Source organism: Podarcis melisellensis, assembly GCF_964234715.1.
Source record: "Podarcis melisellensis genome assembly, chromosome: 6".
Lineage (NCBI taxonomy): Eukaryota > Metazoa > Chordata > Lepidosauria > Squamata > Lacertidae > Podarcis > Podarcis melisellensis.
In genome coordinates this window covers 4,478,532-4,549,636 of record NC_138538.1, presented here as the reverse complement: position 1 = coordinate 4,549,636, position 71,105 = coordinate 4,478,532, and the positions used below count along the sequence as shown (strand labels likewise).

General features: G+C 48.0%; 2 protein-coding genes across 2 annotated transcripts; both read right to left on the bottom strand.

Annotated features, from left to right (window-relative positions):
- Nucleotides 1-7,490: 7,490 nt before the first annotated feature.
- On the bottom strand, nt 7,491-12,042 carry SRXN1 (sulfiredoxin 1). The gene is made up of 2 exons (XM_081917390.1): nt 11,481-12,042; nt 7,491-8,104 (listed from the first exon to the last, which is right to left on the bottom strand). The coding sequence occupies exons 1-2, from the start codon at nt 11,724-11,726 to the stop codon at nt 7,901-7,903; spliced, it is 450 nt and encodes a 149-aa protein (XP_081773516.1). The 5' UTR covers nt 11,727-12,042; the 3' UTR covers nt 7,491-7,900.
- A 12,731-nt stretch (nt 12,043-24,773) lies between these two features.
- SCRT2 (scratch family transcriptional repressor 2) lies at nt 24,774-57,550 on the bottom strand. Its single transcript, XM_081917276.1, has 2 exons — nt 57,343-57,550; nt 24,774-25,559 (listed from the first exon to the last, which is right to left on the bottom strand). The coding sequence occupies exons 1-2, from the start codon at nt 57,482-57,484 to the stop codon at nt 24,856-24,858; spliced, it is 846 nt and encodes a 281-aa protein (XP_081773402.1). The 5' UTR covers nt 57,485-57,550; the 3' UTR covers nt 24,774-24,855.
- Nucleotides 57,551-71,105: the final 13,555 nt, after the last annotated feature.

Here is a 71,105-nt window from a genome sequence, read left to right as displayed (position 1 = left end):
GGAACGCTCTGTCCCAAGAGACTAGGGCCCTGCGGGTCTTGACATCTTTCCACAGGGCCTGCAAGACAGAGCTGTTCCGCCTGGCCTTTGGTTTGGACTCAGTCTAACCCTTATGTTTCCCTCCCCTTATGGTCTTGATTTATCAGCTATTTTAAAATGAGGCTGCATTTTAAATTGCATTTTAACCTGTATTTTAAATTCCCCCCCCCCATTATGTTTTTGTTGTAATTTTACTGGTGTTAGCCACCCTGAGCCCGGCTCTGGCTGGGGAGGGGAGGGTATTAATAATAATAATAATAATAATAATAATAATAATAATAATAATACCACCACTTTGCAGAGTCGTGGCTTCCCCCAAAGGATCATGGGAGCTGTAGTTTGTTATGGGTGCTGAGAGCTCTTAGGGAACCCCCTTTCCTCCTCCCAGAGCTACAGTTCCCAGAGTTCCCTGGGAAGAGGGATTGAATGTTAAATCACTGCAGGCTGAAGGTAAAGATAAAGGGACCCCTGACCGTTAGGTCCAGTCATTGACGACTCTGGGGTTGCAGCACTCATCTTGCTTTACTGGCCGAGGGAGCCGGCGTTTGTCTGCAGACAGTTTCTGGTTCATGTGGCCAGGGGGACTAAGCCACTTCTGGCGAACCAGAGCAGCACATGGAAACGCCATTTACCTTCCCACCGGAGCGGTATCTATTTATCTACTTGCACTTTGACGTGCTTTCGAACTGCTAGGTTGGCAGGAGCAGGGACCGAGCAACGGGAGCTCACCCTGTCTGATCGGCAAGCCCTAGGCTCTGTGGTTTAACCACAGCGCCACCTGCATCCCACTGTGAAGCTGAAGAGGCGCATAAATGCACTTGTTGACCTGGCACCAGCGCACATCTGACCCCAGGGAAACTTGTCTCCTTGTTGACTTCCCCTGGGATTATCTCACGTACCAGATTGAGTTTGCTTTGCCCCTCTTCCTTCCCCAACCCTTTCCCCTTTCGTGTCGTAAAGCATTGAGATTGTTTCATCAATGGCACACTTTGGGAAGCTTTCCAGCCGAAGAGCGGGGGCAGAAACGCTCCGTCCGCACGCCCGAAAAGAATCCCCCAACATCCTCCTTTTTTGCTGGACAGATGCCCATACCCGAGGCACTTCCAGATAATAAGAGCTCAAACATTTGTCTCTAAGGCTCTGGAAGCTGCTGTTTCCCCCTTGCTGACGACAGTGTCCCCCTGTTTTCGCTGCAGGGGTGGGTGTGACCAGTAAGACAGCGACAGGGCTCTCTGTTGAGACAACTCCTTCGCAAGTTGTTCCTTTCGCAACCCCCCTTCCCCTCCGCCGGTCTTTGCAAGAGGAAACTTTTTGGCACGCTACAATTCTTCGGGCGAAATTTATAATCCTCCAGGGGAGCCGATGCCCAGGGTCTTTGCCTCCATGAGCCCTCGCAACGTTTCCTGCGGGCCGGAGGGATGCTTTGATGCTGCGCGGGGAAGCCAGCGGTCTCTCCTGCTCAAGGGAAGGAGCCATCCAGTCTCACCTCCTTCTCTTCCGCCCTGCAGTGACCTCCTGAGGAAATGGCTTTCTCTCCTGAAGCACGTGGCTCCTGCCTAGCAGGATCCTTCATCTCTTGCGTTGCATTCATTCATTGCAAAAGGATTCCCTCGCTTCCTCCAATGGTTCTATTTTGTATTTCATTCATTCATTCATTCATTCATTCATTCATTCATTCATTATAACGCAAGGAAAGGCCTGCTGAATCTAGGGCAGCGGTCGGCAAACTAAGGTCCACGGGCCAGATCAGGCCCAATTGCCTTCAGGATCCAGACCATAGCTGTCAATCGTCCCTTATTTGGCGGGAAACTCCCTTATCCCAGCGCCCTTATTGATGATGTCCCTTAAATTTCCCGGGTTTCAAAGGAAGCAGCTCCTCTCCCTCCCTCCCTGCCGGCCAGGGAGGAGGGAGGCTCCAACTGTGTTGCTTGGCTGCCCGGCCCGCCCCCTTCCGGCCTCCTCTCACCAGCCTTGGCCCCCGGGAGCCCCCGGGACTGGCGGGAGCCTCGGGCCCTTCCACCGCCATCCTCCTTGTGGCTGCTGAACTGAGCGTCTCTGCCTGGGGCCTCCCCTCTGCCCGCTGCTCCCGCTAGGTCGTACTGCAGCTGCGCCGCCAAAGGACCCGGATGAATTGGGCAGCCGGGCGCGGCCTATGAATTGCTGAGGAGCCTTGAGAGGAGAGCGAGGGCAACCACAGAGAAAGCAGTTCAGAGAGAGGAGGAGGCAGCGGAGGCGTGGGGAGGTGTTCCAAGGGCTAAGCATAGAGGGAGAAAGCGGAGGAAGGACCGCAAGTGCTTCTCCCATAGATTTGTAGTGGTAGACTAGCATAGATGGTCTGATCTGCGGGTTTACTTCGGACGCTGTCCCCCCCCCCCCTTCCTCCTGTCCCACCTGATGGAACTGAGAGCTGCAGATGGAGCACGAGAGAAAAGATACAGAACTGCAGCAGCATCTTCATAACTTGGACTTCGTTTTGCGCGAAAAGTGGTTGCTGCTTGTAGTTATTTAATTGCAGTGTTTCATCAGCTGGTGTCTTGAGCAGCAACCTCTGGAAACGAAGGGCTAAAAACCGGTGCTGCTCTCCCAAATTATCTGGTCCCTTTTAACTTTGCATTTCAGCTGGTTGACTAAAATCCCTTATTTTGGCTGCTGATCCCTTATTTTTGAGGCTGCTGGTCCTTTATTTTCAAATCTGTAAGTTGATAGCTATGATCTGGCCTGCAAACTGTCCATGGATTGGTGTGGAGATTCTGTTTGTTCAGGCTGCGCCACTCCCCCACGCCATTCCATTCCCCCCTCTCTCACACACACCGTGGCAGCGCCTCCTCCCTCCCTCCTCCTGGCTTCTCCCCGCCCTGCCTAGAGGAGGAAGGGGGCTGGGCTGAGCTGCCTGAGCACCATTGCACTATTCTATGATTGGGTCGGAAAAACAATCTCTCAAAGGACCCGTTGATGGCATCTTACCAATGTACTGTGGAGAGTGTATTAACTTAGGGTCTCTGTGTGTGGCTTGGGAGCTGCACCGTCAGGGGAAAAACAATGCTGTCCAGGGTTGTAAAGACTGCGGAGAGAATAATTGGGTGCACTCTTCCCACCTTGGATCAAATCTATTCTTCCAGGTGCCATAAGAAACCTGCAGAGATAGCACAGGACAATGTGCACCCCGGAAATGATCTCTTTCAGCTTCTGCCTTCTGGAAGAAGGTAAAGGGACCCCTGACCATTAGGTCCAGTCGTGGCCGACTCTGGGGTTGCGATGCTCATCTCACTTTCTTGGCCAAGGGAGCCAGCATACAGCTTCCGGCTCACATGGCCAGCATGACTAAGCCGCTTCTGGCGAACCAGAGCAGCGCACGGAAATGCCATTTACCTTCCCGTCGGAGTGGTACCTATTTATCTACTTGCACTTTGACGTGCTTTTGAACTGCTAGGTTGGCAGGAGCTGGGACCGAGCAACGGGAGCTCACCCCGTCGCGGGGATTCGAACCGCCGACCTTCTGATCGGCAAGTCCTAGGCTCTGTGGTTTAACCCACAGCACGAAGGTACAGGGTTATAAAGACTAGGACTAGCCGCCTGAGAAACAGTTTCTATCCAAATGCGATTTTGGTTTTAAATGCAGTATAAGGTAGTCTCTATGGGAGTATATTGTATTCAATTATGGGGTATCAGAGTTTTTAGGGGGTTAACCAGGCTGGGTTGGTTTTTGAATGTCCGGTGTAGATTTTTTCAATTTTGTTGTTCTGTATGGGACAATGACAATAAAAACTATCGGATCGTACCATTTGAAGCAGCCCCTCTCCGGAGCCAGCCCTTTTGCGCCACTCATCTTCCCTCTGCCACTCCAAGAAGCAGCAGCAGTGGTGGCAGCCCTTGGGAAGGTAAGCGCAGCGGCTGGGGCTGGGACTACTTGCTTCCCTTGCCTCTTCTTCCAGCCCGCCCCCAGTGCTGCTTCTCCAGCCCGCCACAAGGACTGAGGGACAGTGGACCAGCCCACAGCTAAAAAAATTTGCCGAACCCTGTTCTAGGGCTCTGGAAAAGCCTGCGTTTGGTTTCCAGCAATGGCAACCAGTGTTTTGGATGAAAGCTCACTTCTTTCCAAGAGTTCTCCCCTGGCTCGTAAAATGTTATTCTTGTTCATGATATTCTTGTAAAGAAGCTGGTAAAATGCGGTCTTGACTATGCTACCACTCAGTGGATTTGTAACTGGCTGACTGACCGAACCCAAAGGGTGCTCATCAATGGTTCCTCTTCATCCTGGAGAAGAGTGACTAGTGGGGTGCCACAGGGTTCTGTCTCGGGCCCGGTCTTATTCAACATCTTTATCAACGACTTGGATGATGGACTCAAGGGCATCCTGATCAAATTTGCAGATGACACCAAACTGGGAGGGGTGGCTAACACCCCAGAGGACAGGATCACACTTCAAAACGACCTTGACAGATTAGAGAACTGGGCCAAAGCAAACAAGCTGTATTTTAACAGGGAGAAATGTAAAGTATTGCACTTGGGCAAAAAAAATGAGAGGCACAAATACAAGATGGGTGACACCTGGCTTGAGAGCAGTACATGTGAAAAGGATCTAGGAGTCTTGGTTGACCACAAACTTGACATGAGCCAACAGTGTGACGCGGCAGCTAAAAAAGCCAATGCAATTCTGGGCTGCATCAATAGGATTATAGCATCTAGATCAAGGGAAGTAATAGTGCCACTGTATTCTGCTCTGGTCAGACCTCACCTGGAGTACTGTGTCCAGTTCTGGGCACCACAGTTCAAGAAGGACACTGACAAACTGGAACGTGTCCAGAGGAGGGCAACCAAAATGGTCAAAGGCCTGGAAACGATGCCTTATGAGGAACGGCTAAGGGAGCTGGGCATGTTTAGCCTGGAGAAGAGGAGGTTAAGGGGTGCTATGTCAGCCATGTTCAAATATATAAAGGATGTCACATAGAGGAGGGAGAAAGGTTGTTTTCTGCTGCTCCAGAGAAGTGGACACGGAGCAATGGATCCAAACTACAAGAAAGAAGATTCCACCTAAACATTAGGAAGAACTTCCTGACAGTAAGAGCTGTTCGACAGTGGAATTTGCTGCCAAGGAGTGTGGTGGAGTCTCCTTCTTTGGAGGTCTTTAAGCAGAGGCTTGACAACCATATGTCAGGAGTGCTCTGATGGTGTTTCCTGCTTGGCAGGGGGTTGGACTCGATGGCCCTTGTGGTCTCTTCCAACTCTATGATTCTATGTTGGTGCCTGCACACAGTGGCGTAGCATGGGTTGCCAGCTCCTGGGGCTGCGTGGCAGGAGGGAAGCAGATGAAGTATGCATGCACATTCAACTGCCTAACAGTACCCGCATCACCCAGGAGATCGCAGCCAGAGGGATAAGAAAAAAAGTAATTCTGTTGTTTGGGGAGGTCATTTCCTGGTTTCCATTAAGAAGCCGCTTTTAATGGAGCCCAGCGACGGAAGCAGCTGTATTGGGGCAGCACCAGGTGTTGAAATTTTGGTTCGAAACAAGGCAGTTTCGTACGGAGGACATTCCCTTCCTGGCTTCCTGTTGCATCAGAACAGAGGTGATGATGTTTCCAATCTTAATGCCAGAGAGCAAGTTGATTTCCCCCTTTTCAATGCAAACTGTCCAAATGTGTTGCTGAGATCAAGAGCAATCCCATAATTTCAGGACAGTGGCGCCATCTGCTGGCGCTCTTGTTAAGGCAGGCACTTCTTCCACATCAAAGATTCTCATGTACCGCAAAGGCCATTCCATATGGACTGCTCGTATTAATTCATACATTGATCAGGAAATGGGGAAACATTTTACCGCTGGAGATAAAAGCATGTACATAAACGCCAAAAAGCAATGCAATTCTAAGGGTCAGGCTGTCCATGCGCATTTAAAGCACATTTCTCTCCCACCCAAAATAATGCTGAGAATTGTAGTTTAAGGGTGCTGGGCAGTGCGGGGTAAGCTACAATTCCCAGGATTCTTTGTGGATGTGTACTTTAAATATATTATTTCAGAGAATTTATACACTGCTTGATTGTAAAAAAAACAAAGACCCTCAAAGCAGTTTGCAAAAAAGATGATAAAATTATCAATACCAAGAATTTTAAACTTTCAAATTGTTAAAATGAACAAAAGAGAGATGAAAACGTACACCAGCTTTTTAAACATCTATGAGGCCTTGTCTAAAAAATCTTGTTGTTTTTTGCAGGTGCCAAAAAGAGCACAGTGAAGGCACCTGGCTGATGTCAATAAACAGGGAGTTCCAAAGGATGGATGCTGCCACACATAATAATACTCTCGGCAGCTTCCAACTGAATATTAAAATACAATAGCCTATTAAACATTAAAAGCTTCCCTAAACAGGGCTGCCTTCAGATGTCTTCTAAAAGTCTGGTAGTTGTTTTTCTCTGACATCTGGTGGGAGGGTGTTCCACAGGGCAGGTGCCACCACTGAGAAGGCCCTCTGCCTGGTTCCCTGTAACTTGGCTTCTCGCAGCGAGGGAACCACCAGAAGGCCCTCAGCGCTGGACCTCAGTGTACGGGCGGAACGATGGGGGCGGAGACGCTCCTTCAGGTATACTTGACTGAGGCCGTTTAGGGCTTTTAAGGTTAGCACCAACACTTTGAATTGTGCTCGGAAACGGTCAAATTCTCACAAATGCGGAACGCACAGCTTTGATTTGTGCAGGCATTATTTTGCTTCCTGCCGTTTCTAAATCGGGGCTAGCAAGATTGCAGAACAGGCCAATCCCGGGAGCAGGAATTGATTTAGCTAGTAAGACAGGGCAGAGAAATGAAGCCAGCTGTGGAAGCAACACCTGGAAGTTGCCAGGGCCCAAACACTCTGGGAGGGTCCACCGGTACCTGAACTCTGCCGCTCTGCCTGCCTAGTCTGTGTGGTTTTCAGCAGGTTGCCAGCAGGTAAGCCTATAGCTAGGGAAGCAGTGTTGTGTAGTGGTTAGCGTGTCCTGGCAAACCAAGGTTCAAAGCTTGGGCCAGTCACTGCCTCTCAGCCTAACCTACCTCACAGGGTTGTTTTAAAGTAGGCACCCCCCAAACTTGGCCCTCCAGATATTTTGGGACTACAACTCCCATCATCCCTAGCTAATAGGACCAGGGATGATGGGAAGTGTAGTCCCAAAACAGCTGGAGGGCCAAGATTGGGGAAGCATGTTGTAAAAGCACAAAATGGAGAGGGGTAGTGAAACCATGCGGATAAGCTTTGGCTCCTTGGAGGAAGGGTGAAATATAATAAAAATAAATGATAAAAGCCTCCATGGTTCTACCACCCCCTTCTTTCCCTGCTAAACTCCAAATGGGAGCAAAAGGCCTGAGAGGATGGGCAAAATCGTTTCACATTAAGTTACGCATCTCGATCCCGTCTCTCAGTCAGGAGACCCTCAAGGCGGCAACTTTTTAAACAGAATTAAACAATTAAAAACAACAACAACTTCTGATACATTTTCCTTTATTCATTTATAGGCTTCTCTTCAATCTTTCCAAAGCCTATTGTGAAAAGTCCATAAAAAGTGTTTTACGATATAAAAAACGTTTTTTAAAAAAATATATACAAAAGCCAGAGGACTAAAGCCAGGAGGAGAAATTACCTGAGGTAAAAAAAACAGTCTCTGTTTCTGTTGCGATTCAACAGTCTCCTTATCGGAAGCCTGCCATCCTGAGAGCAAAGCTCATCTCCTTGAGGAACACAAGAAGAGAGTGGCAGGATGAGGCCAACGGCCCATCTAGTCCAGCATCCTGTTCTCGCAGGGGCCAACCTGAGGCCGGTGGGAAAGCCGCAAGCAGGATTCGAACACAAGATCAACTCTCCCCTCCTGAGGACCGCTTCGTCCCCAGAGCATCCCTACCGCAAATCAGGCAGGGAGGAGCCCAGGTAAGTGCGCAAGTCGCTGATGGTGGAGCGGATGATTTTAGCTGGGATGGTCTCTTTGCCCAGGCGCTTGTAGGCTGCGTAACGGTGGCATCCTCCAAAGGAGTAGAAGTAGTCGCCCCCTTCTCGGCCTTTGATCCAGAGGACATCTATCGGGGGCACACGGTCAGCTTCTTCCTAGCAAGGTAAGAGATGGAGTAAAGGGTGATTCATAAGGAAGGTAAATAATTTTAAAAAGGGGTAGTCATAGGTATATCAGTGTATTCCAATCTGAAATGTCAAATTGTGTTATTATGGTTTTTGTTGTACAGTGGTACCTCGGGTTAAGTACTTAATTCGTTCCGGAGGTCCGTTCTTAACCTGAAACTGTTCTTAACCTGAAGCGCCACTTTAGCTAATGGGGTCTCCCACTGTTGCCACGCCGCCGGAGAACGATTTCTGTTCTCATCCTGAAGCAAAGTTCTTAACCTGAAGCACTATTTCTGGGTTAGCGGAGTCTGTAACCTGAAGCGTCTGTAACCCGAGGTACCACTGTATGTGTCTTTTGTGGTTGTTGTTTGTATTGAAAAAATGATTAATTTTTTTTTTTTAAAGTAAAGGGTGATTCATAAATAAGGTAAATTATTTTAAAAAGGAAGCTGTCTTCAGGGGCGGAGCAAGGTGGGTGCAGACTGCCCTGGGTGTTATCACTGAGGGAGTGTGTGTGACACAAACCCTGGAATCCCTCCCCCCAAAAAATTATTTAAGTTTTCATTTAAGAAAAAACCTGAAACCTTTCTCCTAAGAATAATGTCACCAGGAATCAAAAAAGAAAATAGACGACTTTTTATGTGTGCAACAGTAGCAGCCAGGATCTTAATCGCAAAGAACTGGAAAAGTGACAAAACACCTACAATAAATGAGTGGCAGCTCCAAATGATAGAATATCTACAGACGGCCATGATGACAGGGAGAATTGCCTTCAGATGTCTTCTAAAAGTCAGATAGTTGTTTATTTCCTTGGCATCTGGTGGGAGGCAGTTCCACAGGGCGGGTGCCACCACTGAGAAGGCCCTCTGCCTGGTTCCCTGTAACTTGGCTTCTTGCAGTGAGGGAACTGCCAGAAGGCCCTTGGCACTGGACCTCAGTGTCCGGGTTGAATGATGGGGGTGGAGATGCTCCTTCAGGTATACTGGACCGAGGCCATTTAGGGCTTTAAAGGTCAGCACCAACGCTTTGAATTGTGCTTGGAAATGTACTGGGAGCCAATGTAGGTCTTTCAGGACCTGCCTTATATCATCTCAGCAGCCACTCCCAGTCACCAGTCTAGCATTCTGGATTAGTTGCATTTTCCGGGTCACCTTCAAAGGTAGCCCCACGTAGCGTGCATGGAAGTAGTGCAGGGCCGGATTTAGGTTTGATGAGGCCCATAGTACTGAAGGTAATGGGGCCCTTTATACGTCCAGCTGTTCTTAGTCAACAGCAAATTGTTACTGTTTTTTGTGTGTTGAATATATGCTATATGGTAATTTTTGGACCTAATAGGTATTGAAAGCCATTTGCACGTAAAAAAATATGTATTTTATCAAAGTAATTGTTGAATTTTGGAAAAGTACACCCGGTTCCCCCCCTTTAAATTTTTTTTGGGGGGCCCCAAAAGAGTGGGGCCCTAAACCAGGTATAGGCAAACTCGGCCCTCCAGATGTTTTGGGACTACAACTCCCATGATCCCTAGCTAACAGGACCAGTGGTCAGGTGATCAGAGTTTACGTACGCCTGCCCTAAGCTTCTTTAGCTTAGGGTTAACAGATGACCCTGGTTTCTTGGGACAGTCCCTGGATTTGCAAATCTGTCCCCGGGAAACGTGGCAGGAGCTGCTTGCTGCCTTGGTGCAGGAAAAATGGCAGGCGCCACAGCAGCGAGCAGCTCCTGAAGCCAGCCAGAGCCAACTGCACTACCAGGCTGGCCCCTCCTGGGCAGCGGCCGCCCCCCTGTTACTCCCAAGCCTCCCCCGATCTGTCAAAACAAAGGTGGAAGGGGGAAGGAGATCAGGGAAGGCTCGGGAGTCACGGGCAGGTGGCACGCCGTTGCCCAGTTTTTAAAAAACTTGGCACATTTATGTTTCACAGGGTGCGAAAGAAGGGCTTTGCACCTTTATACAATATGCATGTGTGCTTGGGCCCAGGGTCTTTTGCCTCACCATCCCCCTACTGACTCCCTGTTGCTACTCAGCTTCAAAGAAAAAAAAAAAGGTGTCCCGGATTCATTGAAAAAAAATCTAGTAACCATAGTTTAGCTTATACAGTGGTATTTCGGGTTAAGAAATTAATTTGTTCTGGAAGTCCGCTCTTAACCTGAAACTGTTCTTAACCTGAGGTACCACTTTAGCTAATGGGGCCTCCCGCTGCCACTGCGCCGCCGCCAGTCCCGGGGCACTATTTCTGGGTTAGCAGAATCTGTAACCTGAAGCGTGCGTAACCCGAGGTTCCACTGTATTGCATTCCACATGGTTCAAATTGTAAGATGGTATGATGGATAGGCCGTATCCCATCTTCAAGAACAAACCCACTGACATTCCATAGATTTCCTGAATGAAACTCATTAGATCACTGGTGGTCTACCAGCCACGATGTGTCTTAAGGCTGGGCGATATATCGTCCAAAACCGGTTTCAAGTCCATATTATGATACTGAATTCATAACTTTTGACCTGGCAATACAGTGGTACCTCGGGTCAAGAACTTAATTCGTTCTGGAGGTCCGTTCTTAACCTGAAACAGTTCTTAACCTTAGGTACCACTTTAGCTGCCGCCGTGCCACCGAAGCACGATTTCTGTTCTCACCCTGAAGCAAAGTTCTCAACCCGAGGTACTATTTCTGGGCAGTGGCGTAGCGTGGGTTGTCAGCACCCGGGGCAAGGCAAGTAATTTGCGCCCCCTAACCCATTGATTTGCGCCCCCTAACCCTAACCCCCAGATGTTGTGCCCGGTGCGGCCAGCCCCCCCTGCACCCCCACGCTACGCCACTGTTTCTGGGTGAGCAGAGTCTGTAACTTGAAGCGTCTGTAACCTGAAGCGTCTGTAACCCCAGGTAAGGTAAAGGTACCCCTGTCCGTAAGGGCCAGTCTTGACAGACTCTAGGGTTGTGCGCCCATCTCACTTAAGAGGCCGGGGGCCAGCGCTGTCCGGAGACACTTCCGGGTCACATGGCCAGTGTGACATTGCTGCTCTGGCGAGCCAGAGCTGCACACGGAAACGCCGTTTACCTTCCCGCTGGTAAGCGGTCCCTATTTATCTACTTGCACCCGGAGGTGCTTTCGAACTGCTAGGTTGGCAGGCGCTGGGACCGAGCAGCAGGAGCGCACCCCGCCGCGGGGATTCGAACCGCCGACCTTTGATCGGCAAGTCCTAGGCGCTGAGGCTTTAACCCACAGCGCCACCGTCCACTGTTGTAAATCCGGCACTGCGACACGTGCGAAGATCAGGTTGACCCCTGATTCATTCTCATTCTCTCTCTCTCTCTCTCTCTCTCTCTCTCTCTCTCTCTCTCTCTGTGCTTTTTGCCTGAAGCCGTACCTGGATGGTCCTCACGAGGCTCTCCACCTTGCCTTCCTCCAAGACAGGTGGGATGGGTCTGATGATCACCTTCATGGGCACCTCGTGGACAGCGGCGATGTTGTCCGAATGGATGCTGCGCCCTGCGCTGCCTTCGCTTGCCATGCTGGCCACGTTCTCGGCCCCGATGCGCCTCCGCCTTCCCAGATCCGCCCCCAGCAGCGCCCTCCAAGCTCGCGATCTCACTCCCCACATCACGGGGCTCATATAACGCCGTCCATTTGGCTTGCACCGGATCGCACCACCGCTGGGCCGCGGGGATGGACGAGAGAGAGGAAGGGAAAGAGGCAAGCGGAGGAGCCACAGACACCCCCCACCCGCCACTTGCCTGGGCTGCAAGACGCCTTGTGAACCCGATCCCCGACGCCGGGCTTGCAAGAGAGCAAGGGATCCCGGCAGGATCCCGACGCCCGTTCCCCCCTGCAGTCCCGAATGGAAGCGTCCCCTCCGGATGATTCACACGCGCACGTGGGCAAGCGCTTTTCCTGGGCTGGGTCAGAAGTTGTTTGGCTGAGTCACGATGAGGCAGCAGAAAAGTTGGCGAAGGAGGAAGCGGATCGCTGCAGGAGCAGCCAAGGCTCGATCTGGACCGGGGATCAGCCCCGGAACCGGTTTCCACTCGTCCTGAGGAAACTGGGAGCGGGGGGGGGGGAGGGGAGAGAAGGGCCGGGGGGGGGGATTCTTTCGTATGGGGGGAGCCCCGGCACTTATTCCCCGGGAGGGACAGGCGGGTCGCTTCCAGCTGCCGAAACTTCCAGCAGCTGATCCTTTTGGGAAGAGGGACTATAATAATAATAATAATAATACAGTGGTACCTCGGGTTACATACACTTCAGGTTACAGACTCCGCTAACCCAGAAATAGTACCTCGGGTTAAGAACTTTGCTTCAGGATGAGAACAGAAATCGTGCTCCGACGGCGCAGCGGCAGCAGGAGGCCCCATTAGCTAAAGTGGTGCTTCAGGTTAAGAACAGTTTAAGGTTAAGTACGGACCTCCAGAACGAATTAAGTACTTAACCTGAGGTACCACTGTAATCGTTGTTGTTTAGTCGTGTCCGAATCTTCGTGACCCCCTGGACCAGAGCACGCCAGGCACTCCTGTCTTTCACTGCCTCCCGCAGTTTGGTCAAACTCATGCTGGTAGCTTCAAGAACACTGTCCAACCATCTCGTCCTCTGTCGTCCCCTTCTCCTTGTGCCCTCCATCTTTCCCAGCATCAGGGTTTTTTCAAGGGAGTCTTCTCTTCTCCTGAGGTGGCCAAAGGATTGGAGCCTCAGCTTCAGGATCTGTCCTTCCAGTGAGCACTCAGGGCTGATTTACTTCAGAATGGAGAGGTTTGATCTTGCAGTCCATGGGACTCTCAAGAGTCTCCTCCAACACCAGAATTCAAAAGCATCAATTCTTCAGCGATCAGCTTTCTTTATGGTCCAGCTCTCACTTCCATACATCACTACTGGGAAAATCCTTTAGGGAAGAGGAATTGATGGTTAGAGACCACTCTGAGAAGAATCATAGCTCTGTGGCATTGGGGCTGGATCGCCCAGTGGGCAGAGTAAACACGTGGTTAGGTCTCACAAAGCAGAGTCACCAAAAATAAATGCGGTGATCAGGGCCGGATTTAGATTGGATGAGGCCCTAATCCATGGGTAGGCAAACTAAGACCCGGGGCCCGGATGAGGCCCAATCACCTTCTAAATCCGGTCCGCAGACGGTCCGGGAATCAGCGTGTTTTTTACATTAGAATGTGTCCTTTTATTTAAAATGCATTTCTGGGTTATTTGTGGGGCATAGGAATTTGTTCATCCCACCCCCCAAAATAATATAGCCCATCCCCCCACAACGTCTGAGGGACAGTGGAGTGGCCCCCTGCTGAAAAGGTTTGCTGACACCGTGCCCTAAGCTCCTGAAGGTAATGGGGCCCTTTATATGTCCAGCTGTCCTTTGTCAACAACAAATTGCCACTGTTTTTTTGTGTGTTGAATATATACTATATGGCAATTTATGGACCTGATAGGTATCTAAAGCCATTTATACATGTTTCCTGGCAACCAGTCCATGCAGAATGTAGGCACCCTATATATATAGAAATGAGCAAACCAGGGATATTTTGGGGAGCAGGCGGGGCCCATTACTTACATCATAGGAGCCTACACAACACAAAACACTGTTGCTGTGTGTAGGTTTTGTTTTATTTGTTTTTTATCTTATATTTTGGAAATATACACCCAGTTTTTTTCCTTTAATTTTTTTTGGGGCCCCCAAGAGAGTGGGGCCCTAAGCTATAGCTTGTTTAGCTTATACGTAAATCCGGCACTGGTGAGGGTTTTTGGGGGGGGCGGGGAGAAATAAATATTTATCCATGAGTGTAGCCAGGATTTTTGTTAGGGCCGGGCAGGACTTTTGTTTTATTGGGGGGGCAGAACCGATGTGATTGGTTAGTTCAGTATTTCTGTTGATCTAGGGGGGCAGTTGCCCCCCCTGCTACACCCATGGAATTAGCCATCCTAGGAAAAATCAGAAGTTTGTTAGACTTCCTTACATGCCTCCCACATTTTTCTTTTCTCGTTTTACTGCTTATCCCCACCCCTAAGCCTAAGGGGGGGGGGCAGCATCTTGCTGACATAGATCGAAACAATCATTCCTGTCCTGTGTTGCAAAGGACATGTTTGCACATGTATTTCAGCATAGCTGTAAGCTTTGTGCCATTTTTTTTTAAAAAAATTTATTTTACAGTTTAGTATTTTTTAATTCAAATTCCATTTGTGTGGTGTGGGCACCACAGTCTTTTCAGCCCTGTGAAGGTCTGGGTCTTGACCTGGAGCAGAGTGGCAGGGGTTGGAGCAGAGTGTTTCAATTTTCCCTGCCCTGGTTCCCTGGTGCTTAAATTCTCTCTCCCCCTTTTCCAAAATGCACCTTGTGATATTTATTGGGTCTCCCTCTTTTGCCTGCAGCATAAATCTGCGCTGTTTGAAGTTTCTTAATCTTTCCCTTAGGCTTCAGTCCTTAGGGACTTCCTTAATTTTAAAAGCATTAGGTGGGTAAATGTCATGTTTTATGTACTTCCTGATTTCACAATGAGGGTTGGCTCCTTTCATGACATCAGGCTATTGCATTATGCTTCCTTATTATTACTAAGAACGAGGGCCAAACACGGTGGTTGCTTGTTCATCTACCGTATTTTTCGCTCTATAGGATGCACTTTTCCCCCTCCAAAAATTAAGGGGAAATGTGTGTGCGTCTTATGGAGCGAATACAGGTTCCTTGGCTTCAGCGATAGCAACGCAAAGCCTCCAAAGCGCAGAGGGAGCACTCCCTCTGCGCTCCTTGGCTTCGCGTTGCTTTTGCTGAAGCTTGGAGAACGAGAGGGGTTAGTGCACACCGACCCCTTTCGCTCTCCAGGCTTCAGGGATAAACTCTCTTGGCTTCAGTGAAAGGAACCTGAAGCCTCTGGAGTTCAGTGGAAACTTGCGCTTCCCTTTTTAAAAAAGGGAAACATTGACAGCTATGGGTCTGAGGGACTGTGGACCGACCTCCTGCTGAAAAAAATTGCTGACCTCTGGAAATGCTTAACTTTCAAAATACCTTTTTGCTGAAGGATTGTTATGGAAGAACTACACAATTTTTTTGGGGGGGGGGGGGAAATCCTTCCAGTAGCACCTTAAAGACCAACTAAGTTAGTTCTTGGTATGAGCTCATACGATAGCTCATACCAAGAACTCACTTAGTTGGTCTTTAAGGTGCTACTGGAAGGATTTTTTTTTTTGACTATGGCAGACCAACACGGCTACCTATCTGTAACTGGAATTTTTTGGGGGTGTGAGATAGATCATGTTGCAAGAATGTCTATAGGTGTATCTGCTGCTAAAAGAACCACCATCTTCATAAGAAGTCTATCTCACTGCAAGCTGGTTGCTGGGGACAAACTGTGTAGAAGCCTTTGAGGGATCCAAAATCTCCATAATGAGGACTTTGCAGCTGGGAAGGTAGATTTTCGGGAGTGGAGTGATAGGGGGATTTGGATCTGCTTGGGAAGAAGTCAAGCTATCCTAGTATTCTTCCTGATGATGTCTCCATCATCAATTGGGCAATGTACTTTGCAGGGTTTTGTGAGCAAAACCAAGACAACTCACATCTCCTGGTGGTGGGTGCAATTTTCTCAAAGGGAACAAATGCCACTTGGGTTTTCTGAAGCATGTATCTACTCTTTTAAAAACAGGTGGTCTTTTCAGCAATGGAGGTGTGACGAGGGTGGGATAACTAATGCAATCTTCCCTGATCTGGGGTCATCTTTCGGGAAGCAGGACTTTGTGGAAAGCATGGCCTCCATGGAGCTGTCCCTGAATAAGTCTGGCCCAACCCATAGCCGCGGACATGCCTTGGACCTGGTGTCTACCTCTATGGATGTTGGTGATCTGACACTAAGTAAAAGCGAAACGAAAGAAGTGCCATGGTCAGATCACTTCCTGGTACAACTGGACTTTTCCGTGACCCTTCCCCTCTGCAGGGAGGTGGGACCGATTCAGATGGTCCGCCCCCGCCACTTAATGGATCCAAATGGTTTCCAGAGAGCGGTAGGGGGTGTTTTATCCCATGTTGATGGCCTTTCAGCTGATTCACTGGTGGCCCACTGGAATGTGGAGTTAACCAGGGCTATTGACTGTTTGGCTCCGAAGTGCCCTCTCCGATTGCATGGAGCCCGGACAGCCCCGTGGTTTTCCACGGATCTGAGGGCAATGAAACAATTGCTGAGACGGCTAGAGCGCTTGTGGCGGATAACCCATTCTGAATCTGATCGGACATGGGTTAGAGCTCAGTGTTGAGCCTGCCAAGTGGCGATAGCGACAGTGAAGAAGACTTTCTTCACCGCCTCTATTGCATCTGCGGAAAACAGCAACAGGTGACTCTTTCAGGTAGTTCGCAATTTAGCGGAACCACCTGCTCCATCAGGGCCCAGTACGGGCCACATGATCTCCTGCAATGATTTTGCAAAGTTTTTTTGCAGATAAGGTTGCTCAGATTCGAGAAGAGGTAGACTCCACCGTAGGAGCAGGGCCGGGGTGGGAGAGTGCTAGAGTCCTGTCTAGTCAAGTTGTGTGGGATCAGTTCCAATCTGTTACCTCCGAGGATGTGGACAGGCTGCTTGGACGAGTGAAGCCAACCACCTGTCTCCTGGATCCTTGCCCATCCTGGCTTATAAAAGCTAGCCGGGAAGGACTGGGCGATGGGCTTCGTGGGGTGGTGAATGCTTCCCTCCATGAGGGAGCCTTCCCAGACCCGCTGAAAGAGGCGGTTATTAAACTGCTTCTTAAAAAACCATCTTTAGATGTGGCCATGATGGCCAATTATCGCCCAGTCTCAAATCTTCCATTCTTGGGCAAGTTGATTGGGCGAGTGGTTGCTGAACAACTCCAGGCACGCCTGGAAGAAGCAGACCATTTTGATCCCTTCCAGTCGGGATTCAGGCCTCATCATGGGACTGAAACTGCCTTGGTCGCACTGGTTGATGATCTCCGGTGGGCTAGGGACAAAGGTGAGAGCTGTTTCCTAGTTCTGCTGGAATGCCCTCCCACCAGATGTCAAAGAGAACAACAACTACCAGAATTTTAGAAGACATCTTAAGGCAGCCCTGTTTAGGGAAGCTTTTAATGTTTGATGTATTAGAGTATTTTAATATATTTTTTTGGAAGCTGCCCAGAATGGCTGGGGAAGCCCAGCCAGATGGGTGGGGTATAAATAATAATAATAAATAATAATAATAATAATAATAATAATAATTACCAAAAGTCTCCCCCTATTGGGCTGGCCTGCGTTGGTCCTTGGGCCTTTGCAGTGCTGCTTTCTCACATTCGAACCTCCTTGTCTCCTTAGGTGTGCCTAGCCCTCTGTCTATTGCAGGGGTCGGCAACCTAAGGCCCATGGACGCCCGCTGCCCGCTCTGTCAGCTCCCATGTGCCATGCTAAACTGGCGCGTAGCAGAGCGGGGACCACCTTCCGCGATGCTAGCCGGCTTCCCATTGGCTGTGGAAAGCTTCTGCAGCCAATGGAAAGCTGTACATGCCTCCTCTGTGCCGGAAGGAGCTCCGGAAATAGCCCGCCACGGCGCCTGCAGGACCGTGAACCAGCCCAAGCCACAAAAACTTTTCGGACCCTGGTCTATAGCTTTAGGTGATTGGTGAAGGCCCACCTTTACATCATCTGTTTGGAAGAGAGAGAGACCTGCTTAGACAAAGGGATTGCCGTATTTTTCGCTCCATAAGGTGCACTTTTTTCTTTCTAAAAAGTAAGGAGAAATGTCTGTGCGTCTTATGGAGCAAATGTGTGGTCCCTGGAGCTGAATTGCCCAGGGTCAAAAAGCAGATCATGCTCTATTTTTTTTTAAAGAGGGAAGTGGCTGTTGAAACAAAGCCGCTGATCGGCAAGCGATTGTGAGGGAGATAAAGGACGCTAGTTATAAAGGAGGCTGCCTGGGAGCGGGGAGGTAAAGACAGTGAACTTGCAAAGGGGGGAAACAGGAAGACTAAAGCAATAAGGAGAGAAATTAGAAGAAAAGGAGGAGCAAAAAACTGCTGCAGCTAAGGAAAAGACACTAAGGCAAACAAGAGGGAAGGGAGTCTTGAAAGGAAGCAGCTGATCAGTAAGGGATTGGGAGGGAGATAAGGGACGCTAGCAATAAAGGAGGCTGCCTGGGAGGGGGGAGGTAAAAGCCCATGGATCCTCAGGATTTTTGCATTGGGTCACCCCAAATTCACAATCGGATCACATAGCATGTCCATGGCTACAGCCTGCAGCAAAAAAATCACGCATCCACTGTTTCGTGGGGCCGCAATGGCGCAAAAACGTGGTTACAAAGCACGGGTCGACATGGATTCTCAGGATTTTTGCATTGGGCTACCCCAAACTCACCGCCAAATCACATGTCTGTGGCCACAGCATGAATCACAAAAATCGTACATCCACTGTTTCGTTCAGAATATTTTTTTTCTTGTTTTCCTCCTCTAAAAACTAGGTGCGTCTTATGGTCAGGTGCGTCTTATGGAGCAAAAAATATGGTAGTTGCTGCAGCTATTAACAAAGTGAATTATTTGAGGAGTTGTTTTGCTGCATTTTAAGGCCTGTGTTACTTCGTGGATGCTTTTTATCTTCCTCGATTCAGTTGTAAACTGCCCTCTTGGTTGTGCAAACAGCGGGACAGCAATAATCAGAATAAATATGTACAGAGCTTTGGGCTTGCCCCTGCTCCCCCCCCTCACTCCACCAATTCAAACACAGACAACACAATTCTGTAGCAGAAGAAGGCCCTTTTTTATTATCCCTGAATTGCGTTTTACAATACTGCAGGTAGTTTCATCTTGGGGGAGATTTGTTTCTCTTCCCCGTGATCTGTCCAGTTCAAAATCTGGCAGGAGAAAACAAGACTCTATCATGCAGAGAAAATTATTGCTGTCTTATCTTATTTACAGTATAAACACTGACGAGGATCTGGGTTGACCTTGATCGTTCCCTGTGCAAAAAGCAACAGGCGAGAAACCAGGAACCTTCGTTTACAGAAAGAAGCTTTCTGCTGCTTGTCGCTCATGTCAGAGGGAGGTGGTTTTTATTTTTTTGTAACGAAATGATATCTATGATGAAATAATGTAACCATCACATGGACGCTGCTTTGAGTGTGCATGTGCAAGCACAGAAATATGGTGGTGCTGAAACCGTGTGCAGAATTCCAAAAGTGGCATCATGGCACCTAAGAAGATGTTAGCAATACCTTCAGCTTCGGCATGTTTTGAGTTGTGCTATTTGTGCCCCGCGGGGGAAATTGCAAATGATTATTGTATACAACCTTTTCCCACTCCTTGGTGGGAACAGCTAAGACTTGCCTAAGCCCTAAGAGGAGGGAAAAGGTAGGATAATGCCTGTATCGAGGTCCCCGTAACCCCTACTGTAGGGACGCGGGTGGCGCTGTGGGCTAAACCACAGAGCCAGGGCTTGCCGATCAGAAGGTCGGCAGTCCGAATCCCCGCAATGGGGTGAGCTCCCGTTGCTCGGTCCCTGCTCCTGCCAACCTAGCAGTTTGAAAGCACATCAAAGTGCAAGTAGATAAATAGGTACCACTCCTGCGGGAAGGTAAACAGCGTTTCCGTGTGCTGCTCTGGTTCGCCAGAAGCGGCTTAGTCATGCTGGCCACGTGACCCGGAAGCTGTACGCCGGCTCTCTCGGCCAATAAAGCAAGATGAGCACCACAACCCCAGAGTCGTCCACAACTGGACCTAATGGTCAGGGGTCTCTTTACCTTTTCCCTATACTGTACGGCCAGCCTGCACCAAAGATTCCGTCCCAGTGTGTGTGAGCTGCTTAGGGAGCAAAAACTTTGTGTGCTGCTGTTGTTGGAAGTGGGGAAAGAAACCTGGGGGAAGCGAGAACGATGGTGGGGCAGAGACGGGGAGAGGCAGCTCTGTGGGGCAGAGAGAGGAGAACAAACCATCTTTCAAATGAGCACATCAAGTTGGAATTGTAGCAAAACTGCTTTCCCACCATTCACACTTTCCTGCTCCTACGGTCATTTCCAAACTTTTGGTAGCCGAGGCACACTTTCCCCCTGAATTAAAATTGGAAGCACGTGTTATTTTTTTACATACACACACCCTCAAAAGGGTTTGGGGTTTTTTTGAGCATGTAACAAACAGGGTTCCTTTTCCCTCTGAGGGGCGATGCTCCCCTTCCCATATAAAGTCACAGGTCTGAGTGCATCTCCGGTGTTCTTGGGGCAGGGACTCATGCAGAGAAAAGAGGCAACCTGGATTCTTTGAGCTCATAGGAGCCTTTGATTATTAGCTACCCCCCCTTTAACCCCCTTGTGGTGCATTAATGTGTTTTGGCTCCCCAGCGGAAGTTACAACTCCAGGAGAATGTATGGGACTTGTGGCTTGTGGAAGAAGAGTTGTGGCATTTGGCACACCTCTTCTAACAACAAACAGTTTTCTTGGACAACCGAGGAGACCGTTGCCGAGTTGTGTCTGTTGTCCTGCGAGATGGCTCGTTGGGTCAGAGGTAGAAAATCGGAGGTGTCACAAAAAGCGGATGAGTCTCTTTATCACATTCATTGTTGGGGCCCTTTCCCTCCCCCAGAGGTTTATATGTCCACATCTGGAAGACACCGATGTTGTTTTATGTACTGTTGTCCGCAGCGCCGAAAAGTTCGAAGCACATGCAAAATGGCGGAGGCTGGAGAGGCAACGTTCACCTGGAGAGTTTGCATAGAAACGGCCGTTGCTTCCCATCACCTGGAATTGCAGCCCATGGAGGAGCCGGCGTTTCTCATTGATGAGGAAGACGTGACAGAACAGCTTTGCCTTTGAACAGGTCTTACACAGCCCAAAACACAGTCTGTTCCAAAGGGGGCAATGACACTGAAAAATTACCTTCTGAAACATTCCACTTCCCGCATGGCTTTTACTCAATTCGGCTGAGTGTAGAGTTCTGTGCTCCCCCCTACGTTTTGTCAATTTAAAAAAATCCATCACTTTATCAGCAAAATATAAATGTCATTTAATGAGGAGTTGCCCCCTCCTGGTTCTTAACTCTTGTTTTAGGCTGGAAATGATGGCTAGGAAGAGAACGGATGGCTGGTTGAGAAAGACTTTGGTTCCCAGAGCATGCCCGCGTTTATTTTGTCCTGCTTTTTGTTTGACAGAGCTGCCAATCAGGAAGTCTCCATCTGAAATATTGCCTCTGTGGCGAGCTGCCTAGGTGACTTTGGGCTGCCTCCAGACTGTCACTATTTTGCAGGAAGAGTTCGAGCGCATACCAGAAATTTGGGTTTGCGCAGTTAAAGTGGATGAAAGCGCTCTTGCCACAAATGCGCTTTAAAAGCAAACAGTTTGCACTTAGGAAAGTAATGGCAAAATGCTGTGAAAAGTATGGTATGAGTTAACGCATGGAGATGTAAATATTCCCACAAGCAGATCAGGATGTATGCAGGACAAATGCTCATTGTCATATAGCCTCACCACAAACAATTCAGATTGCTCTGTAGAGACCGGGTACAACATACCTTGCCCTGTAAGCTTTGTGCACGCAAGTCAGGACACATGTTCAATAAAGAGGTCATCTGAGGAACCCTGTATTCTCTCTCGGTCTCCCCCCATCCCATTCCAGGGGCAGCACCTGACTAACCTTAGGCAAAGACCCACAGCGCAACGAAATAGGTTATGTTTTGCATGTGAATATTCAAAGTCCAGTTCCCATCATCCAACAGCCATCTCTAACACAGGTCAAAGTAAATCGGTGATTCCTCCTTGCAAATGGATCCTAGCTCTTTGAAAACAGCCTCTGCCACTACAGAGCTCTAATATGCCTTCAGCTTCTGTGACAATGGTGTACCTGCAAACAGCTTCTGCCATTGACGTCCTGTTTGCTAGGATTCATGCAAAGAAACCCCCAATGTTTCACCCACCCATTCTTCTTAAACAATAAATAGCATAAATAGGATAAATTAGAACTTTAAAATAGAGAGCTCCTAAATTTATGGCAGCAGCTGCCATTCTTGCTAACTCACAAACTCCTCAATCAAAGGGAAATGGATGCACTATATTTCTGATATGAGAGTGGCATAAAGCCTCCCCCCCCCCCCCCGTTACATCCCATACCTCTGATGGGCTTGCAAAGGCAAGAAGGCGGGAGCTGAGCAGAGAGGCCTCCTGATTGGCTGAAAGGCAAATGGTTCCGCCACAATCCATTGACAGAATATGGGCATCTAATACGGGCGCCTGTGTAGCAGCAAGAGATTCCACACCCGTCTTTAACAAATGTGGAATGGCAACAAAAAGAGCTACAGTGTGGCTACAGTGGTGTAGCTAGCCACTCTGGTGCCCCGGGCGGTGCACGCACCCTGCAGCCAGGGGCGGAGCAAGCTGCCCATGGGGACGGGGCGAGCCAAGGCAGGGCACGTTGTGTGGGGTCTCTCCGCAGCCTCCTCCTCAGTTGTAGGGCAGATGAGGCGGTGGGCAGACGCAAGCCCCATGGTGCTCGAAAAAGCAGTGCAGAGCTTGCAGGCAGTCCGCCTGCCGCCTCCCCCCCAGGAGTGACACATGGCTCAGGTACATAGCTGTCAACTTGCAGATTTGAAAATAAGGGACCAGCAGCCTTGAAAATAAGGACCACCAGTCAAAATAAGGGACCTGCAGCCTCACCTGTTCCAGGCACCCCAGTCTTCCTGTCCTCCTGCATTCTGGTCAAACTCATGCTGGTAGCTTCAAGAACTCTGTCCAACCAACTTTGTAACCAGAGGTTCAACTGAATAGAATCTGAATCACATGCACCACAAGGCCTATGCAGCCTCAACTTAAGATGGCTCCCCGGCCTGGCTTTGCACTGCAAAGTTTGGAGCAGCACGTGCAACAAAATGGCGTCCAGCATTCAAACCCCCCCTCAGCTTGCATTAACTAGCCACACACAAGGCATGCAAGCTCCACCCCCCAGTCGTTCTTAGACTTCTTATTGGGTGAGCAACACAGCCAAGCAACACAGTTGGAGCTTCCCTCCTCCCTGGCCGAAAGGGAGGGAGGGAGAGGAGCTGCTTCCTTTGAAATTTAAGGGACATCATTTAAGGGACATCCATCAATAAGGGACAGCAGCGGGACATGGCGCTGGAATAAGGGACTGTCCCTTCAAATAAGGGACACTTGACAGCTATGCTCAGGTATGCTGCAGGCCCCACGGTGTGGTGCCCAGTTCCCCCACCTCACCTAGCTACGCCTCTGAATTAGGCAGATTCATGGAGGAGAGGGCTGTCGAAGGCTACTAACCATAAGGCTGTGCTATGCCTGCAAAGTTGGAGAGAGCAATGCTTCTGGTTTCTGGAAATTATTCGAGGGGAGAGTGTTTCTGCAGTGGCGTAGCAAGGGGTGTGCGGTGGGTGCGGGAGTTATTTTTTCAAAAACACATATTTTTGCCATTTTGTCACCACCCTCAGTGATGACACCCAGGGCAACCCTCACCCACCGCACCGCCTTTCTACGCCACTGCCTGGCTATGCCGCCGCCTGGAAACGATGTTTGGATTTAGCTATGCAGTCAATCTGTTTCTTGCCCTTGTCCCTTCCAGCCTTCAATGAAGAATGCTTCTCTTGCGATGACAGGAGGATGGAGAGGTTATGGTTGGGTTTTTGCGTTGGGTTCTTCTCAGGAACATGGTTCCTCAGAAGCTGGTGAGGGCATCCCACAATGTGAAGATGGGTGAATGAGGGCCTGCTTTGTTGAAGTCCCCTCTCAAAGGCATCACTGTTAGCAACCACTAGGTGGAGATGTCAAGTAACCTGGAATGAGAAGACCTATAACCTCTGTGCAAACAAACTGGGATGGATGCTCAACAAACAGGCTGCCTGGCGGAGATCCTAATTCTGACAACACATGGAAAGAAATAAATGACTGGTTCTCTCCCCCCCCACCCACGCATTGTGCCTTCCTGGGTCCTTCAAACATAAAAAGTTCCCGTTTCCTATGCCAAACATAACAAATCAATCTCTTCCTCGCTTCCAAAGCTTGATTTGAGAAGTCGCTCCGTCCAAGCGTCCCACACCCAGCCTTGTCAGCTTTGTGGGTACTCTTCCTCGCAATCCCCCCTGAGTCAGGATTCTGCGCTTGTTCTGTCCCCAAAAGATCTCAAAGGGCAACACTGATAGCTCTTCTTCCTCCCCATCAAGGGGAGAAGAAGGAGCAGCATACTAAATAAATAAGGTAATAAATAATATAAATACACCCGGCATTTCCCAAGTTATCTGAAAGAGAGAGAGAGAGAGAGAAATGGAAAGAGAGACGACTGCCTCTTTCTTTCCCTCTCTCCATCCCGGTAATCCTGAAGAAAAGTCAAAAGCTTGTCTCGCTCCTTGGGAGACCAAGCGAGGAGTCTCCCAGAAGACGGCCTTCTGCTGGCGTTGACTGGAGTTATTGCTTCGGTTGACGATTTGGAGAAGGAAGGAGAAAAAGGCAGGTCAGGAGGACCAGGGGTGGAGAACGTTCTGCGGACCACAGCTCCCACCGCTGATGAACATGTGGTTGATGGGAGCGGTGGTCCAACAATATCTGAAGAACATCCCATGGACCACCGCTAGGTTTGAAGGTTGCTGGGCCTCGGGACCAATGCTTGCCATCTTCCCAAAGTCTCCATCACCTTCTGAGAAGGACAGGTTGCGGTTGCCAGGTTCTTAAGTGCTTCCTCCCGGTAACAAAAGGACTTGCAATTTGTTGCGGCGGTCCCTTTCGCTTGTCCTTTCTTGTCCAAACCCCAGATCCCTGAAGACGGTTGCCATGGTCCTGCCCTTGGACCTTCTCTCCTTCCCCTGTCCGGCTCAGTTCTCCTCCTCGCAGGCGTGCTCAGCCCCCTTGAAGCAGGCCGACTCGTAGTGCTTGTTGAGGTACGACTTGAGGGCGAAGGTCTTCTCGCATTGCTTGCACTTGTAGTGCTTGAAGGCCGAGTGCGTCTGCATGTGAGCCCGCAGGTTGGAGCGGTCGGCGAAGGCCTTTCCGCAGTGGGAGCAGCCAAAGGGCTTCTCACCCGTGTGGGAACGCATGTGTCCCTGCAGGAGCCACGGCCGGCTGAAAGCCTTGCCGCACACGTCGCACTTGTGTTTGAGGTTGTGCGTCAGGATGTGCATGGCCAGGGCGGGCATGGAGACATAGGCTTTGGAACAGGTGGGACACTTCCTCGCCATCTTGCTGTCCAGGCTGCGGTGCGTCTGTTTGTGCCGGCTGAGGTTGGAAGACGTGGCGTAGGTCTTGCCGCACTCGCTGCACGAGTGGCGGTGCGCGCCCCGCCGCTGGCCCTCTCCCCGGCGCCGCGACCGCCCGTCGGTGATGAAGAAGGCGTCCATCGAGTAGCTCTCGGTGACGGCGGCTTCGCCGTTGAAGTAGTGCGCCGACAAGCTGGATTGGGGGCTCTCGGGGTCGCTGTAGTCTTCATGAGACGGCGTGTAGATTGGGTCTGAGGACGCCAAGTGGAGCTTCTTCTTTTCATTCTTGTAGCCGGACGATGCGAGGCAGGTCTGGAGATACCCTACGGAAGACAGAAAGGGTTCAGTTAATCAGGGAATCCTAGAGTTCAAAGGGACTCCCAAAGCAATCTAGTCCAACCCCCTGCAATGCAGGAATCTAAATAATCCATGACAGAGGGCCATCCAATCTCTGCTTAAAAACCTCCAAGGATGGAGAGTCCCCCACCTTCCAAGGGAGTCTGGTCAACTCATTGATGAAATCACAGAATAATAATGATGATGATGATGATGATGATGATGATGATAATAATAATTTATTATTTGTACCCTGCCCATCTGGCTGGGTCTCCCCAGCCACTCTGGGCGGCTTCCAACAAAGATTAAAAATACATTAAAATGTCACACATTAAAAACTTCCCTGAACAGGGCTGCCTTCAGATGTCTTCTAAATGTCAAGTAGTTGTTTATCTTTTTGACATCTGATGGGGGGGCATTCCACAGGGTGGGTGCCACCACCGAGAAGGCCCTCTGCCTGGTTCCCTGTAGCTTTGCTTCTCGCAGGGAGGGAACCACCAGAAGACCCTCGGCGCTGGACCTCAGCGTCCGGGCTGAACAATGGGGGTGGAGACGCTCCTTCAGGTTACAGACTCCGCTAACCCAGAAATAGTACCTCAGGTTAAGAACTTTGCTTCAGGATGATAACATAAATCGCACAGCGGCAGAGCGAGGCCCCATTAGCTAAAGTGGTACCTCAGATTAAGAACAGTTTCAGGTTAAGAACGGACCTCCAGAACGAATAAAGTTCTTAACCCGAGGTAGCACTGTAGTTCAAAAATGGAAAGAAGAAGAAGAAGTCCCAGCGAAAGAAGAATGGATACGATACAAAAACGTATGGAAAATGCAGAAGTGGGCAAAATTTACCGAAAAAATAAGCAATCAAGATAATTTTTTTCTATAAAAGAATGGAAATGGTTTATTGAATATTTACAAATGAACTGCAAACAGATAAGAACATTGGCAGGCTTATTGTAATAACCTGCAGTTTTATAAGAGTATATATATAAAGCAGATGAGCAAATTAAGTTAATTTGGATATGCAGAAAATATTAAAATTTAAGGGACCGCAGAAAGGGGAAGGAAGTCAAGTTTTGAAATGCTAAAATGATTGTAAAAATATTGAAATGTATAAAATTGTAAATCATATTGATTATGATGATGATGTCATCTAGTCGAACCCCCAGCAATGCAGGAATAATGAATCAACGGATTCATTTGATAATATTTCTACGCTGCCCCATTCCACAGGCTCCTGACAGCCAGCATCCACAGGCTCCTGACAGCCAGCAGGGTATTCAAATAGGAAGCTGCCTTATACCGAATCAGACCATTGCTCTGTCTCGCCTAGTATTGTCAACACTGGCTGGCAGCAGCTCTTTAGGAGCTCAGGTGGGGGTGTTCCTCAGCCCTGCCTGGATTGAGCTGATCCTAGGCATTAAGTTTGGGGTCTCCTGCATGCAAAAGAACTGCTTTACCTCTCCGCAATGTCTCTTGTTCCCTGAGAAGCAGATATAATACAGCCAACGAAAAGTAATAATAATAATAATATTCATTTATTATTATTATAATAATTTATTATTATAGTTTATTATTTGTACCCTGCCCATCTGGCTGGGTTTCCCCAGCCACTCTGGGCGGTTTCCAACAAAAATTAAAAATACATTAAGGAATGATTTAAAGGCACAGCCGAATACCTGTGGATGTTTGCAAATGGTGGTTTGCACAACAAACCACTGTTTTAAAAAAGAATGAAGAGGGGAGGTATTAGCATTATTATTAATTTTGAAAATGGCTAAGATTTCTAGATCCATCTGAAACATGGATTCTGAGGTAAAGGTAAAGGGGCACCTGACCATTAGATCCGGTCGTGGCCGACTCTGGGGTTGCGGCGCTCATCTCGCTTTACTGGCTGAGGGAGCCGGCGTGCAGCTTCCGGTTCATGTGGCCAGCATGACTAAGCCGCTTCTGGCGAACCAGAGCAGCGCACGGAAACGCCATTTACCTTCCTGCCGGAGTGGTACCTATTGATCTACTTGCACTTTGACGTGCTTTCGAACTGCGAGGTTGGCAGGAGCAGGGACCGAGCAACAGGAGCTCACCCCGTCGCGGGGATTCGAACCGACCACCTTCTGATCGGTAAGTCCTAGGCTCTGTGGTTTAACCCGCAGCATCACCTGCGTCTCATATTCTGATGTGCTGCACACCAAATATGAATACAACAAAAATCTGATAGCTATACAGTAAGAAAACAAATAATTGCAAAGGAATTAAAGAACAAAATCCGAGAAATGTGGTCTCACTGAACTAAGTGCCACATAATTCATTCACGAATCTTTTGATGTCTGCACAGAGCTCCATCTATTTTGATCAGTGACAACAAAAACAACAACAACAACAACAACAACAACAACAACAACAACAACAACAACAACAATTTATGTTGCCCATCTGGCTGTGTCAGAGAGTCCTATCGCCTTCCATCTGACGATCCTTATTAACCTAGATTGTCTCAGCATTGAACCTGAGAACCTTTGCACGCAAAACATGTGTTTTTGCCACTGAGTTATGCTTTGGTGTTGCAACTAGGAAACAGGGCATAGGCGAGAGGACAGACATTTGCATAGCCGTGTTTGCAGAAGGTCAACTCCTCGAGAAAGAGAGGCCGGTGTGTTCCCTTCCCACACTGGATGAAGGGAAAACCAAGTCTTCCTCTTGACTCCCTTTTCCAGGGAAGCCTTTGATGGCAGCCAGTGCTATCAGCAAATGGGTGATGCAACTCAGAAGCAGCTCAGCAAACAAAGGAGCATCGGGCGCACGGTTCCACAGCGAGAGGCTACTACGAACGTGCTTGTTTTTTCCCCCTTCCCTGGGGAAATAAGAGGAGCTGAAGTGGAAAGGAGCCGACCTCTTTCTCAGGCCGTTCCTTCTGTCTTGTCCAATTTCCTCTTGATTGACGGAGGGAAAGGCAGAGGCGAGCCGGGTCATCTCATTACCTCCCCTCATCTGCCTCACACGAAAATAAAAAAGGAATTAAATTTTGTCAGCTGCCAAATAGCCTAGAAGTTAGTAAAACGGGAAGTGGGTCACAGTCACGCTGAGCGGAAAGGCACTTTGTGCATTTTGTTCACGGGGTGCAGTCTTCTCCCCAGGATCAAACTCTAGGAAAACTGGGTGCGTGCACAGCACTGATTGGCGCTGGCCTGTGACGTTACCGACCCACCTTCCCAATATGTTTTTTTTTTTTCAACTGAAAAAGAGTGAAAATTTAAAAGGCGAACAGCTTGCCAGAAGCTTTGGTGGAGGTGGAAGCTGGGTGACTCTCTAAGCGTTCAGTTTGCTAATACTGTAAGTCTGTCACTGAGGAGGCTGACTCAAGAAGGAAAAAAGAGTTTATTCACATAGTGTATAGCCAAAAATAAAATTAACTCCCGCAACATGCAGTGATGGCCAACAAGCTTAACAGAAGGATTAGACAATTTCATGGACAATAAGTTTAGTAAGGGCTATTAGCCACAATGGCTAAGTCGTACCTCCACTGCTTGAGCTTATATGCCTCTGGCTACCAGTTCCTGGAAACCGCAGGAGGGGAGAGGGCTGCTTGTGAATCCTGCTTGTAAATTTCCAATTTGGGGTATCTGGTTGGCTATTGTGAGAACAGGATTCTGGATTAGATGAACCCTTGACTTGATACCTGAAGGAGCATCTCCACCCCCATCCTTCAGCCCGGACACTGAGGTCCAGGCCTTCTGGCAGTTCCCTCCCTGCGAGAAATGAGGTTACAGGGAACCAGGCAAAGGGCCTTCTCGGTAGTGGCACCCGCCCTGTGGAACGCCTTCCCATCAGATGTCAAGGAGATAAACAACTATCTGACTTTTAGAAGACATCTGAAGGCAGCCCTGTTTAGGGAAGTTTTTAATGTCTGATGTTTTATTGCTTTATTATTATCATCACCAATTCTGTTGAGAGTAGTCCAGAGTGGCTGGGGAAACCCAGCTAGATGGGCGGGGTATAAATAATAAATGATTATGATTATGTTTTAGCGACCAGGCTCTTCTTATGAGAAATGGAAAACCCAATGGATTTCCTCCAAAGGTGGTCGGCGGACACAAAACCAATTCATTTTGGGAAAGGAAAGACACCCTTGTGCTCCCTGCAATACTGATTGTGACTGTTTCCCTCAACTCACTTCAGTCCCTTGAAATTTAAATTGGAAGCCCAGAAATATATGAGCAGTTTACTACCACCTCTCCTGAAATATGTAAAAATAAAATAAAATGATGCCTTAATTTCCCCCACTCCTCCATTTCTAACTGCTGCCTGTTCTGACCTATATGGTGGCACTGTGGTCTAAATCACAGAGCCTCTGGCTTGCCGATCAGAAGGTTGGTGGTTCGAATCTGCACAACGGATTGAGCGCCTGTTCCTCTGTCCCAGCTTCTGCCAACCTAGCAGTTTGAAAGCATGCCAGTGCAAGTAGATAAATAGGTACCACTGTGGCGGGAAGGTAAACGGCGTTTCCATGCGCTCTGGTTTCCGTCACGGTCCTCCGTGCCAGTAGCGGTTTAGTCCTGCTGGCCACATGATCCAGAAAGCTGTCTGTGGACAAACACCGGCTTCTTCAGCCTGAAAGTGAGATGAGCACTGCAAACTGATAGTCGCCTTTGACTGGACCTAACCGTCCGGGGTCCTTTTTCCCTTTTTACCTTAATATGGGTTGTCAAAACTGAAAGAATAAAACCTAAAACTTCTGACAAAGTTGTAGGCCACACCTAGTGGGCCACTTTGACAGGTGGATGGGGCTGGACACCTGTCAGTCACCTGGCATCCCCACGACACCAGGTGATGCAGCTTCAAAAAAAAGTAATGGGATTAAGTACCATCTATACACCATTTTCATAATACTTTCTTTTAATACAGCCCTGTTTAGGGAAGTTTTTAATATTTAATGCTGTATTGTTTTTAACACTTGATTGGAAGCCACCCAGAGTGGCTGGGGAAACTCAGCCAGGGTATAAATAATTTTTTATTAATGTTGTTGTTTAGTCGTTTAGTCGTGTCCGCCTCTTTGTGACCCCCTGGACCAGAGCACGCCAGGCACTCCTGTCTTCCACTGCCTCCCGCAGTTTGGTCAGACTCATGTTTGTAGCTTCGAGAACACTGTCATTATTATTACATGCAGTAAACTTAACCCCTTTTTTCCACAGCCTTTCCCAATCTTGTGTCCAACATCTCTTGCCCAATCAATCATCACAGATTTAACTTGTTCGTCCTTTGTATGCCATTCTAACAACAAATTACACATTTTGGAGAGATTTTTAACATTAGTGTCTAACAATTCCGTTTCCAATTTGGATTTTTATGTTGCAAAACCATTTTTCTTATCAAGTTTATACAATTCGTTAATCTGATAATCTTGTAACCATCCATCCAATTTATCTGATTCCTTCCTGAGCTCTGATTCCTTCCTTCCTTCCTTTGGAAGCCCCCCCCCCTCCTTGAATTCAATTCAGGGATGCAAAGGAGGAGTCAAGAGAATGTTCTGAGTACTCTCCTAATTGTTCGTCCTTTTCACTATGGCTTGAAGTTCCCAGCTTCACCTTGAATATTCCCATAGATGACTCCGGGGCCAGGAGAAGAGGAAGTAAGTTTATCTGGCAAGGCCAATGTCCGAGGATGGGGGGTCCCCACCCCCATTGTAAATGATAAGAGGGTAGTTATCCCTGGAGTGTGGAGGGGCAGCGACCCACAGGGAAGCTCTGTGACTTTGTTTCCAAAAGAAAAAGTGATTAGGGAGAAACGCTCTGGAATTCCAGGCTTATGCAAACAGAAGCTTGATATTTTAGAAAACCACAACCCTGGAAGTAACAGCTTTGGCTGGAGTAACAAGTATCTGTGTTCACAATCTGAGAGACTGTATGTATGCATGTGTGTGCATGCGGGGTTCCTCATAGTCTGTTCTTCTGAACTTCTGCACCAGTAGGTGGCCCCCTCGGGCAGGAGAAAGCTGCCGAGGAAGAGGAGGGCATGCTTGCAAAAAGAAGGTTGTGCCATTTCTCTGAGATGGGCTAAGTGCATCTCATTTCTAATGCCCTTGCGTATAAATGCACAAATATTTCTGCACCGTGAAGTGCTCAGGTTGCTTCTGACCCTGGAAATAGCACACATCCATTGTTACCAGTAGCCTTGTCCTTCATGAGTTTGCTTAATCACTTTTCAGTCATCTAAGGTGGCCGCCATCACTACCTTTCAGTGGTCTAAACCACTGAGCCTCTTGGGCTTGCCAATCAGAAGGTCGGCGGTTCGAATCCCCGTGACAGAGTGAGCTCCCGTTGCTATTTCCCAGATTCCATCCCAGCTCTTAGCAGGCAACACAGATATTTAATGCAGGGATGGAGGGAGGGTGATCTGCAATTGACAGCATTGGTTTTGGATTGGAACTGGACCCAGAGTCATAATTATCAGCTGTTGCAGAAGCTTCTTTTGGAAAACAGGCTCCCACCAGTTAACTTAGAATCATAAAGGTAAAGGCAAAGGGACCCCTGACCATTAGGTCCAGTCTTGACCGACTCTGCGGTTGCGGCACTCATCTCGCTTGATTGGCCAAGGGAGCTGGCGTACAGCTTCCGGGTCATGTAGCCAGCATGACTAAGCTGCTTCTGGCGAACCAGAGCAGCGCACGGAAACGCCGTTTACCTTCCTGCCAGAGCGGTACCTATTTATCTACTTGCACTTTGACGTGCTTTCGAACTGCTAGGTTGGCAGGAGCAACGGGAGCTCATCCCGTTACAGGGATTCAAACCGCCGACCTTCTGATCAGCAAGCCCTAGGCTCTGTGGTTTAAACCACAGCGCCACCCACGTCCAAACGTAGAATCATAGAATTGTAAAATTTGAAGGGACCATCTAGTCCAGAACTTTTCATGTTGGTGACACACCTTTTAGATACGGTTCATTTCGTGACACAGTTATTCAGTTTTACTAACAAACCGGAAGTTAAACTAACAAATTTCCAGCCCCAGGAGGAGCGCACAGAGTGTTTGTGCAACACACCTACACACGGCAGCTGACACACGAACGTGTCATGACACACAGTTTGGAAAGCTCTGATCTTGTCCAACCCTCTGCAATGCAGGAATCTTTTGCCCAAGTGAGACTCGAATTCACAACCCTGAGATTAAGAGCCTCATGCTGTACCAACGGAACTCTCTCAATGCTATAGGACTTCTTTCCATAATGTGCTAAAGCACAACCAGTGTGCTCCGTGGCTGAGTGGGGATTTGAACCCTGGTTTCCCAGGTCCTAGCTCAACCCTCTCATTTCTTTTTTCACATTCATCAGAATTTGTGTGCTGCTTAATAGTCAATGGGGACATGGGTGGCACTGTGGGTTAAACCGCAGAGCCTAGGACTTGCTGATCAGAAGGTCGGTGGTTCGAATCCCCATGACGGGGTGAGCTCCCATTGTTGTGTCCCTGCTCTTGCCAACCTAGCAGTTTGAAAGCACATCAAAGTGCAAGTACATAAATAGGTACCGCTCTGGCGGGAAGGTAAATGGTATTTTCGTGTGCTGCTCTGGTTCGCCAGAAGCGGCTTAGTCATGCTGGCCACATGACCTGGAAGTTGTACACCGGCTCCCTTGGCCAATAAAGCGAGATGAGCACCGCAAACCCAGAGTCGGCCACGACTGGACCGAATGGTCAGGGGTCCCTTTACCTTTACTAATAGTCAATGAAACCTCTTAAGCAGTTTACAAAGGAAAGTTAGTTTAGTATAACCACATGAAGAAATCATTTCTTCTAGCGTAAACCTGCTGCCATCAATTCGACCGGACCATCCAAAGCTCTGGCACTTGGGCTGATGGTTCAAAGAAAACGATGGTTCAAAGAAACACAGCAATAACAATTCCCTGCTAGCTAATTGGATTCTTCCTGTGCAGTGTGGAACTCACACCACAGAAAAGCAACAGGCTCCTTTTATGTATTCAGCTCTAAATGATGTTAGGAAATCAAATTACGCCTACTTGGGAGTCCGTTCCAGAAGCGACCATTTGTCCCAACATCTGTGCCTTATGGAAAAGAACCAGGAGAGTTTCACCCATTTGGTATATTCCAGCTACAGATGGTGCTCATGTGGCAAGTGGGAGAGTCGAAATCCCTCCCCCACAAATAAAAATAAACAAATTGAGCTTTTTAAAAAAGAAATAAATGGCTAAACTGGTATTTTTTTCTTCATTTGAGTTTTTGTTCTGATCTTCTTGAGATCTAGGGCAGAAAACAAGAGAACAATTTCTTGCTTATGCCCAAGAAGAACTCCCTAATTGGAAAGGTCTCTCCAAATGGATTTGAGGTCATCCGCCAAGATGTCTCCAGACGGGCCCCTCGACATATCGGCAGGCAGCTTCTGTGATGCCTCCACAAATGCTGTTCTCCAAGACAGTCCAGGACAGAGAAAAGAAAGTCCTCCTTCACGCAGCTCATTGTTAACCTGTGGAACTCCCTCCCACAGGAGCCAGTGATTGCCGCCAAGCTAGATGGCTTTAAAGGACGATTTGACAAATTCATGAAAGAGAGAGGGCTTTTGGCGGATACTAGCCAGGGTGGCTATATTTTGCCTTCACAGTCAGAGTCAGTTAGTTGTTGCTGGCACCCGTCTGTCTCGAGGGACAATGTGCCTTCGGGGGTGAAGTCAAACCTATGCGTTAGCTGCCCCAAAGTGACCTCTGTGGGGTGTAAGCGTGGGCTGTGTGCATGGAGGTCCTGGGCTACCCAGATGGCAACACCCCCCTCAAGGAGGGGGTGGAGCAGCATAGGCTGCAGGATGAAAAGAGTGACTCCCTACCCCAACTGACACTCTTTGACCCCCCATTTTTTGGTGGGATGTAATCCACTGGGAGCAGTCAAGTATAACATTCCTTGTTTTCCTAGAGTGGACATGCAGGGGAATGTTTGGTCCAGCCAGTCAAAAACTTCCTGTTTCCTCCTGGCTGGAGCATCCTTCCATTTGCATGTGACTAGTAGGTAGGTGTGACCTTACCTGTCCAGGTAACAAAAGGACAAAGCACGCAGCACACACTCTCTTTTTCACTTCCTTTGTCGTTTGAGCAGCTTCTTAGCTAGGAATGGTCCTGCTAGCTTTTCAGCTGGCAGAAGAACTGGGATTATTCCCCCATATGGGGTAGAGCCACATGTACATATTTGTAACTAAGTCTGCCTTCAGGGATCCAACCGTGAACTGATGTGAGTAAACTTCTTTTATTGACTTTGAGTAAGATTGTCATGTCTTTACTCTTTTAAGAGGGATTCAGGGGAATTTACCAGGAATGTACAATTCAATCCGAGACAGACTAAATTGTATAATAGTCAGAGGCTCACACAAGCCTGCAACCAGCTATCTGCTGTGCGTTTAAAAGAGGAATGTAAACTTTGCTCAGTAAAGGAACTTGCTAACACAAGGTAAAGGTAAAGGGACCCCTGACCATTAGGTCCAGTCGTGGCCGACTCTGGAGTTGCGGCGTTCATCTCGCTTTATTGGCTGAGGGAGCTTCCGGGTCATGTGGCCAGCATGACTGAGCCGCTTCTGGCGAACCAGAGCAGCACACGGAAACGCTGTTTACCTTCCCGCCGGAGAGGTACCTATTTATCTACTTGCACTTTGAGGTGCTTTTGAACTGCTAGGTGGGCAGGAGCAGGGACCAAGCAATGGGAGCTCACCCCGTTGCGGGGATTCGAACCGCCGACCTTCTGATTAGCAAGTCCTAGGCTCTGTGGTTTAACCCACAGCTCCACCCGCATCCCCAACACAAGTTAGGAAGGATATTAATAAACAATATACAGTGGTGCCCCGCAAGACGAACGCCTCGCAAGACGAAAAACCCGCTAGACGAAAGGGTTTTCCGTTTTGGAGGCGCTTCGTAAAACGAATTCCCCTATGGGGTTGCTTCGCAAGACGAAAAAAATCTTGCATCCCCACGCGGGTGTTTTTGGCTTTTTTCGCCCTTTTCTTAAGCCGCTAAGCCGCTTAACAGCTGTTCCGCTGATAAGCCGCTTAACAGCTGATCGCTGGAAGCCGCTTGACAGCTGTAGCGCTAATCCGCTAAGCTGTCAATGGGCTTGCTTCGCAAGACGAAAATACCGCTATACGAAGAGCCTCACGGAACGGATTAATTTCGTCTTGCGAGGCCCCACTGTACTGTATTTTTTGTTCTATAAGACTCACTTTTCCCCTCCTAAAAAGTAAGGGGAAATGTGTGTGCGTCTTATGGAGTGAATGCAGGCTGCGCAGCTATCAAAGAAGCCAGAACAACAAGAGGGATTGCTGCTTTCACTGCACAGCGATCCCTCTTGCTGTTCTGGCTTCTGAGATTCAGAATATTTTTTTTCTTGTTTTCCTCCTCCAAAAACTAGGTGCGTCTTGTGGTCTGGTGCGTCTTATAGAGCGAAAAATACGGTATCCTCTCCTGCCACCCTGAACATTCCCCCCCAAAATTGTCCCCCCTCCTTGCAGACCATCTCCACCACCATTATGCCAACAGGACATGCCACACATGCCCTCTAGCACCCTAAGAAAACGCCTTGATCCTGATTTGATTAGATTTGATTGTTTGGTGGATTTACAGAAAGAAAAAAACACACCCACCCCAATAAATAAATTTTAGAAAGGGGCAAGATTACCAACGGATACACAAAGCATAACAAAACCCCAAGACTCCTTGCACTCCCCTCTGCTCCCTTTTTCTTCCTGCCCAGGGTGGTCCTGCCCCCTGCCCGGCCCTCAGAGCTGGCACGTCCCATGGGGCTGGGTCTTGGTGCCAGCAGTCTCCTCCTTGCCTGTTTTCCAGCTGTGAGCTCCCCAAGGGAGGAGGCCAGCAGTGGTGCCATGGAGAGGCTATGGAAGAGCAATGGGATTATTATCCCTTGCAGCTGCGGCAAGCAGTGGCATAGCATGGGGGGTGCAGGGGGGGCTGGCCGCACCGGGCGCAACATCTGGGGGTTAGGGTTAGGGGGCGCAAATCCACGGGTTAGGGGGAGCAAATCCACGGGTTAGGGGGTGCAAATTACTTGCCTTGCCCTGGGTGCTGACAACCCACGCTACGCCACTGGCGGCAAGCTTGGCAGTGGTGCTGGTGAAGGAAATAGTGACACTCCGAGATCAAATTGGAAGATGGGACGGCTTTCGTGATTCTGGGACTGTCCTTGGGAAATCAGGACATTGGGAGGGGATGGAGCAGGAACGCTGCGCGGGGGGGGGGGGGAGTCTGCCAAGAAGGTGTGGCTTGGGGAGAACCTTGTTGGGGGCAGACAGAGAAAAGCAGAGGGCCAAGTTTGGCCCCTGGGTTCTGAGGTTCTCCAGATGGATAGGAGGGCAAGGGAGGAGTTGGGTTCAAAACACCCCACAAACATTTTTAGTACAGTGGTACCTCAGGTTAAGTACTTAATTCGTTCCGGAGGTCTGTTCTTAATCTGAAACTGTTCTTAACCTGAAGCACAACTTTAGCTAATGGGGCCTCCTGCTGCTGCCGTGCCGCCGGAGCACAATTTCTGTTCTCATCCTGAAGCAAAGTTCTTAACCTGAAGCACTATTTTTGGGTTAGCGGAGTCTGTAACCTGAAGCGTATGTAACATGAGGTACCATTGTACATGCTGAGCAGGAAAGGGTTGTTAACTGTTTTGGTGCTGGCCATTTGTCACCCAAACTCTCTCTCTCTCTCTCTCTCTCTCTCTCTCTCTCTCTCTCTCACACACACACACACACACACACACACACACATCTTTTTCTACTCCACAGGGAAAAGGATACAGATCCGCTTAGCTCAGGGGTCAGCAGACTTTTTCAGCAGGGGGCCAGTCCACTGTCTCTCAGACTGTCCCATTAAACTTTAATTAGTTTAATGTAAATGCCCAGTGCACTTCCTTCTTTAAAAGTCTCACCACGGCAGAGGATTTCGCGCAGCAGCTAAGAAGGGCAGGAGAGGCAGCATCTTCCCAAAAAAGAGTCCTGGAGCATGCGGTTTGTAAATCAAAAATAAGGTTTATTTACAAAACACCAAAAAACAACCCTGGCGACGAACCACACATCTCAGCAAAACACACACCCAAAAGGGAGAAGGGGGAAGAACAAACAAACAGGGGGACTATTTATACAGACTCATGTTCCTGGAAGCCTAATGACCTCCAGCTGCTCAGTGATTAGAGCGTTTCTGCTACTCTTTTAACCCTTTGATAGCAACACCCCCTCTCGCTCGTAACACTGAGCTGTACCAACCTTAATACAAATTTAAACCTGAACAGAAACATTTATGAGATTGCGGACTCAAAGCTTTTGTAAAACCGTCTGCGAGATTTTCTTGGCTTGGACAATACTTTAGTTCAATTAAACCTTGTTTTACACTTTGGCATACATTTTGATAACGGATATCCAAGTGTTTTGTGTGCGCCTTGAATTGACCTGATTTAGCTAGTTTAATACAAGGTTGATTGTCTTCCCACACTCTGATAGGTAGGGAACATTCTCCAAACAATTCTTGTACCAGTTGCTTATAAAATTCCAGTTCTCTACATATATCTGATAACGCATTGAACTCAGATTCAGTTGAACTTAAAGCTATAAGTGATTGTTTTCTTGATCTCCAACCAATTAGTGCATTTCCAAATTTTATCGCCATTCCTGACACTGATTTTCTATCTGGTCCAGCATCTGCCCAACTGCTGTCGGCCCAACATTCAAGTTGTGTGCTGCCCTCTGCTGATAGTTTTAAGCGAAAGCTTTTGGTAGTTTGGAGATACCTTAAAACTCTTTTTACTCCTTGCCAAGCATGCATTGATGGTTTTTCAGCTTGTCTACACAGCATGTTGACAGCATATGTTATATCGGGCCGAGTCCACTGTGCAATGTGGAGTAGACTGCCTATCGCTGACTGGTAAACCCCGGGATTACAGAACTCTGCCTTTTGCTCAGTTTGAGCATCCTTTGTGTAACTTAACTCCATTGGGGTTTTAACACCAGCACAGTTGTTCATTTTAAACCTTTCCAGCAACTGCTGGATTTTAGCTTCTTGGCTAAGCCAATAGTTACCATTTTCATCTTGCTGAATTTTAACTCCTAGATAAACAGATACATTGCCTAGTGATTTTATCTGAAACCTTTCTCCAAGCTTTGTGGCAAATTGTTGTGCAAGTTTATCATCCTTTCCACTGTATAATAAATCGTCAACAAATATCAAAACTGCTTCTTGTTCACATCCCGAGCCTTTTAGATAAAGACACGCATCTGCTGCGCTCTTTCTGAACCCCATGCTCTCTAGAGCATCGTTTAAGCAGGAATTCCAATTACGGGCGGACTGTTTCAACCCATAAATGGATTTGTGTAGGCGCCAGACCTGGTTTGGCTTGTCTCCTTCAAAACCTGGTGGTGGTGTCATATAGACTTCCTCCTGTAAGTCTGCATTTAAATAAGCCACATTGACATCAAAATGAAACAGCTTATTTCCCTTCTTAGCTGAAGAGGCTAGAAGCATTCTTAATGACTCCGATCTTGAAGTAGGGGCATAAATTTGAGAATAGTGAACACCTTTGCGCTGCGAAAACCCTTTTGCAACTAGCCGGGCTTTATATTGCAACTCTTCAGTAGTTGTGGGCTTTAAACGATATACCCATCGACAACCTACAGCTTGTTGCCCTTTCGGAAGCTCTGTACTTGTAAACACACCGAGAGACTTCATTGAAGCCATCTCTTTTTCCATTGCTTCCTGCCACTTTACGGCTTCTGAGCTTGGAAGCTGTTGTACTTCCATATAGCTTTCTGGCTCACACTGTGCCATATTTACGTATACACTTGTCACCTTAAACCGCTCTGGCGGCTTGCCCTTCGTTGCACGACTTGACCTGCGCAATTGCTCCTCTTGTGCCCCCTCTGACCGTTGGCTGTCAGAATCTGTCTCAGACTTTATGTCTGGATGCGCCCCTAGGGATAAAGACCTCCGTTTAGATACCTCCCTTGGGCTTGGTGTTGCAGGTGACCTGCTTTGCTTTTGCTGTCTGCTAGGCCTACTGACTGGCGAAGTTGGAGCACTCCTAGATTCTGGCTTTTCTACCTTAGGAGAAGAACCTCGTGCCTGATCAGAATCTGCATCTGAACCATGTGCACCATCCCCTTCTGGCTCATCACTCTCTGGACTTTCTTTCTCAGCATGAATGCCTAAATCATCTCTCAAAATGTCAGGGTTAGCGTGTAAGTGAGTCCATCCGGACTGCTCACAAAAATCAGCGCTCCTACTGAGGACCACTCTTGTAGTATCCCCATCTGGGTCCACAAACCTCCAAGATTTGGCATGTGGTTCGTACCCGCAAAAGATGAGTTTCCTAGCCCTTGGACTTCCCTTTTTCCTTAACGCTTTTGGGATAAGTACATAGGCTTGAGATCCAAACACCCGAAAGTAATTAACTTTGGGCTTCTTCCCATATAAAGCAAAATAAGGCGTAGTATCAATTACCGAATTATATACTCGGTTCAGAATATGAGTAGCCGCCTGCCAGGCTTCCGCCCAGTAACTCTGAGGAAGTTTAGCATCAAACAACATAGAGTTTGCCAACTCTTGCAAAACCCTATTTTTACGTTCGGCCACGCCTCCTTCTTGGGGGGAATAAGGTGTAGACAGACGATGCTTAATTCCCTTTTTCTTAAAGAAATTCTGCAACACAGACCCGGTAAATTCTGACCCTCTGTCTGTCTGAAAAGCAAGTACTCTAGTACCGAATTCAAGTTCTACCGCATGAACCCAATTTTTAACTGTTTCTGCAGTATCTGCTTTTGTTTTGAGAGGAAAAAACCATGTAACCTTTGTTTTGTCATCCGAGAGACACAGTGCATACTTCGAACCTCCCATGCTAGCAACAGGCATTGGGCCACATAGGTCCATATGCACAAGTTGGAATACTTTGTCAGATTTCCTATCTGAACTGGGATAGCTGCATCTATGAACCTTCGCACTTTTGCATGCAGTACAATCCAAATACTTAGTACATTTGTTCAATTTGCACCCTTCTGATAATTCAGGTTGCCTTTTAACATACTGAAAATTAATATGCCCTAAACGGCGGTGCCATAAATGAACACAAGAATTATGGGTAGGCGTGTTCACACAACCAGCATGAACCTGTTCAACTTCATCTGGACTTGTCTCAAAATAATATAACCCATTTCTGCATTCCACCTGCAAAAGAGATACGTTATTCTTTGAAATAGTGCAAACCCCATTTTCAAACACAGTTTTAAACCCATTTCTATCAAGTTCTGACACAGACAAAATACACCCCTTCAGTCCCTTTAGCACGTAGGCATCAATTTCTGTTTGCAAACAATTTAAGAACACTGTGCCTACAGTCTCTAAGGAACGTTTAGTTGAATCTGCCATTGTCACAACTTTAGGGGTTTGCAAATGTCTGCAATTCTGCAAACGTACACTAGATGGCGCCACCAGGTGGTGAGATGCACCACTGTCGATCAACCAGCGTAGATTGCTGCCTTGGCCACGCCCTTGCATCAACGCCATTGCTGAAGCCATGTGCTGTGTGCTGTGGGAGTAGCCACGACCTCCTCCTCTTCTTCGACGTCCCCTGGAACTCCTTGTCTGGTAACTAGGGGTAACGGCCTTGTTGCTGTCTTGACCAGGTTCACGTGTGCAATTCCTGATTAGGTGGGAAGGGGAACCACAGCGAAAACAGTGTCTAGCTGCAAAAGCATTTACTGTGTGCTCAAACTCAGCATCAACACTCTTAGGCACAGCATAACTCCCCTTTAAAGACAAACCTCTTTCTCTTTGCCTTTTATCCTGTTCATCCGCAAGCCGAGAAGAAATGTATTCAAGGGTTAATTCAGTTGAAGGCATAGCTTCCAAAGTTAGAGCTAGAGTCTCATAGCTTTTATCAAGAGAAGACAACAATATGTATGACTGCTGCTCCATAGAGAAAGGAATGCCCAGCTGTCTTAGTTGATTAAAGGCAGACACCATTTTGGCAATATGTTCTTTCACACACGCTCCCGGTTGGAGACGTAAATCAAACAAACATCTTGTAGCATGGATCTTGGCCCCCGCAGTGTTTCTGGAATTTAACCGCTGCAGAACCGTCCAGACCTCATGCGTGTTCTTTAACTCAGAAACATAAGGCATTTGCTCTGGTCCCACTGCCAAAACTAGTAGACCTTGGGCTTTCCTGTCGCGTTTCTGTGAAGCTGCTGCTGCTGCTTTGGCTTCTGCAGACGCGTCTGCAGCTGCCTGTAAAGGCGGTGCTTCAGTACAGCTCCACAACTCTTTTGCTTGCAACCAAACCCTTACTCTAGCCTTCCAATCTTGCCAATTTTTCCCATTGAGTCGCGTAAACGGGACAGTAAAACTTTCCTGGGACTCTGCCATCCTCCCTGGGGCTTAGGAACGATACTCACACACCTGTAGACCGTCTCCCAGCTGCTGAGGTGGCTCCTTGAGGAATCAGACGTCTTCCAGCGAGTACAAACTGCGCAGTGCCTCTTTAAAACTTTTCTAGGCACGTTGCAGGACTCAAGCTGCTTTGGAGGCTTTCGTTGTCAGCAACCGCTTCTGTCTTCACTCCAGTCCTTGCATAAATCACTCTGAACTGCTCTCCTTATCTCCTTCTTGACGTACAAACATCCATAACCTGTCCCATTAAACTTTAATTAGTTTAATGTAAATGCCCAGTGCACTTCCTTCTTTAAAAGTCTCACCATGGCAGAGGATTTCGCGCAGCAGCTAAGAAGGGCAGGAGAGGCAGCATCTTCCCAAAAAAGAGTCCTGGAGCATGCGGTTTGTAAATCAAAAATAAGGTTTATTTACAAAACACCAAAAAACAACCCTGGCGACGAACCACACATCTCAGCAAAACACACACCCAAAAGGGAGAAGGGGGAAGAACAAACAAACAGGGGGACTATTTATACAGACTCATGTTCCTGGAAGCCTAATGACCTCCAGCTGCTCAGTGATTAGAGCGTTTCTGCTACTCTTTTAACCCTTTGATAGCAACACAGACCTTGTGGGGTGCCGGACTATATTTTGAAGAAAAAAATGAACGAATTCCTATGCCCCACAAATAACCCAGAGATGCATTTTAAATGAAAGGACACATTCTATTCATGTAAAAACATGCTGATTCCCAAACTGTCCACAGGCCGGCTTTAGAAGGCGATTGGGCCGGATCCGGCCCCCGGCCCTTAGTTTGCCTACCCATGCCTTAGCTTTTCCTCTGCAGGGAGCCAAGCAGTTGGAGCTGGAAGGTGGGCAATTCTGGAAGGGAAAGTGGCAGTCTCATCTGCCCGCTTTTTTCATTCCAAAATGAAGCTTTTTAAAAACTGTCCAAAAACCTGGACGTTGGGGGGGGCACTCCACAGAACTCTACATAAGGAGTAATTTTGCCCTCTGTTATCCTTCCAAAATCTCTTAACTGTCGGTGATGAATATTATTGTCCCATATTTACAAATTTCTTTTAGGGGAGGGGTAGCTGAAGGTTGAAATGCGCCTTCATGAAGGCAATACAGGAGTGAAATTTCCACCAGGGAGAATGCAGGTGGGTTCTGTCAACATCAGGGTGTGTGGGTGTGTATCTGTAAATTGGGGCTTTGCCACTCTCAACCGCTTTTAAATTTATTGTTATTCACGTTTTATACTGTATTTTATGCTGGTTTTTGTTGTTGCATCAATTAAGTGTTTGAAATTTGTTGTTAGCCACCCTGAGCCTGCTTTTCTGAACCGGGAAGGGTGTGGTATAAATAAAAAATTGTTATTATTATTATTATTATTATTATTATTATTATTATTATCCCATTACTCATTCCTTTGCAAAGGAAGGAGGGCACTAGCAAGCTCCCTAACAGATGGTGAGTTTTCTAAGGGTAGGAAAACACATTCCCTCAGCGCTGCATTTTGAACACTCAGCACCAGAGATCACTGCAGGATGAGAGACGCCTCTCTTGCCTCCCCCAATCTCTGCTCTTGAATACAGATTTTTATATAGAAAGGGAAAGAGAAATCCCTGAACGCGTAGAGCTATCCTTGCTTTCTCTCGCTGTTGAAGATCACTGGGAGATGCTTCCCTCTGCCTGAGATGGGTCTTTAAAAATAGAACCCACCTTTGATTTTTATTATTTTGGCAGATGTGCAATTCAGAAGGTTTAAGAGACGTCCCCCCCAACCCTGGCAATCTCTACGATTCCCCCCCCCTCCTGGTTCGCCTTCTCCCCCTCCCCCTTGTTTACCAAGTGCAGTCACACACTCTTGGCGGAAAAATGCACTCCTCAGCAATTTTTCACACTTTCGCTGGAATGCACAGCAAGGTTATTGCCAAGAGGCGCAAACTATTTAAGGCAAGGAGCTGCTTCCAGCAACAGGGATGGAAGGGAAACAATGTCTGTGTCGGGAATCTTTTAGGATGCGTCCCGTGTTCCTTCCTGACGAACCTTCTCTCCTCAAATTGTCAAGCAGCGGGTTCCGTTTATCCTCTCCAGCATATCAAAATTATGATTTGGGGGGGGGGGTTGACAGGGGAGGGGGAAGACTCTTCCAATCCCCTCAGAACAGGAGCAACCATCCTTTTTCAGAGTAATTGACGGGCTCCACTTTGCTCCATATGAGGTGATAACGAGTCTTTCAAGTCTCCCTGTTCTTTGTGACACTTCAGCACAGAGTAGTCTTTGCCAGCTTGGTGGCCCAGCCAGCATGGTGCTTGTATTTCAAAAACATATGGAGAGCACTAAGAGGGAGTCAGAGAATAATAATTGGGGGGGGGGGGATTGGAACAGGAGTGCACTCATTGGATATGATCCCCATTAGTGAAAAAGGCACCCTGTGCGAATTCAGCTCTATTCATATAGGTCCAACGTGGGACTTGAACACACGAACATTGGATGAAGAGTCCTGTGTCCTCACACATTTACTGATTCCTTGGGGTTCCCCCCTCCACACTCTTTATGTGATCTCAGCCAATCAGGGATCACATAGTGAATATGACGATATTGTGGAAAAGTGGCATATAAGTAAACTGATGATGATGATGATGATGAATGAGAAGGGGTGGGGAAGAGGAGGCATGTGTTTTTGGAGGATGGCACTTCTGATTTTAATGAGGGTGAAAGAGGAGAGCACAAAATATGGTCTGAAGCTCAATATAAAAAAAACGAAGATCATGGCCACTGGGCCCATCACCTCCTGGCAAATAGAAGGGGAAGAAATGGAGGCAGTGGGAGATTTTACTTTCTTGGGCTCCATGATCACTGTAGAAGATGCCTGCTTCTTGGGAGAAAAGCAATGACAAACCTAGACAGCATCTTAAAAAGCAGAGACATCACCTTGCCAACAAAGGTACATATAGTTAAAGCTATGGTTTTCCCAGTAGTGATGTATGGAAGTGAGAACTGGACCACAAAGAAGGCTGATGCTTTGAATTCTGGTGCTGGAGGAGACTCTGGAGAGTCCCATGGGCTGCAATTATTATTATTATTATTATTATTATTAACAAAGGTCCATATAGTTAAAGCGATGGTTTTCCCAGTAGCAATGTATGGAAGTGAGAGCTGGACCATAAAGAAGGCTGATTGCCGAAGAATTGGTGCTTTTGAATTATGGTGCTGGAGGAGACTCTGGAGAGTCCCATGGACTGCAAGAAGATCAAACCTCTCCATTCTGAAGGAAATCAGCCCTTAGTGCTCACTGGAAGGACAGATCCTGAAGCTGAGACTCTAATACTTTGGCCACCTCATGAGAAGAGAAGACTCCCTGGAAAAGACCCTGATGTTGGGAAAGATGGAGGGCACAAGGAGAAGGGGACGACAGAGGACAAGATGGTGGGACAGTGTTCTCGAAGCTACCAGCATGAGTCTGACCAAACTGCGGGAGACAGTGGAAGACAGGAGTGCCTGGCGTGCTCTGGTCCAGGGGGTCACAAAGAGTAGGACATGACTAAACGACTAAACAACAGCAACTTCTGGTTTTGCCAGGTTGCCTGATGGCAGCATCATTGCACAAGGGCACAAAACTGTAGGGAGCGCCAGGACTTGTACCCTCCACCCGCACAATAGGCAAACATTATTTATTTTTCTGCACCCTCTTCAACCCCTCTCAACATTGCAGAAAGTGGGTGGGGCTTTTGGAGTGGGTGGCTCGGTCACGATTGGATGAAGAGTCCTGTGTCCTCACACATTTACTGATTCCTTGGGGTTCCCCCCTCCACACTCTTTATGTGATCTCAGCCAATCAGGGATCACATAGTGAATATGACGATATTGTGGAAAAGTGGCATATAAGTAAACTGATGATGATGATGATGATGAATGAGAAGGGGTGGGGAAGAGGAGGCATGTGTTTTTGGAGGACGGCACTTCTGATTTTAATGAGGGTGAAAGAGGAGAGCACAAAATATGGTCTGAAGCTCAATATAAAAAAAACGAAGATCATGGCCACTGGGCCCATCACCTCCTGGCAAATAGAAGGGGAAGAAATGGAGGCAGTGGGAGATTTTACTTTCTTGGGCTCCATGATCACTGTAGAAGATGCCTGCTTCTTGGGAGAAAAGCAATGACAAACCTAGACAGCATCTTAAAAAGCAGAGACATCACCTTGCCAACAAAGGTACATATAGTTAAAGCTATGGTTTTCCCAGTAGTGATGTATGGAAGTGAGAACTGGACCACAAAGAAGGCTGATGCTTTGAATTCTGGTGCTGGAGGAGACTCTGGAGAGTCCCATGGGCTGCAATTATTATTATTATTATTATTATTATTATTAACAAAGGTCCATATAGTTAAAGCGATGGTTTTCCCAGTAGCAATGTATGGAAGTGAGAGCTGGACCATAAAGAAGGCTGATTGCCGAAGAATTGGTGCTTTTGAATTATGGTGCTGGAGGAGACTCTGGAGAGTCCCATGGACTGCAAGAAGATCAAACCTCTCCATTCTGAAGGAAATCAGCCCTTAGTGCTCACTGGAAGGACAGATCCTGAAGCTGAGACTCTAATACTTTGGCCACCTCATGAGAAGAGAAGACTCCCTGGAAAAGACCCTGATGTTGGGAAAGATGGAGGGCACAAGGAGAAGGGGACGACAGAGGACAAGATGGTGGGACAGTGTTCTCGAAGCTACCAGCATGAGTCTGACCAAACTGCGGGAGACAGTGGAAGACAGGAGTGCCTGGCGTGCTCTGGTCCAGGGGGTCACAAAGAGTAGGACATGACTAAACGACTAAACAACAGCAACTTCTGGTTTTGCCAGGTTGCCTGATGGCAGCATCATTGCACAAGGGCACAAAACTGTAGGGAGCGCCAGGACTTGTACCCTCCACCCGCACAATAGGCAAACATTATTTATTTTTCTGCACCCTCTTCAACCCCTCTCAACATTGCAGAAAGTGGGTGGGGCTTTTGGAGTGGGTGGCTCGGTCACGATTTATGGAAATCCGTCCCCTATCACGGCTCAGATATCAGCTGCCCCTCTGCCCTTGTTTCTGGTGTGCAGAATCCAACCATATCTACCTTGCCTCCCTCTGCACTGCCGGGGTGCTACAAACTTCCCTTTATTGGTGTCCTCGCAGAAGCATCAGCTTCTCAAGGGCACCTGTTCCCTTCAACAAAGAACATGCCAAGCACCGGGTTTTTCTGCCTCGCTCAGCTTTTCTGATTATGGAAAGGGGGGTGGGGAGGGAAACAGGCCTCAAAGCCCCAGGCAGGTATTTGTGAATTAAGGAGGAGAGGGGGAGGGAGATATATAGCAGCAGCCCATTCACTCTCTTGCCTCTCCTGCTATTCCCTGAGTCCCTGCTCAAGAACACTTGACACTGATTGCTCCTTAATGCACTAAAAGCACCTTCTCTCTCTTTCGGATTCCTGGATTCTCTCCCTCTCCCCTCCCACCTTTTCAGCGCATGCTTATGCACTGCGAAGAGAGAAACAAAAAACGAGGTCTCCTTCATCTGGGCTGGCATCCTGTTTCTAAGAGGGGCTATTAATCCGCCGATCAATTAGTGAACTGTTAGTTGCCCTATATCCAAAGTTTTCTGGGTAATGAACGGCAGAGCAATTTAAAAATGGTTGCAAACCACAAACCACAACCCAGGAGCTACAATGGCACTAGGGAAATGGAGATAGGTAAAGGGACACCTGACCATTAGGTCCAGTCATGGTTGACTCTGGGGTTGCGGCGCTCATCTCGCTTTACTGGCTGAGGGAGCCAGCGTACAGCTTCCGGGTCATGTGGCCAGCCTGACTAAGCCGCTTCTGGTGAACCAGAGCAGCGCACGGAAACGCCGTTTACCTTCCTACCAGAGCGGTACCTATTTATCTACTTGCACTTTGACGTGTTTTTGAACTGCTAGGTGGGCAGGAGCAGGGACTGAGCAATGGGAGCTCACCCCATCGTGGGGATTCGAACCGCCAACCTTCTGACCGGCAAGTCCTAGGCTCTGTGGTTTAACCCACAGCGCCACCCGCGTCCCCAGGGAAATGGAGAAGCCATCACCAAAACAGAGACCAACTGTATTGGCAGCTGGAGTTAAATAATTTAATCATAAAAGCCATGCAGCTTGGTTAGGGTTGAATCACATTCCAACTGTTCAAAATATAGTGGGTTTAAGAAAAGATCAAGATCATAAGCAATCGGGGATCCTGTGTTTATTTTACTGCACATATCCTACCCTGTTCCTTGGCTGTAGCTCCTGACATTCAAAAGCACACTTTCTGAAGGAGGTTCAATTGAATTCAGTGGCGTAGCATGAGAGGCAGGGGGGCTGTGCCCCAGGGACAAAATTTTGAGGGGGCACAACCAGTTGCTCCCATGCAGGATCCTGCACAGGTCCCCATCCTGTCCTGGCGAAGGCAGCAGGGCAGCCCATGCCTGGCGCTCCTCTCCACAGGTGGTGGTGGGATTTGCCCACCAAGGGCTGTGTTGGCCAGCCAGGATCCCCACCCCTATGTGGCAGGCAGGTGGCATGGCACAGCCCCACTTGGCTCTGGTGGGGAGGGAGGCACCCTGACAGGGGCACCCTGGACTCAGGCAACCCACACTACGCCACTGATTGAACTGTCATCCATCGCCATGAATTAGAATTCTCCTTTTAAGAACCGCCCCAAACTCCTCACCCCAAGTTGCTATTTGCCTGAGTAGAAAAGCAGCCACTGTCCTAAAAGTCTAGCAGGATCAGACCAAAGGCCCATCTAGTTCAGTGCAGAGGCCAGCCAGATGTCTATGGGAAAGCAGAAAGTCTGAGGCCTAACTCAGATTTCTTTTCTCTACAAATGTAACTGCAACCAAAAGATGAAGCCTGCCTTCAGAATACTACTTTGGACTGAATGTACAGTCATACCTTGGATTACGGACGCTTCAGGTTGCATTTTTTGGTGTTACGGAGCTGCCGAAACCCAGAAGTACCAGTTACTTCCGGGTTTTGGCAGCTGCACATGTGCAGAAGCGCTAAATCGCGCTTTGCGCATGCACAGAAGTGCTGAAATGCAACCCGCGCATGCGCAGACGTGGCACTGTCAGTTGCGAACGCTGCGGGTTGTGAACGTGCCTTCCGCATGGATCACGTTTGTAACCCGAGCGTCCACTGTAAGTAAACTTTACTCTTACTTTTAAACAAGGCTGTTGTGTTATTATTATAATTTTTAGAAGGAAATAAAAGGGGAAACTTACCAGGAACAATCCAGACTGGACAAGCCAGACTGGATTGCTTAACTTAAAGGGTTCTAATGAATCATCAGCTTGCTTCCAGAGATCTGCAAGGGAATGTGCTCTGCTGCTTGCTCACTAGCGTGAGTGAGGAGGGATAATATTTAATCAATATATCCTCTCCTACTTTCCTCAACATTCCCACATAGAATTGTAGTGCTGGCAGGGACCCAAAGGGTCATCCAGCCCAACTCTTGCAATGCAGAACACATAGCTAAAACAGTGTGGTCACCTTTTCTGGGCAAGATCCCCAGTATCTGGTGATGTGTCCACCATGATTAGGGACAGTATACCTGAAGGAGCATCTCCACCCCCATCATTCTACCCGGACACTGAGATCCAGCGCCGAGGGCCTTCTGGCAGTTCCTTCACTGCGAGAAGCCAAGTTACAGGGAACCAGGCAGAGGGCCTTCTCAGTGGTGGCACCTGCCCTGTGGAATGCCCTCCCATCAGATGTCAAAGAGAACAACAACTACCAGACATTTAGAAGACATCTGAAGGCAGCCCTGTTTAGGGAAGCTTTTAATGTTTGATGCATTACTGTATTTTAATATTTTGTTGGAAGCTGCCCAGAGTGGCTGGGGAAGCCCAGCCAGATGGGCGGGGAATAAATAAAAAATTATTATTATTATTATTATTATTATTATTATTATTATTATTATTATTATTATTACTCCCCTCCTGGGCCAAATGCTGCATTTGTGAGGGCTGGCACTTTTCTAGCCAAGGTGAGGCCAAGCTAGCCACCTCTACCGCTTCTGCAGTGCATTTTAACTCCTAAAGAAGGAGTTTACGGATCTCGGAGGAACTGGTAGGAAAAGACTTTGCACACCCCTCCTTTCAAGTTTCCAGGTTTCTGCAGCCTCCCTGGGCAGAACAGGCCTGCCAAGACTTTGAAGCGGAAAGCTTTTGACAGCTCATCTTCTCACTCAGCCCAGGACAGCTTAATCCTTCCCCTGATTCTTGCTTTCCTTCCTGAAATGTCTGGTTTCCTTTACAGGGAGGGAGGGAAGGAAGGGAGACCTTTTCAGAAGCAGCTCTGACTTGTGATCAAAGATGTTGCGTTTTCTCTGAATGTGCTGAGCTGTATGGAGCAGGCAGCCCACAATTCAGAAAAGGGGTGGGCAATCTGCGTCCCTCTGTTCCTCCTCAGCCTACTTTCAAAGGGTCTCTCCCCGCAGCCAGTTCAGACCTCTGGCACAAGTGTTCAGAGCCTGCTGGGTGGGGAGAAAGGGGGGGAGAAAGAAGGGGAGGCAGAAAGAGACAGTGTAGACTAGTAGTTAGAGTCTTGGGCTAAGGCCCGAGTTCAAATCCTCACTCAGCCATGAAGCTCATTGGGTGACCTTGGGATAGTCATTCTCTCTTTCTCAGCCTAACCTACCTCGCAGGGTTGTTGTGTAGGTACAATGGGGAGGAGGAGAGCTCCGTGGGGGAAAAGTGGGGTTATGAATGCAATTTAATACATGAAATAAAAATAAATAGGGGGGAGGGAGACACTGTAATATGGACTCTGACTGGCAGCAGCTGTTGAGGGTTTCTGGCAGGAGATACTCCTAGACATACCTGAAAATTCTTCTTCTGGGAAATTATATATAATGAGATGAAAAGATGCTGAAATATACATTTATTAAGAAACCAGAAGCATTTTTACTTGGCATTGTAGGAAATGATATTAACAGACAGGATTGTAAGTTGTTTTTATATGCAATGGCGGCAGCAAGAATATTATTGGCACAAAAATGGAAGGAAGAAGAATTACCAGCAAAAGAAGAATGGTGGATAAAATTGATGCGCTACGCAGAATTGGATAAATTAACAGGAAGGATTTGAAACCTGCAGGACCAGAGATTCCTAGAAGACTGGAGTAAATATATGAACTATTTGAAAAGTAACTGTAATGAACAGATTACGCTAGTAGGATTACCCTAGAGGTTTTGTAAGGAGGACTATTGCAAGAAAGTCTATGAGGAGAATTATTAGTTAATGATAATTAAGAGTAATAGAGAAATTAAGAAATGCAGAATAAGTGATAAAGAATGAAAACTCATCAGAGGTGTTGACAGAAGTCTAAAATATTGTATAAGATAAGAAGTTATATGTTATATGATTGTTGGAAATGATATGTTAAAAAAACAACAACTAAAAGTGTGTGTGTGTGTGTATATATATGAAATGCTGGGGATTGAACCGGTGACCTTTTGCATGTAGAGCAGAAGTTCTAGCACTGAGCTACAGCCCTTCACTCCACAGCAGTGCAGAGAGGATGGACCTGCTCATGGAGGTATATTGCCTCATCCTTCACAACCCTGTGGCAGGGACTGGGCATGGCAGGAACGGTGGAGACCACCGCTCCAGCCTGACCCTTCCAGAGAAGAAAAGACAGTTCAGAATTACAACGGGGGTTTGAGGGGCTCACCCCGTTGTGGCGATTCGAACCTCCGACCTAGACCACAGCTGGCCACATGATCTGGAAGCTGTCTGCGGACAAACACCGGCTCCCTCGGCCAGTAAAGGGAGATGAGCGCCGCAACCCCAGAGTCGGTCACGACTGGACCTAATGGTCAGGGGTCCCTTTACCTAAAAATGGACCCTCCCCGATAAATTAATCAATAGAAACTTTTAGTTGATTAATCTACCATTGAATGGATTGAGACGCATCCTGTTCCATTGAAGGGAATGGGGAGGCGCCTGCATACAGGACAGCTCTCTCTCTTTCCGTGTGCACATGGAAGTCCTCATACCCTCAAGGGACAACTGTAGGTGGGGGCAGGGAGGCTAAAGTGCAGATCTAACACAATGCAGCTACATGCATGGATGCTTGTAGCTGACAGGCTGGTAGGCCAATGGCAGCACGCTCTGCTGCTTTCTTCCCCTCCCTCTCCCCCTCTCTCTCTTTGCAGGGTTGTTCATGCTCTCCCCCCACACTCTGGAATCTTCCCCCCTGGGGAAAAGCAATCCATATGGTCTTGCTGCTTTCCTCTTGCCATTGATCTGCCAGCCCCTGCTGCCTGAGACAAGAGAGAGAGCTCTTGCCAGTCAATTTGCCTTTGTTTTGCCTCGGTTCCACCAGGGGAGAATCGACTCTCCAGTTCCTTGCGATGGTTAACAACCCCCCTCAGATGTCGTCCTGCAGGGTCCCCCGTGGAAAGGAAGGGGAAACGATGGAGCCTGCGCAAGACAGAGTCCCAGTGGAACACAGAAAGCTGTCTTAGCAATGAATCAGATGTTTGGTCCACTGATCTCCATATTGCCGGCACAAACTGGCAGTAGCTTTCTAGGACATGGGTAGGCAAACTAAGGCCCAGGGGCCGGATGCAGCCCATTCGCCTTCTAAATCTGGCCCACAGATGGTCCGGGAATCTGCGTGTTTTTACATGAGTAGAATGTGTGCTTTTATTTAAAATGCATCTCTGGGTTATTTGTGGGGCATAGGAATTTGTTCATTATTATTTTTCAAAATATAGTCCGGCCCCCCACAAGGTCTGAGGGACAGTGGACCGGCTCCCTGCTTAAAAAGTTTGCTGACCCCTGCCCTAATGTGCCCATCAAGAATCATGCCCTGTTTAGGGAAGATTTTAATGTTTGATTTCGTATTGTGTTTTAATTTGTTAGAAGCTGCCCAGAGTGGCTGGAGCAACCCAGTCTGATGAGCAGCATAAAAACATTATTATTATTATTATTATTATTATTATTATTATTATTATTATTATGCCACTGCAAAGATCAATGACTCTTGCTGCAAACTCTTGGAAAACATTTCACATAAGCCATGCAACACCACAACAAAATGTTGCAGCACCACAGTGAGAAATATTTTCAGAAGCCCCCCACTTGCATGTAAGCAGCATTTTGTGCACTCAGCACACCTGTGGGACTGTGGACATGACAGCAGATCAGAGTTGCCTATCCACAGGGTAAGAGCTGGGAAGTTGCCACGGCTAAAAGGGAATATGGGGGAATGTGTGCATTGGCTACATCCCAGGTCAAGGTCAGCTGCAGGTTTTTGGAGGGCCTGGGCAAACCCCCCCTCTCTGGCTGGGCCCCAGTGAGCTTACCAGTCAGCAGCACTGAGGACCAGTGAGCCAATATTTACATTTCCCACAATGCCCCAGAACTGTGCTCCATTGGGGAATCAAAATGGCAGCTAGGCTCCACCAGATGCTCAGAGGTCTGGGCTGGATAAAAAGGAGCTGCCAGGGTTTCTGGGACCCAGGCAGGAAGAAGCCTTTCTCAGGCAGGTACACAAGATCCTTAAAAAACAAACCAAACCAACAACACCTGGAGATGTTGGGGCTTGACTGTGGGATGCGAAGTCAGCGCTCTGCTAATGAGCTACATCAGCTGCCTTCTCCAGGGTGTTCTGGACCACAGCTTCCACCTGACTGCATTGTAACTAAAGGACCCAGGTCACAACTTGATGGTGTGCATTCAGATTAGAACATCCAGCCCACAGCCAATGGTCAAAGATTAGGGGAGTTGTCATCCCATGTTGGCTCTTTCTGATGCCTTCCTCCTGAGAGGGTGGCTGGTTAGGGACCACTGAGCTCCATCCCCTCTCGCAGAGGGGGTCTTAGGAGGCAGGAGGCAGGACGGCATCAGAGGCAGCCAACATGGGATGACAACTCCATCATCCTTGATCATGGACTGAATATTTTGATGCACACCATCATCAATGTATGACTTGGGTGGTAAACCTATAAGGGCAAGAAATAGGGGAGGCGCTGTTCTTGGGGAGGATGGATAAGGAGAAGAGCAACACAGTCCTTGAGTTGCAATGGAGGCAGCTGGAATCATAGAATTGTAGTTGGAAGAGACCCTGAGGGTCATCTAGTCCAACCTCCTGCAATGCAGGAATCTTTTTGCCCAGCGTGAGCTCAAACCCATGGCCCTGAGATTAAGAGACTCATGCTCTACCAACTGAGCTATCTGAGTGAATCTGATTTCCCCATTTTAGCTTTGGCACAAGTAGGGTAGCAAAGAAATGGAAAAGTTGTCCTCCACTTTGAAACCCACAAGGACCCTGTGAGGCAGGTTAGAGAGAGGTTGGCTCAAGGTCATCTAGAGAACCTAATGTCTTGAGTGGGGATTTGACTTTTCCCTGTAGTGATGTTTGGAAGTGAGAGGTGGACCATAAAGAAGGCTGATGGTCGAAGAATGGATGCTTTTGAATTCTGGTGCTGGAGGAGACTCTTGAGAGTCCCATGGACTGCAAGAAGATCCAACCTCTCCATTCTGAAGGAAATCAAGCCTGAGTGCTCACTGGAAGGACAGATCCTGAAGCTTGGCTCCAAGACTTTGGCCACCTCATGAGAAGAGAAGACTCCCTGGAAAAGACCCTGATGTTGGGAAAGATGGAGGGCACAAGGAGAAGGGGATGACAGAGGACGAGATGGTGGGACAGTGTTCTCGAAGCTACCAGCATGAGTTTGACCAAACTGTGGGAGGCAGTGGAAGACAGGAGTGCCCGGCGTGCTCTGGTCCAGGGGGTCACGAAGAGTCGGACACAACTAAACGACTAAACAACAACAAGCACACCCTAGGAATCTCATAGCTTGTCTGGGTCTCCCTGGTGCTAGTCCAGCACTCTGGTCACTACCTCTCACATGCTTGCAAAAATCATTTGGACACAGGAATGTTCTCTTCCCACCTCCTCCAAATTCCTTGTTCTTAAACAAGGAGGTCCGCTGCCCAAGAGTCACAAAAAATTGGGTTACAATCTCCCTTTCTCTCTCTTTTTCTTCCATGACTGCATAGTATATCCTTGTAAATGGGAGGGCAGGTGTGAAATCTCATATGTCAGAGGGTGATTGAGCAGGATTCCCACTAACTGGGGGTGCGGGGGGGGGGGTGAAGGCTTGAATCCAATGCCGCCGCCCCCGCCGCCACCATGTGGTTCTCCTCCCCCCCCCCTAATTCCTGGCTCCCGTCCCTAAATCCCACATTCTCAAATCTTCAAATCATTTTGCTTCCCATTCCCAACGTTTGCAAAAAAAGTTTCAGATCCTTTCAGAAGCCTACATTGTATGCAAGAAGCAGCCTTCTCAAAATAATGTGATAGTGGGTCATTCCACAGATTATTCTGATCACAGGAGTCAGATTTCCTTAGCACAGTAATTTGATTTAAACAACACCAATCCAACAACCACAAAATATACAGCCTCATCAATCCCGTGTAGGTCTACTTGGAAGTAAGACCCACTGATCTCAATGGGAGTGACCTGCTCCCAGGTATCATTGTTCACAGAGGAAAGATGGGGACCCCACTTTTGAATGAATGAATGAATGATATGTATCCATCGGAATTTAATTAAAATTTATGGAGGATGAGACTACCAGCAGCTCTTAGTCATGGTGGTTTAATCAAGCCTCCTTCTACAGGGACAGTATATCTCTTCACCCCAAATACTAGGGTGAAACAACAGGAGAGTTCCATTGTTTTCTTGCTACAAGCGTTTTAAGGGACTGACCGCTGTTAAAAGAGTGTGTGACCTTTTGATCTGAGCCAGCAACGCATCTCAGAAACACATCCACACCCTTGACCTATTGAAGCTTCACACTGCAGTCCTGTCGGGGCGAAAGGACTGGAGCGACACCACTCACAGAACCAAAACTCCTTGCAAAGGCCACCGCATCCACTCAGGGAGGAATGTCATATTTCTGCAGACGCAGCAGTTTTACGCAGGGTGCACCTATGGGAATTCATCTGCAATAAACTAGCACGACAACACACAAAAACACGGAGCCGCTCTTTGCAAACGCGTCCTTCGCTTTCACATACATTGGGCCAATGCCTGAGGTTCGAGAAACACGCGCAGAATGCCCTTTCCAACACACACACACAGCCAGCCACGCACAAAACGAGAGAAAGACCAAACTTTTCCATGCCCCATTTTTTTTGCAACGGCTCCGCTAAAGTCGTCCACCTGAGCTGTCCAACATGGGCTTCTGGTTGGCGGGGGGAGAGAATGGGAGGTACTGCTGCTGCTGCTGCTTTGGGTCATAAACTTGGGAGATGGAAGAAGGCAGCCGAGGATGAAAGCGGCTGGGAGGAGAAGGGGGGAGGGGAGACCATCCTCCCTCTTTGTAGGACGAAATGGATGAAAGAAAGCAAGGAAGGATCCTGAGTCCGGGCCGCGAACAGAAGCTTTGCCTATCCTACCTTGAGCTCAAAATCCCCATTTTGAGGCCTTGGGGCGAGCAAACCCTATCCATCTCTCTCTCTCCCCCTGCGCCCCGTTTAAAAATGTATTTATACAAATCTCTTGGACTCAGAACATTTCTCCCCCCACAAAAAACTCTTTAAGATCTCACATTGCATAACGGGGGGGAAAGCATCCCAATTTAAGTACAGTATCATCTCTGCCCTCCCCCGTTTTGTGTACCCTTTAAGTTGTAGAGGGGGTGAGTGAGGACCACCGCCTGGTCCAAACTTTGCCCAGGGAGACTTTGGGTGCCGGTGTGTCATGACGCATCCAACGCTCTCTCACAAAGGTTATTTCTCCTTGCTCACTGGCGATGTACCCCCCCCCGGGGCAATCAAACACACACACAATCCTGTTCTAACGTTCAGAACTATCCCTCTGGTACAATGATGCTGTGGGAGGATGGGTGGGAGAAGTAGAAGAGACCCCCCCGCGCGCGCGCTCACCCTGCAGACAGTTTTGTGTTTTGTGGTGTGTGTGTTTTTTTTAAAAAAGGTTGACACCACTTTTTGCTGCCTGTTTCCGTTCCCTAGAGGAGCCACGAAGGGGGGGGGGAGGTGTCACTGTGTCCGGGGAACAGAGAGACCGAGGTAGAGGGAAGGAGAATTCCATTAACACCCACCGTGGTTATAATCGAGGTCCCTCTATGCAAAACGACCCAGACCTTGCCAAATGGGCTGCACCCGCTCTTGGCTCACCCCGCACGCGCATAACCAAGTGTTTCCCCTTTACACGCTCCTCCTGTCCCCTTCTAAGTCCCCTCTCCCTCATCCCCACACTTTCGCTCTCATCACTTCCTAGCATCGCACGCGCCCCCCGCCCAACCCGCCCTCCGACCCTTCTCAGAGCGCCTCTCGCCTCCTTACCATCCTCCACCCCAGGGTCGCCGGCTCCCAGGGGTCCCGCCAACTCATTGTAGGAAGTTTCCAAGGGGTGGTAAGTGGGGGTCGCCGGGCTGGGCTGGAAAGCGTCCGCCTTGATCTTCTTGACCAGGAAAGAGCGAGGCATCGTGCAAAGGACCCGAGAGGACGCCGCCGCCTCCGCCGCCTCTGGCTTCTTCTGCTACTGCTGCTGCCGCCTCCTGAGCCTCGATCAGCACTTTGGACAGCGCCCGCTCTCCGCTGGGGAGCGAGAGGAGGGAGGGGCGGAGATGGGAAGCGGGGGGGGGGGAGAGGAAAGTGGAGGAGGAGACAAGGTTGGGGGGGGGGAGGGAGGCGGGAACTGCCGAGGAATAGCTGAGGTCAGCAGCAACGCTCCAGCCTCGCCCCCCTTCCTCCTGTCTTTATATGGGACGCAGGCTGCGGGGAGTGGGGTTGGAGGGGGGGGGCGATCAGGTGGATTAATCCATCAACGGTCCCCCAGGACCGTCAGCACGTGAGCGAAGAACAGGCCGGGCTAAAGGACGGAGGCGTTGTGTGTTGGGGGGGGGAGAGTTGGGGGGATATTGCGAGAGGCAAGGCAAGAGAGGGAGAGAGTGGGGGGAGGGGGCAGGGGAGTGAGAAAGTGAGAGGAGGGTGAAACAGACAAGGGGACCGGGTTGGCAGTGCGGTGGGGGGGGGGGGAGGAAGAAAGAGAGAGAGAGAGAGAGAGAGAGGAGGGAGGGAACACAGTATTCCATTGCCCATCTGGTTAACACTGCGACACACACACACGTCTAGAGTCCAAGGTTTGAGCCTATAAACACCTTTTCCACATTATTCGGCTCTCCCACCCCCGCGCCAGCATTGTATAACCCACGCGGCGACGGCCAATTTCAGCTCCGGGAGAAGGCGAAGTCTGTACCCAAGATGAGGAGAGAGGCCGGCGCTCTGAAATCTGTTCTAAAATCAGTGCAAGATAACTTTTCCCCTTCCCCTTCTGCACCCCAGAAAATAAAATGGGATGCTGGTTGCCAGAGGGATGGAGGCAAAAATAGGTACCTATCGATCCCTATCGCTCCCTCCGCTGCATCCGTCCCTTTCTCTCCCCCCTGAGCAAAGCTCCGGAACAGGCCGGCATTTTCTGCCCCCTTTTGGAAACACTCTTTCTCTCCTCCCCCCGCAACGTTTCCTAACCCAGCTACCCAAATTCCTCGCCATGCAGGGAATTCCTCCGCCCCCCTCGTCGTTTCCCCTCCCCTTCCTCCTCCAAATCGACCCCCTCCCCTCGAGCAAAACTGCTCCTTCGACAGTCGTTTCTCTCCACCCGGAGGGTTGATTAACTCTTGCCTCCCCTCCCCTTCCTCGTGTCCAGCCAAAGGCAGAACAATAGGGACACGTGTCTGAGGAAGAAGAGGAGGGGAGAGGGGGTGGGGAGGGGAAAAATATTCTCCCTCTCTCTCCCTCTTTCTCTCCCCCCCATCCCTCTCTTCACCACCATCCACGGTTTCTTTGTCTTGGTGCAAACCCAGGGTGGTTTAAGACCCAGCAAATTATGATTGTTATTGAGCCTGGATTCAAGGGCGGGGAGATACCCTGATTTCCCAGTTCAACAAAAGGTGGAGTACTTTGACCTTTGGAAAAGCGAGAATGGAGAAGGAGAAGAGTCAGTTTATTCCTTTTATCTAGAGCCAGCTGAAGTTATTTCGCTGCTTGAGACGAGAAGGTTAAAACAAAATCCTCAATGGTGTCACCGCCACAACCCTCCAAAATAATGCGAGGCACACAATTACCATGGAGGTAATTCTCCCCCACAAGCCCCAGTGCGCAGCTCCTGGTTACTTTTCAACAGGAGACGTTTGCAGTGGATTGCACTCCAGACAGAGCCGGATTTAGGGCAGTGCGACTGGTTTGGTCGCATGGCAAGCAAGGCTGAATTCTGGCATCGCACAGGGCGCCGCTGAAATCTGAGACCCCTGAGACCTCCAATTTGGTCTTCTGTTCCATAGCCCTTGATCACACCCCTAATCATCCAGCTGCCCCTTGCCTGGTCGTGAAGCTGCCTGTGTCTTCATTTGACCCCAGAAAAGGGCAGTTTTAATAGGAGGACAGCACAGACCCCAGCTTGTTCAAGGTGCATTGCAGACCTGTGTGTGTGTTCTGCACAGGCTCTTCTTGACTTTGACCATTTCCAGTTCCTTCGGGGTATAAATCAGGGCCTGTTCCTTACGCTGTGCCATCAGGCCAGGACAACCACTAAAAAGTCCACCAGGCGTTTGACGGATGGTGTTTCTTTGCCTGTTGCCAATGCCTGTCAGCTTGGGCCAAGCAGCCTGTTGAAATGGCTCCCTCTCAAATCCACAAAGCGTTGCCAGCCTGGGGATGAAATGAATCCTGTCCTCCGTGTCCTTGGATAATTCATTTTATCGCAACCATTGTTTGTTTAGCCTGTGGCCTAACTACTGCACCAGGAAGGCTACAGATTGCAAAGTTTCCCTGCAGCTTTCAGAACAGAAACTAACGCACCGGTTCCTTAATCTAGGAAGCAGCTGCGGCAGACCTGTGACATTACAGATGTTGCCATATCCCAGATGTTCACATTATCCCAGACTACTGCCCATTCTGACTGGGGCTCAGGGATGGGCAAATCTTTCCAATTCGGTTTCTTAAAGTTTCTCATTTTGGAAATAGTTCACTTCTCCACATTTATGTAACTGTAAAGAGTCCCTATGAAAATCTGTCAGCATTTTTCTGCAAATTTCTCCTAATATTTGCATATTTACCCACTGTACACATTTTGCAAACTAATAATAGTAGTAGTATGCTATTACTTTTATTTGCATTTTAATGCTCGTTTTTTTGCGGCATATGCATTCTTCTACACATTATTCTTCTACACATTTGGAGAAGTGTTCAGAGCCGTAGCTATTGGGGTGGGGTGGGGGGGCTAGCCACATTTTTTTTGTTCTGGGTGAAGCCTCCAAAGGGGCTCCATTGAGGCTCCCAGCCTATGTTTGTACACAGCAACGTTTCCTTGACCCGGGTGAAAATGAGCCTTGTTTCATTCCGCATTGTTTCAGGAACTGTGAATCATGTAAAGTAAAGAAAGGGACCCCTGACCATTAGGTCCAGTCGTGGCCGACTCTGGAGTTGCGGTGCTCATCTCTCTTTACTGGCCGAGGGAGCCGGCGTACAGCTTCTGGGTCATGTGGCCAACATGACTAAGCCGTTTCTGGCGAACCAGAGCAGCGCATGGAAACGCGGTTTACCTTCCCGCCGGAGTGGTACCTATTTATCTACTTGCACTTTGAGGTGCTTTCGAACTGCTAGGTTGGCAGGAGCAGGGACCGAGCAACGGGAGCTCACCCCATCGCGGGGATTCAAACTGCCAACCTTCTGTTTAGCAAGTCCTAGGCTCTGTGGTTTAACCCACAGCGTTACCTGCGTCCCGCGTGAATCATGTAGGCTTGCATTAAAATGTGAACTGTGTCAAATTTCTCCTCTCATCCCTACTGGGGGCTGATGGGATTTGGAGTCCCACAACCTGCCCTGTGCAGTTTTTCTTTTAAAATGAAATTTCAAAAAAAACCACACACCTTGAAATAAAATTTATTTTGAAATTGGTATTTCAATGATATACATATTGTATATAAATACAGAATGGAAATTAAATATAACAATAAATAAAAACTAAACAATAGCCTGTACCCCTCCACCCTGGGCCACAAGTCAGTAAGTGACCGTATCACTGCTGCCTGTTTGATGCATTTTGTGTGTTGCTCTTGCAGGGATGATCCTTCAACATCAACTTTGTTGGATTGGTCATGTTATTCGGATGTTTGATTATCATCTTCCAAAGCAGCTACTCTATTCCGAAAGTAAAAATGGAAAGCATAATGCCAGTAGTCAACAAAAGAGATTCAAAGACTCTCTCAGGGCAAATCTAAAAAAATGTAGTATAAATACCGACAACTAGGAAACACTGGCCTGCAAGTGCTCCAATTGGAGAACAGCCTTTACCAAAGGTGTCATGGACTTTGAAGAATCACGAATTCAGGGTGAAAAGGAGAAACATGCTAAGAGGAAGCCATGCTTGGCAAATCCACAGTGTGATCAACTCACACCCGGAAACCAATGTCCCCACTGTGGAAGGATGTATGGATCCAGAATTGGCCTCCACAGTTACTTACGAACTCATTGTTAAAACTGTGTTTATGGAAGGCAATCTTACTTGGCTACAAGTGATCGCCAAAGAAGAAGACTTTAGTATTTGACCCCACTCACCACCAGCATGGGGCCCCTGGATGTGGCTCCACAGGCTGAAAAAGACCCCTGATGCAAGCTGATGGCCCTGTATGTTGTTGCTGTTGATGCCAGTGCCGGTGTCACACCCTAGAAAACAGGAAGATGGAAAGAAGACCAGACAAAGCCCAGATGGCCACCGCTTCTGGACACACAACCAGAGTTTTTGACCTCTCCATCCAAAAGAAGCTTGTAATTGCAACTTCTCTTTCTTTCTCCTATGCTTCAACCTGCCCCAGATGGCTTGGCCTTTATGTTTATTGTATTCATATCCCCCCTTCTCCCCACCCAGGAGCTCAAGGAGGCATACGTGGTTCTCCCTGCTTCTCATTTAATGCCCACAACAACCCCGTGAGGTAGGTTAGACTGAGAGACAATGACTGGCACAAGGTCAGCCAGAGAACTTCATGGCCAAGGGAGGATTCGAACCCTGCCCTTGTCTACCCAAGTCTGAAACTCTAACCATTGCATCCCACTGGCTTTCTGTATCTGTTCCCCCTTCCTCAACACAGCCCTGTACTTCACTTCTTAACTCCTTCACCACCCCCACTTTTTTTTTAAACCCTCACCAACCTCACATTGGGGGCTATCACATTCAGTTGAGGAAAATTATTTCCATACAGCTGCCCAGAATTTTAAGATCATTGTGGGTTGCTGGAGGCTGGGGGTGTGTGTGTCCTTTCTTCCTAGCGTGGAAGAAAAGGTTTGCATTCTTCCTTGTGTGTCTCTCCCCTCTGTCCTTTTTTGTGCATGGAGAAGGGGGTTCTTTGTGTGCATTTGGGGAGGGGGGCTGCACAGAGAGGCTTATTGCAGTCAGCAGTATTAATGCCACTCGGCAGCTCTGATTGCTGGTTATTAGCATATATTATCTCAGTCCCCTGCTCCTGAAAAGAGAGGGGGGGCTATTCTCTTTCTCCCCTCCCCAGCCATCCCTCTCGCTCCCCCCTCCCCAATCTGCACCCCTACCTTGTCTTTTACACTTAATTACCTCGCTTATTGCACTACATCGGGTGGGGAGGGGTGCAGAAATATCTCAGGGCAGCGGGCAAGTGTGCTTGGCACAAATAGGGCATGAGTAATCGCCAATTCGCTTGCTGTGCCTCCGAGGAAGGAAAGGGAAACAGGATTCCATATTAACAGATAAGGTGCAGGGAGAACCGGACTCTTCTATCTCCCCACCGCCGCCCAAGGCCTTGCGAAAGGGAATCTCCGAAGCATGCAATAAAGGAGCAACAAGGAGATGGGCTCAGGGAGAAAGGGGGGGGGGAGAGAATTGCTAAGCAGCGGCATTTAAATAAGAGCTGCCCTTTGCGGACCTAAAAGGCAAGTTGTCTAGAGAGGTGGCTTCTGTTTGCTCCAGCGGGGCCGCTAACCTTGAACTTGCAAGGCGTGTGATGTCACGGCTCCTTGCCGGGGAGACAGATGGGCTATGATGTCATAAAGAGCCCCAGATTGTTCTCATGGGCCATGTGTTGTTTCAGGAGGGTGTTATGTGCGTGTGGTGATTTGGAGGTGGAAAGCGTGAATGCAGACCTTCCGAGTGTCCCAATTTTCCAGGGACAATCCCAGATTTACAGCAGCCATCCCGGTTGTCGTTTTTTATTTGATTTATTTGATTTTTATTTTATTTGGAATGCCCCGCTTTTCCTTATGACGTCCCTATTTTTATCAGAGAAATGTTGGAGGCAATGAGAGCAAATATGAGATGTGGTTTGAGCAAACAAGTTGGAGGAGAGAAGACTGGGCGTTGATTCGAAAGCCATCTTCAATCAATATCATCATCATCATCATCTTCATTATTTTATTTGTAGCTGCCTTTCCATAGTTGACACTATGCTCAAGGCGGCTTACAACATGACAAGATTTACACAATTACAAACATAGCAGAAGTCATAAACAATAAATAAAACACATCAAAAAGTACACAACCAAATGGAAACAATTTCCACCTAAATCATAAGATCTAAAACTAAAGATGCAACAATAATATCCATAACAGCGACAGGCTCTCTCAATCCTCCGTAAACAATACTCCAGCCCAAGAATCTGTTCAACAGCCTCAGCTTTTGTAGTTGGAGTCAGTCCTCACTCCACTCTCCCAGGCCAGATGGGATAGGGCCAGCAAGGCAAGGGCTCAAAGCCAAGAAGACGGTCTCATTTAAAACAACGCAGATAAAAATTAAAAACAATTTTGAAAGAGGAGCCCTCTCTGCTAAGCAGCAGCTGCGGTCCTCATGAAGCCTGTCAGGCCCCGCCCCAAGCCAGGTGGAGAGAAGACGAGGAAGAAGAGTTTGGATTTGATATCCCGCTTTATCACTACCCGAAGGAGTCTCAAAGCGGCTAACATTCTCCTTTCCCTTCCTCCCCCACAACAAACACTCTGGGAGGTGAGTGGGGCTGAGAGACTTCAGAGAAGTGTGACCAGCCCAAGGTCACCCAGCAGCTGCAGGTGGAGGAGCGGGGAAGCGAACCCGGTTCACCAGATTACGAGTCCACTGCTCTTAACCACTGCACCACACTGGCGTTGAGAGAGGAAAGGACAGGGCCCTTCAGGCCCTCAACAGGAAGTCCTCCTGAAGGGCTGAGGAGCTGCCACATGGAAGATGGAACAAGCATGTTTTCCGCTGCTCCAGGGGCTAGGACCCGAACCAATGGATTCAAATGGCAAGAAGGGAGATTCCGACTAAAAGTCAGGAAGAACTTTCTGATGGTAGAACAGGAGGTGGTGGTCTCTCCTTAAACAGAGGCTGAACGGCCACCTGTCAGGGATTTTCTAGCTGTGATGCCAGCATTGGACTAGATGACTCTTGGGGTCTCCCAAGAGCCAGTGTGGTGTAGTGGTTAAGAACTGTGGACTCGTAATCTGGGGAACCGGGTTCGATTCCCTGCTCCTCCACATGCAGCTGCTGGGTGACCTTGGGCCAGTCACACTTCTCTGAAGTCTCTCAGCCCCACTCACCTCACAGAGTGTTTGTTGTGGGGGAGGAAGAGAAAGGAGAATGTTAGCTGCTTTGAGACTCCTTCGGGTAGTGATAAAGCGGGATATCAAATCCAAACTCTTCTTCCCTTACAACTCTACAATTCTAAGTGTAAATAGGGGTGTGTGTTTTTTAAACGTAGAATCAGAGGCGTAGGAAGTTCAGGTGGTACCCGGTGCGGAAAATTTCTTGTCTCTCCCCCCCCCACACACATTGACTTTTTTTTTGCCTGCAAAAATGGCTTTATGTTATTTCATATTTTCTTACAAAGGAATAAATAATAATAACAAACTTTTATTTATATCCCGCCCTCCCCAGCCGAAGTCGGACTCAGGGCAGCTAACATCAGATACATAACACTGGTATAAAATCAAACAATAATTAAATTACCTCCTAAAAACATGTCAAATTCAAATTAAAGTCTAATTAGATGGCTTTCCGCAGGGTTAGGGTTGGGAACAGTAAGTGCTCCACTGAATTGAAATTCCAGCCTTCACGACATAGGAAAATGTCCAAGTAAACAGCTATTTTGGTGAAGGAGGGTCAAGATATTAACTGATATGCATGAAATTTCATATATAGCTATATAATCCCTAGTGTAGTAAGAGAAGAACCTTTGGAGCAGGCTTTTTTTTATTTAAAAAAAGTTTTTTTATGAACTGCCCTAGCAGGCCCTAGCTTATCTGAAGAAGTGTGCATGCACACGAAAGCTCATACCAAGAACTAACTTAGTTGGTCTTTAAGGTGCTACTGGAAGGATTTTTTTTGTTTTTGTTTTGACTACGGCAGACCAACACGGCTACCTATCTGTACCTAGCAGCGCAGTTATTGTTCCTTGATAATTTGTCATCCCCCCCTCCGTAATGGCACCTGGGGCAGCCCGCCCCCATACGCCCCTGTGTAGGATTAAGCATTGGTTCTGGGAATCATAATCTGAATGCTTCTGTGTTAAACCTAAGAGATGGAAGTGTGGGTGACTGGGCTCTGTTTGGTTATTTCCCTGGCACCACCTGCCCCTCCTTTGTAGCCTGGGGGGGGCTGGGGGGGCAGGCAGTAGGGGGGGGAGGGCAGAGAGCTCACAGGTGGCACATTCACAACCTCAGACCTCCATCTTTTCTGCTGGCCACACCTGGCTCCCTGTTGCATCTTTCATCCTGCCTGCCCCGGCTGCCTTGATTTAAGACAGGTTAGCACTGCAGCCGTCCCATAAAACCCCCAGCTGGAGTCACAGACAGAGAGGGAAGCACCCCAAATAAAAGAAAGGGGGGAGAAACGACAGGGCATCTTGGACCCTTTTAAAGGGGAAGGAGGAAACAGGTGTTTCGGCTGTTCTTCCTTGCTGGCATGAGGAGGGCAGCTGAGGATGGTGGCCTGGGAATTGTGCCCCAGTTTCAGAAGGGAATTGTTGGGCGTTTTCAGAGTGGGGTCAGGAGCCGCCCTGCTTTGCATGCTGACAGTGCCAGCTGCTCAAATGGATGGCACACAAGGAGTTTTGCACTTCCTTAAGGCTGCATAACTTGTGGTGGTTGGAGAGTTTTGATCACACCTGCTGAGTTTCTGGCTCCCTTTTGTCTATTCAACGCTGAGCCTGTATCTGAGTATTTTCCTTTCCTGGGTCTTTACTCTTCTTATTATTTTTTTAAAAAAACCTTACGAGACTTCCCCTCTTTTTCTTTTCTTTTTTCAAATGCTTTTTATTGAATTTTCTTTAACACAAACAAAACTGAAAATCAGTTGCACTTTATACCTGTACACGTAAAAGTAAAGGGACCCCTGACCATTAGGTCCAGCTGTGGCCGACTCTGGGGTTGCAGCGCTCATCTGGCTTTACTGGCTGGGGGAGCCAGCGTACAGCTTCCGGGTCGTGTGGCCAGCATGACTGAGCCGCTTCTGGCGAACCACAGCAGCGCACAGAAACGCCGTTTACCTTCCCGCTGGAGTGGTACCTATTTATCTACTTGCACTTTGATGTGCTTTTGAATTGCTAGGTTGGCAGCAGCACATAAAGTAGCACATGTAAATTTCATTTAAATTTGACCAACATGGCGAATGACAGATTATTATTTTTTTAAAAAATAGATTTTATTGATTTTAACATATAAATTATAAAATGTACCACAAAACGTTTCACTTATACAATCTTTTTAGACTTCCATCAGCACCTCTGATGATCCACCGTTTTAACCACTTCTTATGCATTTCTTAACTTTATATTGCCTTTACATCTCTTAACAAATCATCCTTCCCCTGCTCCATTTTTGCAATACTTCCAATAATACTCCTCACAAAACTTCTTGCAAACCTACAAACGTCGTCTGATCTTCACAAATACTTTTCAAATAGTCTGTAAATTTACTTCAGTCTTCCGTGAATTTCTGGTCCCGCCGGTTTCGAATCCTTCCTGTTAGTTTATCTAGTTCTGCATCGTCCATTAACTTCATCCTCCATTCGGCGAATGACAGATTAACATAATCCTGAAAACACTTAGCAAAGGAGTAAATCCCATGGAGTTCAGTGGGACTAGCTTCTGACTGACCCTGCTGAGTTAGGGCTGCTCCTTTCATCCTTGCCCCTTTCATCTCTTGCCACACTTGCAGTTTGGCAAAACTCAAATAACCAGAGGCGGGGTTAATGCCCTGACTTTCTTTGCTCTCCAGATTCAAACCGATTTGGGTCAGCAATGCAGAGGAGCCCCCTGGGTCTCACCTACAGCTACCACTGCTGTGATCTCCTACAGCAGCCTTTCTCAACTTGTGGGTCCCCAGATGTTGTTGAACTACAACTCCCATCACCCCTAGCTAGCAAGTCCAGAGCTCAGGGATGATGGGAGTTGTAGTCCAACAACCTCTGGGGACCCACAGGTTGAGAACTGCTGTCCTAGAGGGTCTGGGTATCAGTGGTGGTGGACCTCGGGGTCTCCGATTCCAGCAGTGCCCTGTGCAGTGCCCAAATCTCCCCCTTTTCTAAATCATAGTTGCTCCATCCTCTGCAGCACCCCTGAGGCTTGGCTCCCAGTGCAATAGAACACGTCGTGCTCCCCTAAAACCACCTCTGTGTGTATATTCAAATGGCTGAAGTTAAATTGTTCAGCAATACGTTTTTGACAGACAATAATGCAATTTCTGTGAGGGAAGTGGAATGTACTTTTTTTGCTAGTGAAACCACCACCAAGGGCCTATGGGCTAAGTAGACGATACCTCCGACTGCAAAAGTCAGTGTTCTTTGCACAGGAATCTGGCTGTGTAAAATCATTTGTGGAAGGTCTCCCCTTGAGTCATTCACGAGGCTCAGCCCTGCAAGATGTACAGGTTGGGAATGGTGCCCCTTGTTGCTAAAAATAAAAATGTTTTATTAGTTTTTTAACATACCATTTTCAACTGTAATTAGACATACTTTTACATCATACTCAATTTTTTTACTTCCATCGATCCTGACTGAAAATGTTCCAATCTAATCTCTTAGTATGCATTTCTTATCTTCCCTATTACATTTCAAACTCATAACCAATATCTCTATCTTTTTCTACTTTGTAACACTCCGTATGTTTCTCCTTACAAAACTTCTTGTAGTCCTACTAGCATAGTTTGTTGATTACAGTTGCTCTTCAAATAATTCATATACTTCTTCCAATCTTCTGTAAATCTCTGGTTCCGCAGGTTTCGAATCCTTCCTGTCATTTTGTCCAATTCTGCATAGTGCATGAATTTCGTCTGCCATTCTTCTTTCACCTCGTTGCTAAAATTAAGAGTGCAGCATGCTTTGTGCAGTTAAAATGTGCAATGGATCACTCACCATCCCATCAGCAAGCTACTTTGTGGATCAAATGCCTTCATGAGTAGTTTGTTGTTGTTGCTGCTGCTGCTGTTTTCATTTTCATGTGCTAGTTGTGAAATTCCAAATGGTCTGTAGGCAACTTCCAACATGATTTAAAAACACACAACCATTTAGAACAAAAACCACAAATAGTTAGCGACTTAACATTACTGAGCCAACGCCAGCCACGGAACCGTTAACAATATTGTCAGCTGCTCAAAACATCAGCAACAAATAGAGGAACAGGAACCAACTGCCTGGAAGAACAGGGCCGTTTTTGCCTGATGATGAGAATATAAGAACACTAGAAAAGCCATGCAGGATCAGTCCAGGGCTCCAACTAGTCCATCGTCCTGTTCTCACAGTCGCTAACCAGATGCCTGTGGGAAGCATGTGAGTATGGGAAACATATAGAGCATAAGATCAGGTAAGTGATTCAAAACGACCTTAACAAATTGGAGAACTGGACCCAAATTACTAACATGAATTTCAATGGGGACAAGTGTAATGTTCTGCACTTAGGCAGGAAGGACCAGCTGCATAAATACAAGACTGGGGACACCTGGCTTACTAGCAGTGCGTGTGGAAAGGATATGGGGGTCTTGGTGAACCACAAGCTGAACATGAGTCAACAGTGTAATGCAGCAGCAGCAGCAGCAGCAAAAAAACCTAACGCTTTTCTAGGCTGCATCAATAGTAGTGTCCAGATCAAGGGAAGTCATAGGACCATTCCATTCTGCCTTGGTCAGGCCACACCTGGAATACTGTGTCCAATTCTGGGCACCACAATTTAAGAAGGGTGTTGACAAGCTGGAATGTGTGCAGAGGAGGGCAACCAAGATGATCAAGGGTCTGGAAGCCAAGCCTTATGAGGAGTAGAATCATAGAATCATAGAGTTGGAAGAGACCACCAGGGCCATCGAGTCCAACCCCCTGCCAAGCAGGAAACACCATCAGAGCACTCCTGACATATGGTTGTCAAGCCTCTGCTTAAAGACCTCCAAAGAAGAAGACTCCACCACACTCCTTGGCAGCAAATTCCACTGTCAAACAGCTCTTACTGTCAGGAAGTTCTTCCTAATGTTTAGGTGGAATCTTCTTTCTTGTAGTTTGGAACCATTGCTCCGTGTCTGCTCCTCTGGAGCAGCAGAAAACAACCTTTCTTCCTCCTCTATGTGACATCCTTTTATATATTTGAACATGGCTATCATATCACCCCTTAACCTCCTCTTCTCCAGGCTAAACATGCCCAGCTCCCTTAGCCGTTCCTCATAAGGCATCGTTTCCAGGCCTTTGACCATTCTGGTTGCCCTCCTCTGGACACCTTCCAGTTTGTCAGTGTCCTTGAAGGAGCTGGGTATCTTTAACCTGGAAGAGAGGAGACTGAGAAGAGATAGCCATCTTCCAATATCTAAAGGGCTGTCACATGGAAGAGGTAGCAAATTTGTTTTCTCCTGCTCTGTAGGACTTGAACCAATGGTTTCAAGCTACAAGAAAGGAGATTCCAACTAAACATCAGGAATAATTTTTTGGTAGCAAGAGCTGTTCGACATTGGAATGGTCTTCCTTGGGAGGTTGTGGACACTTCTGCCTTGGAGGTTTTAAAACAGAAGTTGGGTGGTGATCTGGATCTTTGAGTTGAATTTCCTGCATTGCAGGTGGTTGGAATAGATGAGCCTTGGCATCCCTTTCCAACTAGACAGTTCTATGTTACAGTGGTACCTTGGGTTTAGAATGTAATTCGTTCCGGAGATCCGTTCATAACCTGAAACTGTTCTTAACCTGAAGCACCACTTTAGCTAATGGGGCTTCCTGCTGCTGCCGTGCCATCGTCGTGCAATTTCTGTTCTCATCCTGAAGCAAAGTTCTTAACCCGAGGTACTATTTCTGGGTTAGCGGAGTCTGTAACCTGAAGCGTCTGTAACCTGAAGCATCTGTAACATGAGGTACCACTGTACAGTACTAAGTTTGGTGAGTGAAGGCAAGTAAGTGAATTATGGGCACAAGCATATCAACAGAACTTTCCATTCTAAAGATTCAGAATTTGACCGTCTAAATCAGATATGATAACCAGGCATGGCTGCTGCCAAATCTTTTCCATACTATGTAAATACATATTTATTTGAACAACCTCAAGCTTCGAAAGAGCAGTTGATTTGCCGCAGGGCTTCTCATCGCTTGGCTGGATGACTTACATGGCGGCCAACGATGAGAAGGGTTTTTTCTGGTCTCTTTCTCTCGTAAACCTTTAATCCTCTGGCTGCCCACGGCTTGAGGAAAGAGCCCTGTGGCTTTCGCTTTTGCAACTTGCTCCACTCAGGCCCTCTCAACCACGTATCAATTAGACCCACCACCGCTCGGTGGTCTCTGTTCTTCACCACAGGGTGGGCAAATGGAGCCCACCCAGCTTGGCCCTCCGTGCCGAAAGGTCGCAGGAGAAGGTCTCCGGCAGCGGCCAATCAAACGGATCGATCTGCGTATCAATTAAGCAGCTGGAACACCAGAGGTCTGAGCCATTTCCATGCTGCTTCAAACATGATATGTGCGAAGCGCCTCTCCGTAGGGGAGAGAGTGGAGTGTTTGCGCATGGAATCGCAGAACCACAGAATGGTTGATTTGGAAGGGATCCCTAAGGGATAATAATAATAATAATAATAATAATAATAATAATAATAATAA

What these genes read in the sequence shown, in the direction of transcription:
- SRXN1 (XM_081917390.1), bottom strand. Translation starts at nt 11,726, where the DNA reads ATGAGCCCCGTGATGTGGGGAGTGAGATCGCGAGCTTGGAGGGCGCTG. An exon ending in GCCTCGTGAGGACCATCCAG is followed by an intron (nt 8,105 to 11,480) that starts GTACGGCTTCAG and finishes TTACCTTGCTAG; the next exon opens with GAAGAAGCTGACCGTGTGCC.
- SCRT2 (XM_081917276.1), bottom strand. Translation starts at nt 57,484, where the DNA reads ATGCCTCGCTCTTTCCTGGTCAAGAAGATCAAGGCGGACGCTTTCCAG. An exon ending in CGACCCTGGGGTGGAGGATG is followed by an intron (nt 25,560 to 57,342) that starts GTAAGGAGGCGA and finishes TGTCTTCCGTAG; the next exon opens with GGTATCTCCAGACCTGCCTC.